This window comes from Ursus americanus, chromosome X (genome assembly GCF_024610735.1).
Source record: "Ursus americanus isolate L20-20 chromosome X, mUrsAme1.1.p, whole genome shotgun sequence".
Lineage (NCBI taxonomy): Eukaryota > Metazoa > Chordata > Mammalia > Carnivora > Ursidae > Ursus > Ursus americanus.
The window spans coordinates 60,378,616-60,450,704 of record NC_142164.1 but is presented as its reverse complement, the minus strand read 5'-3'; the positions used below and the strand labels follow the sequence as shown (position 1 = coordinate 60,450,704).

Below are 72,089 nucleotides of genomic sequence, written 5' to 3'. Positions count from 1 at the left end.
TCACCCCTTCCCATATGGCAACTACCATATGTATTTATGTTACATATGTGTATCTTGACTCTAATTACTCATATTGGTGTGGTTATAACTGCTCAATGAACTGGAAATTTATTTTGGATATATGCAACTGTGGAAATTTGAGTCTGTGTGTGTATCTATATCTATATCTACATCATCTATATCTATATCTATCTCACATCTTCTTTATTCATTCATCTATTAACAGACACTTAGGTTCCTTCTATATCTTGACTATTGTAAACAATGCTGCAACAAATATAGAGGAGCATATATCTTTTCGAATTGGTGCTTTCACTTTTTTTTTTTATAAATATCCAGTAGTGGAATTACTGGATCATATAATACTTCTATTTTTAATTTTTTAAGAACCTCCATACTATTTTCCACACTGGCTGCACCAATTTACATTCCCACCAATGCAAGAGGATTCCTTTTTTGCCATATCCTCACCAATAGTTGTTGTTTCATGTCTCTTTGATATTAGCCATTCTGATATATGTAAGGTAATATCTAATTGTGGTTTTGCTTAGCATTTTCCTCATGATTGATGATGTTAAGCATCTTTTCATGTGTCTATTAACCATCTATATGTCTTCTTTGGGAAAATGTCTATTCAAGTTCTCAGCCCATGTTAAAAAATTAAAATCAAATTGTTTTGTGTTTTTTTTTTGGTGTTGAGTTATATGAATTCATTGTATATTGTGGATTTTAAACCCATATCAGACATATAATTTGCAAATATCTTCTCCCATTCAGTAAGTCATCTTTTTATTTTGTTGAAGGTTTCCTTTGACTCGCAAAAGCTTTGTGTGTAGTTCCAATAGTTTAGTTCAGTTTTTTGTTTCCCTTGCATGAAGAGACATATTTAGAAAAAAAATTGCTTGGGCTGATGTCAAAGAGATTACTGTTTATGTTTTCTTCTTCTAGGAGTTTTATGGTTTCAGGTATCACATTTAGGTCTTTAATCTATTTTGAGTTTATTTTTTGTATGATGTATGAAAGTGATTGAGTTTCTTTCTTATGCATGCAGCTGTCCAGTTTTCCCAGCACCATTTATTGAAGAGACTGTCTTTTCCCCATTGTATATTTTTGCCTCCTTTTTCATAGATTAATTGACCATATAATTGTGGGCTTATTTCTGAGCTCTTTATTCTGTTCCATTGATGTATGTGTCTATTTTTTTTTTTTGCTAGTATTGTACTGTTTTTATTATAGCTTCATAGTATATCTTGAAATCTGGGATTGTGATACCTCCAGCTTTGTTTTTCTTTCTTATCATTGCTTTGGCTATTTGCAGTCCTTTATGGTTCCATATAAATTTTAGGGTTATTTTTCTAGTTCCTTAAAAAATACTATTTGTTTTTTGACAGATATTATATTGAATCTAGATTGCTTCGAGTAATATGGACATGTAATGATATTAATTCTTTCAAGCCAAGGTATGTCCAATCCAATTGTATATCTTACCATTTGTGTTGTCTTTAATTTCTCTTATCAGTGTTTTATAGTTTCCAAGAATAGGTTTTTTTAAATGTCTTTGGTTAAGTTTACTCCTATATGTTTTATTATTTTTGTTTCAATTGTAAATGGAATCATTTTCTTAATTTCTCTTTCTGCTATTTTGTTATTAGCATTTAGAAACACAACCATGACTCCTATATATTCTTCAAGGTTCTGTTCATGTATCTGCCATATCCTATAATCATTCATTCACCTATTCATTCTTTCAGTTGAGAGGTATTTAATTATTTTGTTACTGAGTCAGCCATTGTAGATTTCTACAGCTTTAAGCAACCTATGTGCTCTGAATCCTTTCAGCAATTTGTACCTTTTTAATGGCATTTACCATATTTGTACTATGATTTTTAGGAGAAATAATTTGTCTTTCTTAAGCACCATGAAGGCAGAAACCCGTTTATTTATCTTCATATACCTCACAATGACCTGAACATAGTTGGGATCTATTTTTTAGATGATCTCCGAGCCCTTGAGGGACTCCACAACTTCCCTATTTCCCTTGTTTCAGATTCATTATTTCCAGAATATGCCAAGAGAGTTACTGTATCAAATGCAGCCAGATACCTTGGTGAATGATTTTCTCAAGAAGTCCACATTTAGTAGAATTAACCATTTGTAAATGTTTTGTATTTCATACAAATAACACTTCCAAAACAAATTTGCAGTTTGTTGAGCAGTTAGGACCACACCAATTTGAGCAATTAGAGTCAAGATTTCAAATAGGCCAAAGATACCACTGCGTTAAATGGACAGTAAGATATCAAGGATGAAACAATTTTTTAAAGATATGTCTTTCCTAAAACATTGAGTATCCATTCTGATAAAGAGAACACTCTAGGCACCTTTCCTATATAGTTTGGGCAATTAGATTTACAGAGTTAGTAGTTCAACCTGAGGAATGCCTTTGCTGAAATTGAACTACAGGTTCCACTGGCAAAAGGAACAAATGAGTATTTTGGGGGGCTTTTTTTGATAAATATCCAGTAGTGGAATTTCTTATTGTCCTATGAGGAAAGGCCCAAGCAAATTTGAGCAAAACAAATTGGTCATAATAAGATTGGGCTAAAAATCTGGGAGAATACATGCCAAAGAAAGTGGATTCAACTGTTATGTTTTGATTTGGAACCGTGGAAATTGTAGAAAAGAAAGTGGTTGTGGTGGGGGGAACTTCCTTTTTACTGTTGCCTAATGTTTAATGAGAAGGCATGGAAGTAAAAGGAGAGTTTGGATTTAGTATCAGTTAAAAATTTCTGTACAATAACGTATTTTTAGACTAAGGTATTGTGTCCAAGGCGATATAGTCACATCAGGCATTTTAATCATTTGTGCAATATTTTTTAAAAGATGTATTTATTTTATTTTAGAGAGAGAGAGCGTGTGCAAGTGGGGGAGGGACAGAGGGCAAGGGAGCTAGGAATCTCAAGCAGATTCCCTGCTGAGCACGGGAGCCCAATGTGGGACTTGATCTCATGATCTGAGATCATGACCTGAGCAGAAACCAAGAGTTGGACGCTTAACTGACTGAGCCACCCAGGTGCCCCCAGTTGTGCAATATATTTTAAGGCTAATCATAGGAAACAATCCTGTACTGGCAAGAAGCTTTTAAAATGTTTCCCATGTCTTTATTTGGTGTCTCTTATGGTCACTTTCATGTTTTTATTGTTTTGTTACAACACAGATTTGAAAGGCCAGCTAGGAAAATAAGTAGAGAATTTCTCTCAGTAAGCCTTAGGTCTTCAGTAAATAAAATGTGGTAAAAAGAAGATAGAAAAAAAAATGTGTCACGAAATCATTGTGTCAGATGGAGAAAACTGGCACGGAATTTGTTAATAGGCAGCCAACTAGTTTTAGCAATCAAAGCCGTGACACAAAAGAAGGAGCAAAGGGAGAGAAGAGTAATTTCCTTGATAGAGAATGTTGTTACTCATTGAAATTGGTTTCTTAAAGGGTAATCCATTTTGCTTCTTACTGCTTCCGTAGTTGCTGCACAGAAGGTTATTTGGGGCTAGAGATTAAGGGTGGGGCTAGGCAAAATAGCGAAAGGGGCAGTTTGTACTCAGAGACGTCCCGCCCATACCCTTCCTGATTAGAAGAGTGCTCTATAGGACTTCAGAGACCTCATATTCCTTCAACCCCATTTCCTATTGATAGATGGAGAAGTTTTAATCCAAGGTAGGATTTATTGAAAGTCATAGGATAAAATTTCTAGAAGAGGGACTAGAACTAGGTGTTTTAACTCCTAAGCTAGTGCTCTTTCCACCATATGCTGGTGTCTCTGTTGTTCCATCTTTTCTTTTCCAGTCAGTTTAACGCCCATGTCCTCAGTATCCAGGCTACCCTTCCAAGTGAAACCCAACAACAAACTCAGACCTTTCTCTTACTCGTTGGTTTATTTTACATGCAAATCCTTAGTTTTTATCTATCATTGTCAGAGCTCTTCTTTCTGCTAGGGAATAGATAATGAAGCCACATTAATTTGTTCATGGTAACTTATATGTTAGCTCTCAAGGGTAGACCTATAGTAACAGCACCCTTAACCCAAAAAAGAGACTGTTATGGTAGAAATTTCAATAATCAAATCAGGCTTCAGGGGAGACATTTTGGGTTACGATAGTCCTTATTGGTTTCTCCAAATCATACGACGTGCAGAAGTACATACTTGCCCTGAGCAGTGAGTTGCTGTTTGTTAAGATATACTGCTTTTCCAATTTTGAGGTATTAAAGTGACCTGCTACTAACTGTACTGGCAGTTATTTTGTGTTCATTTACTGTGGCCGCATAGGGCCTGAATCCTTAATCATAAATTGCATCTTTAAAGAAAATTTCAGTGACTTACTAGCGCTTTGGATTTGGATAATACATAAATCAGACCTATCACAGATTTCTGAAAAAGAAACCCCTACCACAAGGACACTTTGCAGTTTTATTTTAGTTTTTATTCCTGCTTTTAATTACAAGTTGGCCATGGTTCACTGGAGAGCAGTTTAAATCACCCAGAAAAGGTTTCCAGCCTTTCCACAAAAAAGGGCTGTCTTTGGGGTACTTTTTCCTACTACAAATATTTTGCAAAACAGACTTCTTGGCTTCTTTTGCAGTAAATGTCCTTGATCCACTAGATAAAGCTGTTCTTTCTCCCTGCAAAACTAACCTATAAACATTTTGAAATGTAGTAGTCTTGTACTCCCCCTAACATATTGGAATAAACAGATTGAGTAGCTTTTTGAGCTGTCAAATCAGCCTGACAAGAGAGGACATGCATCTATGTATCTAAAAGTGACTCAGTCTTTATTTCTTTATTCTTATAAAAATTGTAGCTGAGGAGATTCTATCATCCACGCCCAACAGAGAATATGTTTTGGTTTATGATAGAGAAAACTTTTTTAATGACTGTGTCCTAGAATGGGCCTCGCTATAGTCAAACAGTATATGCCAGACTTTTGAAAGGTCTTTTTCTTCTTGGTGTGCTGTACTTTGAGGAATGAAAGCCAATAAACCAAAGGCTCTGGTATGGAGAGATGCCAAGGTCATTTACCTGAAAGAAGCAACAGGATATGAGTCAAAAGTGAAATAAAAGTTGCTGTGAATAGTTTTTAGTGGGCTGAGTTCATTTAAAGTCAGAGCCAAAATATTCCAGAGGAATGGCAAAAGCACATGTTTTTCCTCCATCTTAAACCTAAAGGAGAACAAGTGTCTTACATTTAAGATTCATCAAGCAGAGTTTACATGAACTTTTTTTGCAAAGTGAAAGTGAGGTTAGAAAATGAAGACAAGATAGAATTAGCTAAGTTCTAGGTAACAGGTTGAAATCATTTGTATGTACAGTTTTTTTTAATTGAGGTATAATTGTCATATAACATTATATTAGTGTCAGGTATACAACATGATGATTTGATGACTGTATACACCGTGAAATGATCCCAACAATAAGTCTAGTTACCATCCATCACCATACATAGGTACAATGTTTTTCTTGTGATAAAGATTCTTCAGATTTACTCCCTTAGCAACTTTCAATATGGTATTATTAACTGTAGCCCCCATGCTGTATATTGCATCCCTATGATGTATGTATTTTATAAGTGGAAGTTTGTACCTTTCGACCCCCTTTACCTGTTTTTCCCACTTCCACTCCCCTCCTTTCTTGCAACCACCAATATGTGCTCTCTATCTATGAGCTTATTTTTGTTTTCTTGTGTTGTGTTCTGTAGATTCCACATATGAAGGAGATGGTACATTTGGCTTACTCTGTAGGACTTATTTCACTGGTATAATACCCTCGAGGTCCATCCACGTTGTCACAAATGGCAAGATTTCCTTCTTTTTTATCGCTGAATGGTATTTTATATATATCTCATGTCTTCTTTATCCATTCGTCTATTGATGAATACTTAGGTTGTTTCCATATCATGACAACTGTGAATACTGCTGCAATGAACACGGGAGTGCACATATCTATTTGAATTAATGTTCTCACTTTTTTTGGATAAATACCCAGAAGTAGGATTGCTGGATCATATAGACGTTCCATTTTTAATTTTTTGAAGCAAGTCCATGATGTTTTCTGTCGTGGCTGTGCCAGTTTATATTCTCACCAACAGTGTACAAGTGTTCCTTTTCTCTACATCCTCTCCAACATTTGTTATTTCTTTCTTCTTTTTTTTTATAGTAGCCATTCTAACAGGTATGAAGTAATATCTCATTGTTGTTTTGATTTGCATTTCCCTGATGTGTAGTGATGATGAATACCCTTTCATGTGCCTGTTGGCCATCAGTATGTCTTATTTGGAAAAATGTCTGTTCATATCCTCTGCTCATTTTTTGATTGGAATATTTGGGTTTTTTGCTATTGAGTTCTATGAATTCATTATATATTTGTATGTACATATATACAGTCTTGACCTCTCTTCTGAAAAATATTAAATCAGATCTTAGAAGGACTTTTTCAGCAAGTATAATTTAGCCTCGAGCTAAGCAAAAGCCCTTTTTTTTCATTTTATGCAGGACTAGATTATTTTGGATTGTTTAAACTTATAATACTGCAAATATTGCTACTTTTGTGAAGACTTACAGTCATATTTCTGCTTCTTTAATTACAGACTCTTAAAAATGTCTAGAACACTTATGTAGTCTATGACAGCTGCATTACTCTTAGAAGTTTTTCTCTGAAAGCTTTTTTTGTCAACAAAACTGATATATTGGTACCAAAATTGGTTCTTCACGTTCCAAAGATTGAGAAGAGCTACGCTCAAAACTATGTTAGCATGTCTATTTCTTTAACAACTATTTTACACAACTCATGAGCATTTGTTCTATGAAAATTGATGTTGCATTTTAAGGTTGTCTTACTGGACTTTATTTTTTAATGGTATAAATAATGATTATACTGCAACTTTTAGGACTGATTGCAAAGTTTCAATGGGAATTGAATATCCAGACAGACATTTGGAACTTTTATGCCTTTGCGCATAAAAATAGCAGAACTGTGTTGAGAGATATGATAGGATATCAAATTCTGTGATTCTCATTTGATGAATAATGTGTAGTAGAACATAATATCTAGTACCTATTTGAATAACTCCAGTAAGTTACTGTTTTCCAATAGCAAGGAGCAGGAGACCAACATGATAGAGTGTGAGTATTTCATAGCTTCTATGAGCATAAAGTTTTGTCGCTGAAAGTATAAGTCACACTGATTAAAGGTTATGTTGTCATACACCAGAATTGGTAATCTTAAAGCTAATTGGACAAAATAATAAAAAAATTTTTAAATGACAGAAAAAAAATTGGAAACATTATTCCTTCAAAAGTATTTATCGTAAGTAAACGATTCAATAATGAAGAAATAGAGTCAGAGATACGGGACATTTTCCTGTAACTGGAAGGAGGCTGAAGGAGTTACTCCTATTCTTTTTGATAGTCAGGGGCAATTATTACTGATGTAAATATGTCTGAATGTGTGGTAGCACAACTTTGTGGGCAGAAAGAAAACTTTCTCCTGACCCTTGGTGACATGAACAAGAAGGCTGGAGGAATACTTTGTGGGTTGGGAATTGATAGGCCCTAAGTCCTCTGCATTCTTTGGTAAATATACACCTCTACCCACTCATGCCTGACTTCCCTACTGTTGTAAAATCAGAATCTGCAAAGAGTGAGGAACTATGTGGCAAGATGTGCTTCCAAATTGATGAGAGAAGCAGCTGCCCTCTAGAAGAGGACTGAAAAGGGGATTAGGGAGGATTTCTGTTTAGGACAGGCAACAGTTTGGGACCTTCAGAAAATTCAAATCTTCCAAATCTTCTTTGTGTTCCCAACAGTAAAGTGTTTCTGAGGCAGAGCTAAACTTACAGCCATACACATACATATTTCTCTTCATTGTGCCCAAGTCTTCTCCCCAACCCAGGCTGAACTGGCTAAGATTAGTTGAGAGAAATGCCTTGTAAACAATGGGAAAACTGGAATCAAGATCACCACAGTGAAGTAACTCATGATAGAAAGCAATCATTTTAGCAGCATTGTCCACAATAGCCAAACTGTGGAAGGAGCTGAGATGCCCTTCAACAGACCAATGGATAAAGAAGATGTGGTCCATATATACAATGGAGTATTACTCAGCCGTCAGAAAGAATGAATACCTACCTTTTGCATCAACATGGATGGAACTGGAGGACATTATGCTAAATGAAATAAGTCAAGCAGAGAAAGACAATTATCATATGGTTTCACTCATTTGTGGAACATAAGGAATGGCAGGGAGATTGTCAGCAGAAGGAAGGGAAAAATGAAAGGGAGGTAAACAGAGGGGGAAATGGACCATGAGAGGCTATGGACTCCAGGAAACAAACTGAGGGTTTTAGAGGAGGGGAGTGGGGGGATGGGCTAGCCAGGTGGTGGGTATTAAGGAGGGCACGTAATGCATGGAGCACTGGGTGTTATACCCAAACAATGACACAGGGAGCACTACATCAAAAACTAATAATGGATAGATCATATCAACAAGAAAGAGTCAAGAACAATATTTTCCTCTCAATTGATGCAGAAAAAGCATTTGACAAAATACAGCATCCTTTCCTGATTAAAATCTTTCAGAGTGTAGGGATAGAGGGTACATTCCTCAAGTTCGTAAAAACCATCTATGAAAAACCTACAGCAAATATCATTCTAAATGGGGAAAACCTGGAAGCCTTTCCCTCAAGATCAGGAACACGATAAGGATGCCCACTCTCGCCATTATTATTCAACATAGTACTAGAAGTCCTTGCAACAGCAATCAGACAACAAAAAGGGATAAAAGGTATCCAAATCCCCAAAGAAGAAGTCAAACTGTCTCTCCTCACAGATGACATGATACTCTATATGGAAAACCCAAAGAATCCACCCCCTAACTACTAGAAGTTATAGAACAATTCAGTAATGTGGTGGGATACAAAATCAATGCTCAGAAATCAGTTGCATTTCTATACACGAGCAATGAGACTGAAGAAAGAGAAATTAGGGAATCCATTCCATTTACAATAGCACCAAAAATCATACGTTATCTTGGAATTAACTTAACCAGAGACATAAAGGATCTATATTCTAGAAACTATAGATCACTCTTGAAGACATTGAAGAAGACACAAAAAGATGGAAAAATATTCCATGCTCATGGATCGGAAGAATTAATAGTTACAATGTCTATGCTACCCAGAGCAATCTACACTTTCAAGGCCATCCCGATCCAAATACCAATGACATTTTTCAAGGAACTGGAACAAACAGCCCTTAAATTTGTGTGGAACCAGAAAAGGCCCCGAATCGCCAAGGAATTGTTGAAAAGGAAAAACAATGCTGGGGGCATCAGGTTGCCAAATTTCAATCTTACTACAACGCTGTGATCACCAAGACAGCATGGTACTGGCACAAAAACAGACAAATAGACCAATGGAACAGAATAGAGAACCTAGAAATGGACCCTCGGCTCTTTGGGCAACTGGTCTTTGACAAAGCGGAAAAAACATCCAGTGGAAAAAAGACAGTCTCTTCAATAAATGGTGCTGGGAAAATTGGACAGCTATATGCAGAAGAATGAAACTTGACCACTCTCTCACACCACACACAAAGATAAACTCCAAATGGATGAAAGAGCTCGATGTGAGACAGGAATCCATCAAAATCCTAGAGGAGAACATAGGCAGCAACCTCTTTGACATCAGCCACAGCAACCTTTTTTCATGACACATCTCCAAAGGCAAGAGAAACAAAAGAAAAAATGAACCTGTGGGACTTCATCAAGATAAAAATCTTCTGCACAGCCAAGGAAACAGCCCAAAAAACTAAGTAGCAGCCCATGGAATGAGAGAAGATATTTGCAAATGACACTACAGATAAAAGACTGGTATCCAAGATCTGCAAAGAACTTCTCAAACTCAATACACGAGAAACAAATAATCAAATCAAAAAATGGGCAGAAGATATGAACGGACACTTTTCCAATGAAGAAATACAAATGGCTAACAGATGCATGAAAAAGTGTTCAAAATCATTAGCCATCAGGGAAATTCAAATGAAAACCACATTGAGATACCACCTTACACCAGTTAGAATGGCAAAAATTGACAAGGCAAGAAACAACAATTGTTGGAGAGGCTGCAGAGAAAGGGGATCCCTCTTCACTGCTGGTGGAAATGCAAGTTGGTACAGCCACTCTGGAAAACTGTGTGGAGGTCCCTTAAAAATTTAAAAATAGAGCTACCCTATGATCCAGCCAGTGCACTACTGGGTATTTACCCCAAAGATACAGATGTAGTGAAGAGAAGGGCCATATGCATCCCCATGTTCATAGCACCATTGTCTACAATAGCTAAATTGTGGAAGGAGCCAAGATGCCCTTCAACAGATGACTGGATTAAGAAGATGTTGTCCATATATACAATGGAATATTACTCAGCTATCAGAAAGAACAAGTTCTCAACATTTGCTGCAACATGGACGGCACTGGAGGAGATAATGCTAAGTGAAATAAGTCAAGCAGAGAAAGACAATTATCATATGATTTCTCTCATTTATGGAACATAAGAAGTAGGAAGATCGGTAGGAGAACAAAGGGAAGAATGAAGGGGGGGTAAAGAGAAGGGGGAATGAACCGTGAGAGACTATGGACTCTGAGAAACGAACTGAGAGCTTCAGAGGGGAGGAGAGTGGGGGAATGGGATAGGCTGGTGATGGGTAATAAGGAGGGCATGTATTGCATGGTGCACTGGGTGTTATACGCAACTAACGAATCATCAAACTTTACATCAAAATCCAGGGATGTACTATATGGTGACTAACATAATAAAATAAAAAATATTATTATAAGAAAAAAAAAACTAGGGATGTACTGTATGGTGACTAACATAAGAAAATAAAAATTATTATAAAAAATAAATGTATAGCTAGATATCAAACAAAACTAATGATGTACTGTATGGTTACTAACATATCATAATAAAAAATTTTATTTTATTATTTTTTTAAGATTTTATTTATTTGACAGAGAGAGAGACAGCCAGCAAGAGAGGGAACACAAGCAGGGGCAGTTGGAGAGGAAGAAGCAGGCTCCCAGTGGAGGAGCCTGATGTGGGGCTGGATCCCAGAACGCCAGGATCACGCCCTGGGCCAAAGGCAGACGCTTAACGACTGAGCCACCCAGGTGCCCCAAAAATTTTTTAAAAAGATTTAAAAAAAGAAAGCAATCGTTTAAATTTCATTAACACTACACTTGCTGGAAAATCAACAGCTCTCAAACTAAAAGGATTCAGATGTTTGTTCACAGAGGCAATAGTTACCTTAACTTGTAATGTGAAATGGTGAGGAATGGCTTTGTGATCAACCAAATTGTTCTTTATTGTGACCTTCATTCCCTCCTCTCTTACTTTATCTCTTTGGCTAGCAGCCACATCCTGTCTTCTCCCTTCTACCCTACTCTGGACCCCATTTCAATTACACACTCACAAGTGTTCTCCATTCTTTGACTCCTTCACCTTCCATCTCATAGTTTTGGCAAGCCCGGTTTAGTCCTGGCTCAGTTCAGTGGTATACTTCGCCTATTGTTCCCACTCTGCTGAAGACTCATCTGGGGAAAGTAGCATATCCATGCTTATTGGCTCCACTGCAAATGTGTGCTTTCCAATCTCACTCAGCTGGACCCTTAACTCTCATCCTTAATCCTTTTCTCATCTATAGCTGGCTCTTCCATTTCCCACTGCAGCTGTTCTAAAACTTCATTCTTCTTCCCAAACCCCTACTTCTGCCCCTTCACTTTGAGCAGATGACCTCCATTTCTATTTCACTAAAAAGTGCCACCAGGTAACAATTCTCTCCTAATTCCTCGTTCAATGACCCTGTAGTTATTCATCCTTTTCTTTCTCCTCTCTTATATCATTGAACCTCATTTTAACTCTTCTTATCTTTCCTCACTGCTTACAAATGTGTTCCAGTCCAGTCTAAAATGTTTTGTAGACACCAGAACATATTTCCTGTATTTATTCCTCAAGCTATATTTGCCTCATTTCTTTCATAACCAAGCCTCTTGATGGCATAGTTCATATTTGACGTCTCCAATTCTTCATCTTCGATTTACTTCTCAACTTATTTATATTCAGATGTTGGCCTCGAGTTCTAATAGGCTTGTCACAAAAGAGTAAGAAAAATAAGTTGTTAGACCTGCATATCTCCCCTCCATTTCCCAGTTTCCAGAGACAATCACCTTCAATTCTTCTAATTGTTAATAGTTACCACTCAGCCACCTGCTTTCCAGCTTCCAAAATTATGTTGTCTCGTTTCTTGTTCTTTGTATTTGTGGGTTTGTAACTCTAATCTTTATTGTTCTATTGATGGGGTTTCAGGAGGGAATAAAATTAGACACTTGGGTTCAATCAGTGATATGTGTTTGGAACAGTCATTGTCTTTCTATGGCTTCTATTATTCTGTCTGCTCCTCGAGAGTACTTCTCATTGCACTGTTCTCAGGTCCTTTTCTCCTCTTATATCTGTTCTTTCTGGGTGATCATATTCACTCCCTTGGCTTCAACTATGTCCTATATGAAAATGACTCAATAATCTGTATCTTCAGTTCTGAAATTTTTCCTGAGCCCCAGACTATACATCTATATACAGGACTTCTTCACCCAGGAGTCCTATTAGGCAAGTCAAACACAACCTGTTCAAAACCAAACTTATTTCTTTCCTTCAAACTCAGTTCCTCAAATAATAAGAGCAGACACATATAAAAGGTTATTAAATTGATGAGAATTTTCTTTTGGAGTCTAAATATAGGACAAGTCTAAAGTAACCACACAGACAAATAAACACATAACTAACTATATTTATCTCTTATGTAATTAAATTGTTTATTATATGAAATTCTTATTTGACATGAGACTAAGTTATGTGTGACTTATTTATGATTAAATTCATTTCCCTCGTTTTGAAAACAGTCCAGTTCTTATTTGGAAATAAAGCAATTGTGTAACTTTTGGCTCACTCTATACAATTCTGTAAGTAAAATTCTAGTTTGGAGATTAAAATCTTCTTATAACCTATTAAGGACTTTTAAAGTTTCTTCAAAAAGCATCAGAAATTATTACCTTAGAAAAGCTAGTCAAATATTAGCTAGCACAAAGGTTTCCAATACAGTTTCTGTTGCCTTTCTGAGGAAACATTCCATCGTTCTATTTTGATAAATATAAAATAACAACAGTGAAAACTTCTGAGACATGTAGAAAAGTAGACTTAATACACACACACAAATAAAATGTTCTCTTTCCCACTTTTTCTTCTCTGTCTCTAAACAGAAACAAATAAATCTGTAGACGAGCCCCCTTGTGACATTTCTTTGAATTTCAATATGGCTGAAGTTCTTCCTCATACTTTCATAACATTATGAAGAGAATATATGTTTATGGATATTTTTCACAGGTCAATTCTTCCAGATCAGCCTATTAAATTTGTTCATATACAACTAATTTTAATTTGTGGTAAGAACACTGAAGATGAGATCTACCCTCTTAACACATTTTTAAGTGTACAATACAGTATTGTTAACTATGAACACAGTATTGTACAGCAGATCTCTAGACCTTTTTCATCTTGCATAACTGAAACTATATACCCATTGAACAGCAGCTTTCCATTTTCCCTTCCCCTGAAACCCTGGCAACCACTGTTCTACCCTCTGCTTCTAGAATTTTGACTATTTCAGATATCTCATATAAGTGGAATCATGCCAAGATGCAGGAATAATCTAAATTTCCATCAACAAATGAATAGATGAAGAAAATGTGGTTATATATATACAATAGAATATTATTCAGTCTCAAAAGGAAGGAAATCCTGACAAATGAGACAACATAGATGAACCTTGAGGACATTATAAACATCAATAGGCATCAAGATTTTTCTCAGGTGAGAGCTTGAACAATTCTTATTTCCAATTCAGATTCCAGTAACATGAATGGACCCCTGACTATTTTCCAGATTCCATGCTAGATATTTTATATATGCTTCTCATTTAACCCTCACAGCAGCCCCCAAACTTAGAAACTAGGAATATTTAGCCTTTCTTTTAGAAAATACATAAATGGGTATTCAAGAAGTTAAGAAGGTAAGAGCCAATTGCAGAGCTAATAAGTAGTAGACCTAAAATTTGAACCCAAATTACTTGACTTTAAATCCAATATTCTTTCCATTTTAGGTCACAGACATCTTATTCTACGTGTACCCTTTCGTAGGTATACCCCCCATTGTACTGTGAAATCTCATGCCACTTTAGCCAACATCTTTTACTTAGTGTTCAGTGTAATGGAATTAGTCCTACGAGTTAAGCGTAAATATATTCGGTGGCATGAAATGTGGAAAAAGAGCTTTCTATATCAGTGTGATTGGTGACAACTAAGGCTAACCTTATGCAGAGGCAAACTAAGTAGAGTAGTAAATGTGCTGTGATTTACCGAGTACAGATTATTAGAACTGGAAAGAATCTAAATAATCCATCCCATTTTTTTGGAGAGGAAAACTGACACTCATACAGACCAAGTTACTTGTATAAAGCCACATTGTCAAGTAGCAGCAGAGCCAACACTGGCACTCATGTCTTAAGTTCTCTTCTTTTAAGTGGAAATATCTCTTTCCTAGCTTGCTGATGTGCCTGAAAAATCCACCGACATTAGGGCTTCAAATTTTTGGATTTAGTTATTTTGTGTTAACATACTGATCTTCTTGGAAGAGGTATCTAATTCATGATGTTGTAAATTCTCAGTCTCTTCTTTTATACTGTCAGATCCATGGAGCCATTTGAGGACTGACTACCACGGTAAGCAGAAGATAGGGCAGGGCAAATTTGAGTTCAGAGGGAGAAAAGGGATGTCCAGAGCCCTCGTTATTGGGGGAGAGGGTCACAGTAGAGGATCATGGGTCACCAAGGGGCAGTGTGAAACCATACAGAACTTGGGGGAACTGTGAAGGGACAGGTGGCACAAAAAGAGAGAAATGTAGAAAACAGTATCGTGTGGCCAATGAATAAAAATTGAGCCAACTCCAAAGGTCTGGGCCAGGCAGCCGTGGTCTTTTAATCGCTTTATTTGCTCTTATTGTCTGTTAATAAGGCCAGATTGGAATTTGGAGAAGTCCTTTCATGCACCTAAGGGTTTTTAATTTTCTTTATAAATGGACCATGAACCCTGTCCATTATTTGACTCTGTGTTGCCTAAAACCATTATCAGAGTATCCTTTCTTCTCATCCTGCAAAGCATACATATGGCCTTCAGAGCTAATTAGTCCTGAGGTCAATTGTATCCCCACCAACAACCCAGAAGGCACTTTCTGATTGCTTTACTTAATTTCAGGGATGTCTGTTGAGGGTCTTCATTTGAGAACAATTCTAATTTTTTTCCAGTGTAAAGTGATTAAATTGGTCTGGCACAACGTATCTTGGGTTAGTATCTATGTTTCTGATGTTTTCTAGTTCCATTTTGCTTCAGGTCTTAAAGATTTCTTTCCATGGCTTTGCCAATCAGGAGTTTGCCAATCAGGAGTTAACTGTCAGGAAACATCTTGTTTTATGAGTAATGTTTGAAATAATAAGACCTCAAGCTTGGATTTTTTGTTGAAATACTGTTATTTTTATTATATAAATGTTTTATATTTTCCATTAAAATAATGACATTTTGGTGGATATAACAATATATTATACATAAGTGCCTTATGCAGTAAAGCTGGATTATGGATGAGACCATTCTATAAAGTTTTTTTTCCTTCAATATTTCTTTTTTCTTTTTTTTGAATTATTCATTTTATTTATTTTTTATTATATTATGTTATTCACCATACAGTACATCCCTAGTTTTTGATGTAAAGTTCCATGATTTTTAAATTTTTTAAAATAATAATATTTTTATTATATTATGTTAGTCACCATTCAGTACAACCCTAGTTTTTGATGCAAAGTTCCATGATTCATTACATGCATATAACACCCAGTGCACCATGCAATACGTGCCCTCCTTAATACCTATCACCAGTCCATCCCATTCCATCCCCCCCCAAAGCCCTCAGTCTGTTTCCCAGAGTCCAAAGTCTCTCATGGTTCATTCCCCCTTCTCTTTACCCCCCTTTTTTCTTCCCTATCTTCTCCTACCGATCTTCCTACTTCTTATGTTACATGAATGAGTGAAACCATATGATAATTGTCATTCTCTGCTTGACTTTTTCACTTAGCATTATATCCTCCAGTCCCGTCCATGTTGCAGCAAATGTTGAGAAATTGTTTTTTTTTTTTTTGATGGCTCAGTAATATTCCATTGTATATATATGGACAACATCTTCTTAATCCAGTCATCTACTGAAGGGCATCTCGGCTCCTTCCACAATTTAGCTATTGTGGATGATGCTGCTATGAACATTTGGGTGCATATGGCCCTTCTCTTCACTATGTCTGTATCTTTGGGGTAAACACCCAGTAGTGCAATGGCTGGATCATAGGGTAGCTCAATTTTTAACTTTTAAAGGGACCTCCACACAGTTTTCCAGAGTGGCTGTACCAACTTGCATTCTCACCAGCAGTGGAAGAGGGATCCCCTTTCTCCGCAGCCTCTCCAACATTTGTTGTTTCTTGCCTTGTCAATTTTTGCCATTCTAACTGAAGTAAGGTGGTATCTCAATGTGGTTTTGATTTGAATTTCCCTGATGGCTACTGATGTTGAACAATTTTTCATGTATTTGTTAGCCATTTGTATGTCTTCATTGGAAAGTGTCCGTTCATATCTTCTGCCCGTTTTTGGATTTGATTATTTGTTTCTCGTGTATTGAGTTTGAGAAGTTCTTTGCAGATCTTGGATACTAGTCTTTTATCTGTAGTGTCATTTGCAAATATCTTCTCTCATTCTGTGGGCTGCTTCTCAGTTTTTTGGGCTGTTTCCTTGGCTGTGCAGAAGCCTTTTATCTTGATGAAGTCCCACAGGTTCATTTTTTCTTTTGTTTCTCTTGCCTTTGGAGATGTGTCATGAAAAGAGTTGCTGTGGCCGATGTCGTAGAGGTTGCTGCCTATGTTCTCCTCTAGGATTTTGATGGATTCCTGTCTCACATCGAGCTCTTTCATCCATTTGGAGTTTATCTTTGTGTATGGTGTGAGAGAGTGGTCAAGTTTCATTCTTTTGCATGTAGCTGTCCAATTTCCCAGCACCATTTATTGAAGAGACTGTCTTTTTTCCACTGGATGTTTTTTCCGCTTTGTCAAAGACCAGTTGCCCAAAGAGCCAAGGGTCCATTTCTGGGTTCTCTATTCTGTTCCATTGGTCTATGTGTCTGTTTTTGTGCCAGTACCATGCTGTCTTGGTGATCACAGCGTTGTAGTAAGATTGAAATTTGGCAACCTGATGCCCCCAGCATTGTTTTTCCTTTTCAACAATTCCTTGGCGATTCGGGGCCTTTACTGGTTCCACACAAATTTAAGGGCTGTTTGTTCCAGTTCCTTGAAAAATGTCATTGGTATTTGGATCGGGATGGCCTTGAAAGTGTAGATTGCTCTGGGTAGCATAGACATTGTAACTATTAATTCTTCCGATCCATGAGCATGGAATATTTTTCCATCTTTTTGTGTCTTCTACAATGTCTTTCAAGAGTGATTTGTAGTTTCTACAATATAGATCCTTTATATCTCTAGTTAAGTTAATTCCAAGGTAACATATGATTTTTGGTGCTATTGTAAATGGAATGGATTCCCTAATTTCTCTTTCTTCAGTCTCATTGTTCATGTGTAGAAATGGAACTGATATCTGAGCATTGATTTTGTATCCCTCCACATTACTGAATTGCTCTATAAGTTCTAGTAGTTTGGGGGTGGATTTTTTTGGGTTTTCCATATAGAGTATCATGTCATCTGTGAGAGAGACAGTTTGACTTCTTCTTTGACAATTTGGATACATTTTATTCCTTTTTGTTGTCTGATTGCTGTTGCAAGGACCTCTAGTACTATGTTGAATAATAGTGGCGAGAGTGGGCATCCTTGTCGTGTTCCTGATCTTAAGGGAAAGGCTTCCAACTTTTCCCCCATTGAGAATGATATTCGCTGTAGGCTTTTCATAGACGGTTTTTATGAAATTGAGGAATGTACCTTCTATCCCTACACTCTAAAGGGTTTTAATCAGGAAAGGATGCTGTATTTTGTCAGATGATTTTTCTGTATCTATTGAGGTATCATAAGGTTCTTGACTCTTTTCTTGTTGAAATGATCTATCACACTGATAGATTTGTGAATGTTGAAGCACCCTTGGATCCCAGGGATGAATTCCACTCATTCATGATGGATAATCCTTTTAACGTACTGTTGGCTCCTATTAGCTAGGATCTTGTTGAGAATTTGGCGTCCATATTCATCAGGGATATCGTTCTGTAATTCTCCTTTATGATGGGGTCTTTGCCTGGTTTGGGGATCAAGGTAATACTGGCCTCATAGAATGAGTTTGGAAGTTTTTCTTCTGTTTTCCCTTTTTGAAACAGCTTCAGGAGAATAGGTATTATTTCTTCTTTGAATGTTTGATAGAATTCCCTAGGGAATCCATCAGGCCCTGGAGTCTTGTTTTTCGAAAGGTTTTTAATCACTACTTCAATCTCTTCATAATTAATTGATCTGTTTAAAAAATCAATTTCTTCCAGTTTCAGTCTTGGTAGTTTATAGATTTCCAGGAAGGCAACCATTTCCTCCAGATTGTTTAATTGATTGGCATAAAGCTGTTGATAAAAGTTTCTAATGATCCTTCCAATGTCTTTGGTGTTGGTTGTGACCTCTCCCTTTTCATTCATAATTTTATTTTTTGGGTCCTTTCTCTATTCTTTTGAATAAGTCTGGCCAGTGGCTTATCGAACTTATTTATTCTTTCAAAGAACCAGCTTCTAGTTCTGTTGATCTGCTCTACTGTGCTCCTTGTTTCTAATTCATTGATCTGTGCTCTAATCTTGATCAACTGTTATCTCGCGCGTGCCTTAGGCCTGCTCTTCTGTTGCTGTTCCAGCTTCCTGAGGTGAGAATATAAAAACTGCATTTTAGATTTTTCTATTGTTTTGAGTGAGGCTTGAATGGCTATGTATTTTCCCTTAGGACTGCCTTAGCAGTGTCCCATAGGTTTTGGGCAGTTGTGTTTTCATTCTCGCTGGTCTCCATAAATTTTTTCAGTTGATTTTTGATTTCCTGGTTTATCCAATCATTCTTGAGCAAGATGGTTCTTAGTTTCCAAGTGTTTGAGTTTCTTCCAAATTTTTCCTTGTGATTGAGTTCCAGTTTGAAAGTATTGTGGTCTGAGAATATGCAGGGAATAATTTCAATCTGTTGGTATCGGTTGCGACCTGTTTTGTGATCCAGTATATGGTCTATTCTGGAGAAGGTTCCATGTGCATTCTAAAAGAATCAGTATTCTGTTGTTCTGTGGTAGTGTTCTATCTATATCTATGAGGTCCATCTGGTCTAGTATGTCATTCAAAGCTCTTGTTTCTTTGTTGATTTTCTGCTAAGGTGAACTGTCTATTGCTGATAGTGGGGTGTTGAGGTCCCCTACTATTAATGTATTTTTATCTGTATGTCTCTTTATTCTGGTTAAGAGTTGGCTTGTGTATCTTGCTGCTTCCCTGTTGGGGGCGTAGATATTTATAATTATCATATCCACTTGCTGGATACATTCTTTAAGAATAATATAGTGCCCTTCTGTATCTCTAACTATAGTCTTTTGTTTAAAATCCAATCTGTCTGATATGAGAATTGCTACCCCAGCTTTCTTTTGAGGTCCACTGGCATGAAAAATGGTTTTCCATCCCTTCACTTTCAGTCTGGATGTGTTTTTAGGTTCAGAATGGGCCTCTTGTAGACAGCGAATGGATGGGTGATGCCTTTTTATCCAATCTGCAACCCTGTGGCTTTTTATGGGAGCATTTAAGCCATTCACATTGAGAATGATTATTGAGAGATATGATTTTAATTATGTCATGTTTCCTGTAAAGTCTTTGTTTCTATAGATTGTAACTTTCTGTTCTGTATCACCCTTGGGGCCTTTTTACTTTTATAGAACCCCCCTTAATATCTCCTGTAGGGCTGGTTTCATGGTTACGAAATTGGTCAGTGACTGGCGATTCTGGAAGGCCCTTATCTCTCCATCAATTCTGAATGACAGCCTTGCTGGTTAAAGGATCCTGGCCTGCATGTTTTTCTCTGAAAGAGCTTTAAAAATGCCCCCCACCCTTTCTCTCGTTCCAGGTTTGTGTAGACCGGTCTGACGTAATCCTAATATTTTTGCATTTGTACGTGAGAAATTTCTTTGCCCTGGCCGCTTTCAATACTGTATCCTTGGATCTAATATTTGTGAATTGCACTGTGATGTGACGTAGGTTTGTCCTTGTTGAATTTGGGAGGGGTCCTCTCTGTCTCTTGGACACAAATGCTTGTTTCCTTTGCTAGATTAGGGAAGTTTTCAGCTACAATTTGTTCAAATATCTCTTCTAGACCTCTCTCTTTCTCCACCCCCTCGGGGATGCCGATGATTCTGACATTGGAACGTTTCATTGAGTCAGTAATCTCCTGTAACCTACATTTTGAGATTGGATTTTTTTGATTCAAGTTTCTGTTTTAGCTTTCTCTTCTACTAACCCATCCTCCAATTCACTAAGTCGTTCTTCTGCCTCATTTACCCTGGCCGTCAGAGCATCTAGTTTTGACTGCTTTTGATTCATAGCATTTTTAATTTCTGCCAGATTCGCTCTCATTTCCGCCCTTTGAGATTCTATATTCTCGTTTACATTTTCGTTAATATTTTTTTCAAGCCTACGCATCATCTTGACCATTGTTACTCTGAACTCCATTTCTGACGATTTGCTTATATCCATATCCATCAGTTCTGTGGCAGAGGCCACAGACTCATTATTTTTTCTTTGCCTGGGGGGATTTCTCCTCCTCGTCATTCTGATGAGGAGAGGTTGCGGGGTTGCCCAGAGCCCAAATTATTGACCAGGACCTAGGCAGTGTGCACCTGTTTTAGAGGGACCTTAGGCATGTGGGCTTCTTGATTTTTCAGCCTGCCTTCTGGGGGAGGGGCCTGCCACGCTGATACTCAGGCAGCCCTTTTTGGGTAGAGTGTCCCTGTCCCCTGCGAGGGAGGATGGGGATGGGCACAATGCAAGCTTGTATTTCCAGGCTTTTGTTCTCTGGTGGCTTTCCCTGGTGGTTTTCTGTGACGCTTCTGAGAGTCAGAGCAGCAGTGGCCGTATCCTAGCCTCTGTCTCAGAACAGAAAGTTCGCAGTGCACTCTCCACTGAGCTCTTCTGGCCTCTTTAACTCTGTTTCTGTTGGTGCTGCTGAAAACCTTGTAGCGTCCCGGGTTGCGCACCCCACAGCCCGCATCCCAGCCCTCACTTCCAGGGCCGGCAAGTCTCTGTCCTTTGTGTTTCTAACACCGCCAGCTGCCCCCAGGCGCGCTCCCAAGCTCCGTTTCAGTGTGGTTCATGGGCAATCCGGAGCGCCGGTTTTCAGTCTGATCGCACATGCTCCTGAGCTCCCAGTCTCAGTCCAGTTCCAGTGAGCGCTCTGGAGTTCTGGTTTACAGTTTGGACGCGCGTGTGTTCCCAGGCTCATGGTCTCAGTCTGCTCTCTCACGGGTGCCTGTCCACGAGTCTGGCCCGCTCCCCAGTGCAGGTGGCTACTCCTTCCCGGCACCCGAGCATGGAGCTCCCTCCCCCTTCCGTTTCTCTTCCGATATCTCTGTGCGGATTCACAGCGCCCCGCTTCCTACCTCAATACTCAGAGCTGGAGATGTTCATTTGTAGAGATCCAGATGTATCTTCCTGCATCTCAGGCTGATTCTGTGGGTTTTCAGGATGGTCTTGTACATATCCAGCTCGACTCAGGGGACCAGCTGAAAAGGCTCTTCAATATTTCTGACTGTAGTTCCTTTATGTGGCAGGGGGTCAGGTGGGAAAGCCACTCAGAAACATGATATTGTGAGGTGCCATCTTTAGGTAGAAACTAGTAAGACAGAATATGAGAACCTAAATAAAAATAGCCTTTGGCTTAAGGCTGGGCCATAAATTGATAAAACAGATGGGACATGCGGCTAGAGAAATGTAGAAAATGGTTTTATACAAGTGTTTGGATTAAGTGGTGAGTTAAATGTTATATCAGCAATTATAGCATAACTGAGGTTTCTTGATAATTTTCTGTGTGATTTGAGCTATTGTACCCGGTTTATGGATTTTAGTTTTCTAAGCTGAAGAATGGGACAGAAATCATGGGTGAGGAGTTTATACTCGGAGGATCTCTTTAAGATCTTAGTCAGCTCTGGTATTCTGTGGTTCTAGGATTTAGTTTCAAACATATTTCCAAGAAGAGATCTGGATGGACCTCACGCGCTCTCAGGGCAATCTATATGTGAATTTGTCATCTAGCTCACTCAACATTAGCAATAGTTATTGAGAACTCTATGTGTCCTAGCTATATTTACAGCACTTGTCCACTCACATTCTAAAGGAAATGTAACTGCCCACCCGGCATTCCCACCTAGGGTAGTAAGGGTATATTTTTTGTATTCTTTGGCCCTATTGCCCTGGCCATGACCTACTGGTCCATAAATGGGTACCTGAACAAAAGAACTCTATTCCTAGGCTTAGCACCGATTTATAATCCATGAATCCCAGCCTACAAAATATGAGCTAAGCCAAACAAACTCTATTCTGATGCAGTTAGCAGCACAAACAAAACTCAAAAGCAAATGCTCATGAAGCACTTGCTATATATACCAGGCAAAACCTTAGCTCATTCAGTCCTCACAACAGACTACGGGATCGATTCTGTTATTATTATCAGCACCGTTTAACAAACTAGGAAATTAAATCACAAAGAGGCTAAGTAACTTGCTCAACGGCACTCAGGTAGTAAGTGGCAGAGTTAAGATAGAAACCCAGGCAGTCTGGATCCAGAGTCTGTGCTCTTTTAACCACTACAGCACGTGGCCATCAGTTTGACGTATAGTAAGCTAAAGGACAAACCTTTAGATTGACCAAGAAAATAGGATAGAAGACAATGTTCAAGCTGAAATTTTGAGAGAGCAGAAAAAATTATAGAGACAGAGGAAATTGGTTTGCAAAAAAAGAACAGGGATGGTCTGTAAATAAAAGCAGATATGTTTAAAAAAAAGACTATGGAAGAGAGAGAGAGAGAGATCTTGTCTTGGCACCTGATAATAATATTTAATACTAACTTACTATATGCCAGCCACTCTTCTTACCTCTTTACCTATACTAATTCACTTAATCTTTGCATACTTACTATGAGGTAAATAGGATCATTATTCTTATTTTACAGATGAAGAAATTGAAGCACAGATTGGCTAGTGACTTATACAAAGTCACAGAGCTAATAAGGATTTGAACCCAGGCAGTCTGGCTTCAGCATTAGCACTCATAGTACTCTACTTCTATCCCACTTCCAGTTCCTGTGAGGCCCGGCTGTCTATCAGTTCTTGTCCTTCACTTTCTTTGAGACTCCCTTCTATCTTTAACCTACCCCTCCTCATTTACTTGAGTTGAATTTATTGGGTCTCTCTCCTTGCAACTAAAAGAGAGCTAACCAAAACAGCAAACTACCATACCAGATATTGCGGAGGGAAATATAAAGGTGATTAATAGGATCCCTGCATTCAAAGAATTAGCAATCTAATTGGAAACATAGGCGATCTAGATAGAAAATAACTAATAATAACAGACAGTATGTACCCAATTCCTGTTGAAGGAATGAAAGCATGCTCAATGAAGGGTGAAGACTGACTTGGGATTACTGACCCTTGAAGTTCTGCAAATTATAGAAGGCTCATGTGTGGATTTTCTACCCTTGACTGTCTGAAGCTATTCAGTGGGTAAACACCACTGAGAAAGTATCAACAGAATTGGAAAACAGATTTTCAAACTCATTTTCATTGCATAAAAATCCAGTTTTGCAGAAGTTCTTTCCCATTTAGGTGGGCTTGGGTACTATCTGCACTGTAATGCTCAGTGGGTTTTTGAAAGGAATCGTGATCTACAGAAAGCCACATGGATAACTGGAACCAACACTCTGGTTTTCCCTGTTATCACCTATTTTCTAGATACAGAAATTAACCATAATGGCTGGGAGGGTCACATAACTCAATACTAAAAATAGTCTTCAGGGGCACCTGGGTGGCGCAGCGGTTAAAGCGTCTGCCTTCGGCTCAGGGCCTGATCCCGGCGTTATGGGATCGAGCCCCACATCGGGCTCCTCTGCTATGAGCCTGTTTCTTCCTCTCCCACTCCCCCTGCTTGTGTTCCCTCTCTCGCTGGCTGTCTCTATCTCTGTCAAATAAATAAATAAAATCTTTAAAAAAAAATAGTCTTCATTAAAATGATTTTGAAATGGTGGTAACATCTTGCTGGTGGGAATGGAAAATTGTACAGCCACTTTGGAAGACATTTTGGCAGTTTAGCACAAAGTTAAGCAGTTTTACCATACAATTTAGTAATCTCACTCCTTGGTATTTACCCAAATGAGTTGAAAACCTTTGTCCACACAAAAACCTGCGCACAAATACTTATAGCAGCCTTTTTCATAATTGCCAAACTTTGGAAGCGGTCAAGATATCCTTTAGAGGTGAATGGATAAACAAACTTGGTACATCCAGACTGTGGAGTACTATTTAGTCATAAAAAGAAGTAAGTTATTAAGCTATAAAAACACATCAAGGAACCTTAAAAGGCATATTGATAAGTGAATTAGTTTGAAAGACTACATATTCTGTGATTCTAATTATATGGCATTCTGGAAAAGGCAAAATTATTGAGACAGTAAAAAGATCAGTGGTTGCCAGGGGTTCAGGGAAAGCAAAGGAGGGATCAATAAGTAGAAGGAGCACAGGAAGTTTTTAAGGCAGGGAAACTATTTTGTATGATACTGCAATGGTGGACACGTGACATGTGTGTCAAAACCATGGAATTATACATATGATTTCACTTATATGTGGAATTTAAGAAACAGAACAGATGAACATAGGGGAAGGGAAAGAAACATAGAAAAGATAAAAACAGAGAGGGAGGCAAGTCATAAGAAACTCTTAACTATAGAGAACAAACTGAGGGTTGCTGGAGGGGAGGTGGGTGGGGGATGGGCTAAATGGGTGATGGGCATTAAGGAGGGCACGTGTTCCAGTTAGAATGGCAAAAATTGACAAGGCAGGAAACAACAATTGTTGGAGAGGATGTGGAGAAAGGGGATCCTTCTTACATTGTTGGTGGGAATGCAAGTTGGTACAGCCACTCTGGAAAACAGTGTGGAGGTCCCTTCAAAAGTTAAAAATAGAGCTACCCTATGATCCAGCCATTGCACTACTGGGTATTTACCCCAAAGATACAGACGTAGTGAAGAGAAGGGCCTTATGTTCCCCAATGTTCATAGCAGCATTGTCCACAATAGCTAAATCGTGGAAGGAGCCGAGATGCCCTTCAACAGATGACTGGATTAAGAAGATGTGGTCCATATATACAATGCAATATTACTCAGCCAACAGAAAGAACACTTACACAACATTTGCAGCAACCTGGACGGGACTGGAGGAGATTATGCTAAGTGAATAAGTCAAGCAGAGAAAGACAATTATCATATGGTTTCACTCATTTGTGGAACATAAGAAGTAGCAGGGAGATCGGTAGGAGAAGAAAGGGAAGAATGAAGGGGGGGTAAAGAGAAGGGGGAATGAACCGTGAGAGACTATGGACTCTGGGAAACAAACTGAGGGTTTCAGAGGGGAGGAGGGTGGGGGGATGTGCTAGCCCGGTGATGGGTATTAAGGAGGGCTCGGATTGCATGGAGCACTGGGTGTTATACCCAAACAATGAATCATGGAACACTACATCAAAAACTAAGGATGTACTGAATGGTGACTAACATAACATAATAAAAAATTTAAAAATAAAGGAGGGCACGTGTTGTGATGAACATTGGGTGTTATAGGTAATCATGAATCACTAAATTCTACTCCTGAAAGCAATACTACACTATATGTTAACTAACTTGAATTTAAATAAAATCTTGAAAGAAAAAAAAACCATGAAATTGTAGAACAGAGTGAGCCCTTATATAAAAGATGACTTTTAGTTAATAATATTGCATCAATATTTGTTCATCACTCTTAACAAATGTACCGCACTAATGCAAGATGTTCATAGTGAGGGAAACTATGTGAGTGCAAAGCAGGAAGAGTGTATGTGAACTCTGTACTTTTTGCTCCATTTTCCTGTAAATCTAAAGTGCTCTATATAATAAAGTCTAGTAATTTTTTAAAATCTTCAAATGCAAAATCTTCTGGGGAATCTTTCATTATACATATTTTTATTGACGTCACAAAAAGAATTAGAGCATTTCTTTATTTTAGATTTGGACTGCCTCCTATGCAAGTTCGGACCTCAAGGAAAAAAAAATGTGTTACTTTCTTAATCCACAGAAGACCATAAAAAACTGAACTCCTTTGTAGTCATTAAGTGAAGCAACATGGGTAGGAATGCAGTAAAGTCTCACCAGTTTACACTATTTGGAGGATAGAAGTAGGTAGTATGAATGATAAAATTTTTCAAAAGGAATGTGATTTATGGCATTCAAATATTTATGATAACTGAACTTAGACTGGGTATTGTATAGATGAGGTCCTTGGGGGAATAGCATTAAGAACAGACTTTCCAGTTTGTTTCCTTTGGTTCGCACAATTTTCCTAGCCTAGAGTACCATTGTGTCCACCTACTAAATGCTTATTCTTTATTTAAGGCTTGAATTCTTCCTACTTTGTCAAGACTTCTCTCTCTGGTATTTTCAACAGGACTTCCTTCTGCATTGATTTACAGCTCATTGAGTTTGTATCTGTCAGATGCTTGGAGGCAGAGGCCAAGACTTAATTATCTCTATCAGTTATATCACTTTGTTCTGTGCTTTGTACATTAAGGGTATCTCAAAAATGCCAGATAAGTGCATTTATTAATAACTATTGATATAGACTGCAATGGAATTTTAAAATAGTCATTTCATTTTGAGTTCAGAGGTGAAAGGAATCCAGTAGAGTGTGTAGTAAAGAAAACAGACAACAGAATGTAGTTACATGGATAAAATAGATTAGATTTCACATTGTAGAGTCCCAGAATGTGAGAGCCCTAGGATCTTTGAGATCATTTTGTTCAACACTTTCATCTTTTTAAAGACGTTTAATGAATCATTGAACACTACATCAAAAACTAATGATGTACTATACGTTGGCTAATTGAACATAATAATACTTTTATAGAGATAAAGTTTACATATCATTAATGTTCACCTGGTTAAAATGTATAATTGAGTGTTTTGGTATATTTGAAGAGTTATGCAAGCATCACAGTAACCTAATTTAAAAATATTATTATCCTTTAATAAATATTTTTATAATCAACATATTTTTATCTGTAACAGCTTTATTAAGACATAACTGATATACAAAAAAACTGTACATACTTAATGTATATAATTTGATGAGTTTAGACTTATGCATATACTCAGGAAACTATCACCACAATCAAGAAAATAGACATATTATCACCAAAAGTTTACTTGTACCTCTTTTATGTGTGTGTGTGTGATAAGAATACTTAACATGGGATCTAGCCTCTTAACAAATTTTGAAGTGCACAATATGATATTGTTAATTGTAGGCACAATGTTGTACATCGTATCTCTACAACTTTTTCATCTTTTATAACTGAAATTTTATGAATTTTATGTCCATTGAATGCCCGTTTTTTCCTCGCCCAAATCCCTGGTAATCACTATTCTGTTTTCTGCTTCTGTAAGTTTAATTATTTCAGATACCTCATTTAAATGGAATCATACAGCATTTGTCCTTCTGTGATTGGTTTATTTCACTTACTATAATGTCTTCCAGGTTCATTCATGTTGTTGCAAATGGTAGATCTTCTTTTTTATGGCTGGATAAAATTCCGTAGTCTGTCTGTCTATCTATCTTTCTATCATCTATCATCTATCTATCTATCTATCTATCTATCTATCTATCTATCTATCTTTCTATCATCTATCTATCTTTCTATCTATCTATCTATCTATCTCAACCTATCTATCATCTATCTTTCATCTATCATCTATATCTATATCCATGTATCTATGTATCTATCTCCATCTGTTAATGAATATTTGGGTTATTTCCATATATTGGCTATTGTAAATAATGCTGCAATAAGCATGGAGATCCATATCTCTTTGAGATTATGATTTCAATTCTTTTCTCTATTGGACATATACCCAAAAGTGGGATTGCTGAATCAGATGGTAGTTCTATTTTTAATTTTTTGAGGAATTTCCATACCATTTTCCATAGTGGCTGCACCATTTTTCACTTCCACAAACAATGTACAAAAGTTTCAATCTCTCTATATCCTCTTCACTACTTCTCCTTTTTTTGGATAATTACCATCCTAACAGGTCCAAGGTGCTATATCATTGTGTTTTTCACTTGCATTTCCTGGATGATTAGTGATGTTGAGTAGCTTTTCATGTGTTTATTGGTCATATATTTATCTTCTTTGAATGAACACCTATTCTAATAACTTGCTCACTTAAAAATATTGGGTATAGTTGACACACAATGTTACATTAGTTTCAAGTCTATGACATAGTTTCAACAAGTTTATACATTTATGCTCACCACAAACATAGCTACCCTCAGTCACCATACAATGCTATTATAATACCATTGACTATGTTCCCTATGCTATACCTTTTATATATATGATAGAATATTACTCAGCCATGAAAAAGGATAAGATTTTTTTTGCCATTTGCAACAACATAGCTGAACATAGAGGGCACTGTGTTAAGTGGAATAAGTCAGACAGAGAAAGACAAATACCATATGCTTTCACTTATGTGGAATCTAAAAAGAATAAAACGAACAAATAAACAAAAAGCAGAATCAGACCTATAAATACAGAGAACAACCTGATGGTTGTTGGGGGAGAGGGTCGAGGAGTGGGCAATATGGGTGAAAGGGAGTGGGAGATATAAGCTTCCAGTCATTTGTCCATTTTTAAATTGGGCGTTTGTCTTATCTTATTGAGTTGTAAGAGTTCATTATGTACTGTGCATAGAATCCCAACCAGATACGATTGGCAAATATTTTATTTTGTTCTGTAAATTAACTTTTCACTTTCTTGATGGTGTTACATGGCTCACAAAAGTTTTAATTTTGATGAAGTGAAACTTTTAACTCTTCTTTTTTATAGTTTGTGGGTTTTAGATTATATTTAAGAAATCATTGCTTAACCCCAAATCTCAAAGATTTATGATTATTTATTCTAAGAGTTTAATAATTTTGGCTCTTAATTTTAGGCAGATGGTCCACTTTAGGTTAATTTTTGCATTGCGTGTGGTGTGAGGTAGAAATCCAAAGCCATTCTTTTGAATGTTTATATCTAGTTTGCCCAGTACTATTTATGAAGAGACTATCTTTCCTCATATAATTGTTTTGGTACCCTTGTCAAAAATCAATTGGCATAAAAACATGGGTTTGTTTCTGGACTCACTTCTCTCATTGATCTATGTCTGTCTATCCTTATGCCAGTACCACACACTATTGATTATCTTAGCTTTGTAGTATGTTTTGAAATTGTTTAAGTGTGAGTCTATCAAATTTGTTATTTATTTAAAGATTATTTTTGCTATTCTGGGTCTCTCACGTTTCCATATGAATTTTAACTTGTCATTTTTTACAAAGAAGCCAGCTGAGATTTTGATAGGAAATGTTTTGAATCTGTAGATCAATTTGAGGAGTATTGCTATTCTAAAAATGTTATGTCATCCAATCCTTAAGCACAGGCTGTCTTTCCAGTTTATTAGATACTCTTAAATTTCTTTGAACAATGCTTTGTAGTTTTCAGTATACAAGTATGCATTTATCTGTTAAATGTATTCCCAAGTGTTTTTTTAAAATTTATTTTGATGCTATTACAAATGGGATTTTAAAAAAATGATATGTAAATTAATATTTGACAAAACAGGAAAAAATATCCAATGGAAAAAAAGACAGTCTCTTCAACAAATGGTGTTGGGAAAACTAGACAGCAATATGCAAAAGAATAAAACTGGACCATTTTCTTACACCATATACAAAAATAAATTCAAAGTGGATTAAACAACTAAATGTGAGACAGGAAACCAACACAATCCTAGAGGAGAACATAGGCAGTAACCTCTTTGTTATCAGCCATAGCAACTTCCTACTAGGTATGTCTTCTGAAGCAAAGGAAACAAAAGCAAAAATAGACTACTGGACTTCATCAAAATAACTAAAAGGCAATGCACAGAATGGTAGAAGACATTTGCAAATGATATATCTTATAAAGGGTTAGTATCCAAAATCTATAAAGAACTTATCAAAGTCAACACCCAAAAAGCAATCAGGTTAAAAAGTGGTCAGAAACATGAATAGACATTTTTCCAAAGAAGACATACAGATGACCAATAGACACATGAAAAGATGCTCAACATCACTCATCATCAGGGAAATTCAAATCAAAACTACAATGAGATATCACCTTACACCAGTCAGAATGGCTAAAATTAACAACACAAACAACAGGTATTGGTGAAGATGTGGACAAAGGAGAACCCTTTTGCACTGTTGGTGGGAATGCAAACTGGTGCAGCCACTCTGGATTACAGTATGGTGTTTCCACAAAAAGTTAAAGATAGAACTACCTTATGATCTGGCAATAGCAGTACTAGGTCTTTACCCAAAAAATGCAAAATCACTAATTTCAAAGTGTTACGTGCACCCCGATGCTTATAGCAGCATTATCTACAATAGCCAAATTTTGGAAACAGCCCAAATGTCCATTGACTGATGAATGAATAAAGAAGAGGCGCTCTCTCTCTCTCTCTCTCTCTCTCTCTCTCTCTAAATATATATATATATATATATATATAATGTATGGAACTAGAGAGTATTATAATAAGCAAAATAAGTCCAAGAAAAACAAATATAATATGATTTCACTCATATGTGGAATTTAAGAAGCAAAACAAATAAGTATAGGGAAAAAAGAGAGAAAGAGGGAAACTGAAAAACATACTCTTAATTATAGAGAGCACACTGATGGTTACCAGAGGGGAGGTGGGTGTGGGGATAGGTTAAATAGGTGATGGGGATTAAGGAGTACATTTGTGATCAGTACCCGGTATATGTAAGTGTTGAGTCACTAAATTGTATACCAGACACGAATATTACACTGTATGTTAACTAACTGGAATTTAAATAAAAACTTAAAAAAGAAAAAAATGTTTTCAGATTGTTCATTACTGGTATTTAGAAATTCAGCAGATTTATGTATATTGATCTTATATCCTGTAACCTTGCTGACCTTGTTTACTATATCTGATAATTATTTTCTGGACTCCTCGTAATTGTTTATATACAAGTTTATGTCATCTGTGAGTAGAGATAGTTTTACTTCTTTCTTTCAATTTGGACGCCATTTATTTAGTTAGTTAGTTGGTTAGTTATTATTTATATTTGTTTATTTATTGCTTAACTGCTTTGACTAGAATTTCTTGTACTATGATGAATAAAAGTGGTGAAATGAGACATATTTGACTTGTTCTTATTTTAGTGGGAAAACTTTGTCTTTAACTTTGAATAAGATTTCAGCAGTGAATTTTTTATAGCTATCTTTTTTAAAAAAAGATTTTATGTATTTATTTGTCAAAGAGGGAGAGAGAAAGAGCCTGAGCAAGTAGGGGGAGCAGCAGGCAGAGGGAGAAGCAGGCTCCCCGCTGAGCAAGGAACCGGATGTGGACTTCATCCCAGGACCCTAGGATCATGACCTGAGCCGAAGGCAGATGCTTAACTGACTGAGCCACCCAGACGTCCCTATAGCTGTCCTTTATCATGATGAGGATTTTCTCTTCTAGTCCTACTTTATTCATTGGCTTCATTTTGAAAGGATATTGGGTTTTGGCAGCATATATTGAGATGACCATGTGGTTCATCTTTTATTCTATTAATGTAGTAAATTAAATTTCCTTGAAATTTCTTTATGGAAAGCTTTTTGAATACTAATTCAGTCTCTTTAATTGTTATATGATGTTTACATTTTCCATTTATCTTGAGTCTGTTTTGGTAGTTTGTATATTTCTAAGAATTGGTCCATTTCATTTAGGCTGTTAAATTTGATAACATCAATCATTCATATCATTCTCTCATAATAATTTTTAGTTCTGTAAGGCCAGCAATAATATTTGTCATTTCATTCCCAATTTTAGTAACTTGGGTCTCCTATCTTTTTTCTTGGTCAGTCCAACTAAAGATTAGTCAAATTTGTTGATCTAGTCAAAGAACAAACTTTTGGTTTCATCTACTTTTTGCTACTTTTTATTCTATGCTTTATCAATGTCTGCTCTAATCGTCACCATTATCATCATCATTATTTCCTTCCTTGTGGTTGCTTTAGGTTTACATCGCTCTTTTTTAATTTTGTTAAGGTGAAATGATAGGATGTTGTTTTAAATTTTTAATCTTTTTTACGTATAGTTATTTTCAGTTATAAGTTTCCCTCTGAGAGTGCTTTTGTTGCATTACATAAGCTTTGACATGTTGTGTTTTCATGTTTATTCATCTTACAGTATTCTGTTTCCCTTATGATTCTTTGACACAGTGGTATTCAGGAATGTATTGTTTAGTTTCCACAGTAAAAAAAAAAATCTCAATTTCTTTCTGTTTATGATTTGCAATTTAATGCCATTGTGGGCTAACAACATACTTTGCGTGATTTTAATCCTATTAAATCTATTGAGGCATATTTTATGCCATATATGTGATCTTCCCTGGAGGATATTCCATGTGCACTTGAGAAGAATGTGTATTCTACTGTTGTTGAGTGGAGTGTTTTATAAGACTTTATAGGTCTATCTATTAGGTATAGTTGATGTTCAGCATTTTTCAATTTTTCAGTATCTTTCTTGATCTTGTGTCTAATTATTCTATCATTATTGAAAGTGAGGTATTGATGTCTCAAACTAATATTGTTGAATTATCTACTTCTCCCTTCAATTATGTAAATTGTTACTTCATATCTTTTGTGCCTCTGTGGTATGGGTGCATATGTGTTTATAATATTCCTGATAGATTGACCATTTTATCATTATAACATGTCCTTCTTTATCCTTAGTAACAGGTAGTTGTCTTAGGTCTACTTTGTCTGGTGTTAGTATAACCATTCTAGCTCTTTTTTTTGGTTATTTTTTGTAAGATATACCTTTTTCTATTTTTTTCTCTTTCAATCAATTATTGCTTTTGAATCTAAAGTGTATGAAGGTAGTGGGGTATGGGGATGGGGTGATCCAGTGATGGGTATTAAGAAGGCCGTGTGTTGGGATGAGCACTGGGTGTTATACACAATTAATGAATCGTTGAACACTACAACAAAAACTTATGATGTATTGTATGCTGGCTAACTGAAGATAATAAAAAAATAAACAACAAAAAGAAAAAATATAAAGTGTATGCCTTATAGATAGCATATGCTTGGATCGTGGTTTTTTTTAAATTAAGTTTTATAATCTGTGCCTTTTGGTTGAATTGTTTATCCTATTTAATGTTATTATTGATATGGTTGTAATTTTATACCATTTTACTATTTGTTTTCTATATGTTTCACAACTATTTTTATCTTATGTTCTGCTTTTACTATCTCTCTATTTTGAATTGTATTTTTTTTTCATTCCTTTAATGATTTTGAACTATATTTTTGAGGTATTTTTCTTAGTGGTTGCTCTTGGGTTTCCAATAGTTAGTTTAACTTATCAAAGTTTACCTCAGATTTATAGTAACATAATTCCAAAACACTTGAATTTTGATTTGGTTTTGCTATTTATTAGATTTGTTGTCTTAGGTAAGCCACTTTTTCCTTATGCCTTAAAGATTTAGCTTCTGATTTTAGGCCTCATATTTACAGATCCAGATCCAGGGATTTTTAAACCTTAGAGTGGTTCAAAAGCCACAAATTTTATTAGTGGGATTTATCAGCTTCTAGTGAGTAGTTTGCATTACAAAATGCAGAACCTTATATTTGCTCATCAACAAGATAATTTGGACAGAGTTGTAAGCACTGTAGCAAAAGAAGATATGGTTATAATTATTAGTCCAGAAATGATCAGAAATATTGGAGGAATTATTAGTTGTGTGACTTTGGGCAAGTCACTTAACCTTTCTGTGCCTCATTTTTCTTGAGTATAAAATAAGAGTAATAACAGTATCTACATCATGGAGTTGTACAGATTAGACAAGTAAATATAGGCAAAGCACTTAGAATATTGCTTGGCATATATTATGCACAAGAAAATTTTTATTGTCATTTTATTATTATTATTATTATTATTATTATTATTATTATTATTATTATTTTAACATTTTTCTAACCTATAGCAAGAATTTAAGGCTTCTGGGCACTTAACAAAGCTTTTTGGTAAAACATTCATTTTTTCTAACTACCAACCCTGCCAGTAGCAATGGGAACTTGCTATTATCCAAGACTGTTTAGTTAGTGAGAAGGAAATCTCAGATGCTAGAGAAACATCTAAGAGGTGATGGTGCTCCCGTGTGAAGGATTAGCTAAAAATCTTCCTGGGACTGTGCTTAAAAGCATGTTTTCTGTCCTTTCAGAAATGTACTGTCCAGTGTTATGAACTGATTTGGAATCTGACCTTGTTGTCCCTTCCTCCCAGTGAAGCAAAAAAAGTCCATATTTTAAAAGAAAGGCTGTAAGATTCAGGATCCCGACTTTTTTTGTTCCTTTGTTTTCTGAATGGCTTCAAGGCATCTGATAATTAATGCAAAGCTAGTAATTAAATGGTCTTCCTCCTTAGAACACTGCCCAGGTGTATGCAGTCACCGTGTTCATTTAGAGAATATGAGATTTACCAAAACTGTCAGCTGGATCTTAAACTATAGGCATAGTGAAATTCTTTAGTTACATTTGTAATGTTTCTAAGGAAATTAGCATAGTGTTGGGTCCCTGGTACTTGAGGTGAATTCACCCAGTCCTTTGATATTGATGGCAGAAAGAAAAAAAATGAATTGGGTTTGGAGTGTGGAGATCCCAAGCATCTGGCTGTTCTTATTCAAGTGTGTAAATTTCCAGTTAGAAGTTAGTCATATTTGTTACTTTCTTTTCAAACAGATAAAGAGGAAATGTATACTCCTACCCCCAGGTAGTTCTGAATGCACTTTTTCAGCTGCATATTCATTTCCCCCCCAGTGGCAAGTGCATCAGCAACTCAATGAAAAAGTTTTGAGGACTTTTTGGGTTAAGTTCTATGGCTATAAACTGGCTGTTTGGAGAACACCCTGGAAAAGCTTTCATTTTCCCCCTTCTACCTTCCAAATATTAGAGGAAGTCAAACTAGAATGTTTGCAGTGAGGAGTGAGAAGAGTGAGGTGAAGACAAAGGAGAATAGTAGTGGATAAACTTCAGTACTTTCTTGTTCATGGGACTTTTTTTTAAATGTGTTTGTATTCTTTTTTCTAAAATAACACCTTGATGTAGACTTGTTGGTAAATGAATGAAATGGCACTTGTTTTTGGCTGAGAAGTTAAAAAAAAAAGGCACACTGCTGCTTTAGTCAAGCAAGAGAGAAGGTCTGGGAGAAGAGTTTTTGTAAACACTATTAATAAATTTTGGATTAAGCAGATATAGACCCTATCCTCTTGGAGTTTACGGTTGGGAGAGACTGACAATTAGATTATCACACAAATGAAAAATTATACAACAGCATGTAAAATTTTATCTGTGATGAATGCAATAAAGAAGAGGTCTGCAATTCTCTAAGAGCACATAATAAGTGGATATGACCTGAACTAGGGATTAAGGAAGGGTTTCCTGAAGACGTGATTACTGGTATAATTTCTGAAGGAAGAATAAGAATTAATTTGGTGAAGGGGAGGATAGGGGGAGGGGAAGTGTTCCAGGCAGGGATAATAGCCTGTGTAAATGTCCATGGTATGAGTGATCAATTTCATTCTAGGAAGTTCAAAGTAGGTCAGGGAGGGTGGAGCTCAGAGAGAGGGAGAGTGATGCTAGAAGGGTGTGCAACCATTGATATGGTAAAAGACCTGGAAACCTTTGTGAGATTAATCAGAAAGGTACTTAAGTACTTCAGCAAGAAATGAATTAGAAGACTGATACTAACACAAACAGGAGAAAGATAATGAGCTGGTCAGTGACCCTGGCTATAGGTAGACTTTAATCACTATTATTCACTAAGTTGCTACAACTGAGTGCTCTTCCCAAAATCTCTTCTCCTTACCCTTCTTTTTTTTCCCACAATCTTCCTTCTCACCTCTTCTCACTTCACTCCTCCTGCATTTGATCCCTTGGGTCTGGCCACCTGGAAAGATTTCCTCTTCCTTTTTATGGCTTATTTAAATAGTAATCATCCGTCATGGTCCAGCTCAAATCCGACCCCCCCACCCCCACCCCCGGAAGGCCTCCTGGCCTTATCCATGGGACTTTGTCACCGTTCTCTGATCCTTTATAGAACTTAATCTCCGTATAACTACTTTAGTATTTTTCAAAATTTGCCTTTGGTATCTCTTTAATGTGTCTTGTAACCCCAGCTAGACTGTGAGGGAAGTGACTGTATCTTTCTCTTGTAGATTGACAAATGCACCAAGAGCTGGTCTAAGCCCAGAGTGGGTGAATGACTGCTTGTGGAGACTCAGCCAATGTTAGCAACTGACAGAAATAGACATACCTGAGATAAGTGGAGAGGGGAACAGAAAGAACAGAATCTAGGGGTGGGGGCATGGGGGTGGAACAGAGAAGTGTTTTTTTTAGAATCAGTCACAAGTAATAAGGCTAGTATCAGCTTCACACTGACTTTTTTACTGGCCTTGACTGTTAGTGAGAATAGCAACAATAGAGCTGAAGAGAGGTAGAATAAACAAACTTGAAGCATGGGTTATTTGGGAGGCAGCTAATTATGCAGACTGAAGTTTTGAAGCAGGCAGAGGATCGCTCAAATCTCCAGGGGCATGGCTCTGCCAGAGCTAGAAAGCACCTTATCCCGGACCCAAGAGTTTCATTCCTGAGAGGGGGGAGGGGTTGCTGTTGGTGGTAATGCTGGCAGTGGGTGGAGGTAGGGGATAGAAGGGGGGCGCTGGTGGAGGGGAAGGGCTGGCAGTGGAGTTACATATGGATGACTGAATTTCTGCTACAAATACAGACCAGAGAGAAGAAAGGAAGGAGGAAAAAGATAAGAAAAAAAGCAGGGTGGGTGACCAAGGCAGTCAACCTATAGGGAAAGAACTTGCCACGAGGGAGGAGGAGGTATACAGTTGAAGATAACTCCCCGTTATAAACCGATTGCATGTGTACTATTTATTTTGGTTTTAGGAAAACCTCTGAAAATTTCATGGTAATTAGACTTCCTGCCAGGCAGTTATTTAAGAGAAATGCAGACCCTCCTTTTGCCACAGAGCACTCCCAAGTCCACGGAAGGTGGGCATTAGAGCTCTGGGACCCCAGCACATCACCAACTGAGGGCACTTCACTGGCTTAAGTAAGTGAGTATAGTATTGTTTGTGTGTGTATGTTTGTGGGGGGTTTAATTTTGCGCAGTCTAATAGGAATACATTAATGGTATCATTCACTTTTGCTTTCCCTGCCCCCTCCTTATTATCATCAATATTGTTGTCGTAATTATTTTAAACGAGTTAGAGCAAACATGGGCTGCTCCTAATTAAAACACTCCTCCCAGTTTGGAGTTTTGTCTCCTCCTACCCATTAGAATTGTAGAGAGAGAGCAGTCCTGCAGCAAAAACAGGCACACAGGCTTTCTCTGTGGATTAATTGGTCAGGAAAGACACTTTTTATATTGTTAAGTGGCACTTAAGCTGCTAATTCTTGACTGTGAAAACTGCTTTTCCTGGGCAATGCTCTTTAAGGAAAAACTTCTTCAGTCCAATGATTGGTGACTAAGGAAACGATGGAGCACAGGGGATTGGGCGGGATCTCGGCTCCTAATAACGTCTCCTTATCCAATGAAAAGCATTTCCTATTGAGACCCCCAAGAGTTCCCCCGGCCCTCGCTCCAGCCCGGACTTTGGGCCTTTTCTTGTGTCCTGTTTGTTAAAGGCATGCCGGCTACCGCATTCAGGAGAGAGCCGTTCCTTAACAAAGAAAAGAGATAAATGTAAATAAGCTCACATTTTCAGAATGAGCCGTTTGTTGTAAGAGCTTCGGCAGCCCAGAGTCTGTTACTTTGGGCTGGGTAACCTTTCCCTGTAAAAAACTAGTGGATTAAAATATGCACTTCTAAAGTGCAAGTTGCCCATTTACATGTTTATTAGCTAATTGTCTACAGGCATGAGCACATTCTTTCATCTTGCACACTCTTTCTTGGGGTAAGTCTCTTTGAGAAAGATTTGATTTGGGCGTTTGGGGGGTGGGGGGATGGCATAACAAACTGTAGCAGAATCACTGATGCTTTGAATGTTTGGGGAAAGAAGTTAGACTTCAACTCTGAAGTGCTGAACAGGGATCGTTGTGTTGAATGGTTTTAAAAAAAGCAATAATTTCTATTGTTTTGGCAATAATACTGCTTCGGGGGAAGAGATACTGGATTTTCAGGCTGTCGTTTCATGTAAACACAGTTGTCCTAAAAAGCACATTTAAAATCAGAGTAATTTAGAAATTCTTTTGGCTAGCTTTGTATTTCTCTGGTTTACAATCGATTGTGAACTAATGTGGTTTCTATTACGATGAGGTTTCTTCTAGTAAAACTATCTATGGCAGTATGCCTTTGATGCTTAATTGATTTATGGAGAATGTGACATTTGCTATACTGAATAATTCATGAACTTGACCATAAAAGAAGAAACATGTTTAAATGAAAAACTAATTCTGGCATAAGTTGAATTTGATATTATATGTGAAATTACTCACTGTTTTCCGAACAAATGCAATAATGTGTCATTTAAAACTCTTTTTGTGTATGTTGGGTATTTTAAAGACTTTTAGTAACAAGATCTTGTTGAATTAATAAATACTGCGTTTTAGTTATTTTGCTTTGGAACTATAGCAGTGTAATTCATCATTATTTAAGCATGGAAAAGATCAGATGAATTCAAAGATTAAAAGTGTTGGAGCTTGTTGGGATTATTCGCTTTGCTATCTTACCAAATTATACCATTTTTCTTTTTATTTGAGAAACATGAAGACAACAAAGATAGGCTAAGCTCCAGATTATCCAGTGGCTTTGAAACATGTTTATTTTTCAGAACAAAATTCCAAACATACCCCATTAACATAGATTGTAAATCCTTTTGCCGTGTAACAGATGAAAAGTTGCACTCTTGCTAAAAAAGATGAGTTCAGCTGATACACTTGATGGCATCTACACTCAAAAGCATTTCCTGCCAATCAGAGATATGAATGAATGTCCTAGTGGAACAATCAGACTAACCTTTCAGAATTTGTACTTTCTGTGAGGTAAAGAGAGTAATGGGAAGATGCCTTACAAGAACACTCAGGCCAAGCTCAGCTAAAGCTTCATTTATTCAATTTCCTTTGAGAGAAAATGTAGTGAGAACTGTCGCCCTTGCTGTGGTGTGGTCAGGGCCTAATTGTGTAGTTGTCTCTCTCTCTCTCTTATTTTTTTTTTACTGTGTATGGTTATCATACATAGTCTGATCTTGGTCTTCTTAAGGGGGAGGGGAAAAAACCCTATAATATATTTGTGAATTTTAGTACTGAAAATTGAGAGCTTAATAGGAGGTCACCTACCACTGGAAATCCCTCCTCACTTTTAGTAGGTAAGTAATTGGTTATTAGAACAATGCATAGGTTAAGTAGTCTATTGATTCTATATAGTTATGCTCTGAAGTACTCTGGCAACCTTATATTTTGAGAACAGAGGTAACTGGGGAACAGGTGGACAAGGTCAAGGGTTAAAACCTACACAATTAGAGCCAATATGCTTGCTGATATGGGCACAAAGGGGGTGAGGAAAAAGAGGGCATTAGGAAGACTTTAGGATATAATGACGTCTTGATCTGTGATTCTTAGCTCCTGGCACTAATTAGTAATATTTGCTTCTGATATTAAACTAAATCTAAACTATGTATGCTAACACGGGTTAGTTAGATTTATTGTGGTGATCATTTTGCTATATATCAAAATATCGAATCATTATGTTGTACACCTGAAACTAATACAATGTTGTATGTCAATTACACTTCAATTAAAAATAAATGAAATAAATCTAGCAATAGTTTCATTGAGTCTAATAAATATTAACTTCTTTTATCTTAGACTTTGAGGGATTATTATTATTTTTTGCAGAAATAAATGGGAGCCGATGGAAACAACCAATAGGAGAGAATAGCCAGTAAGGCCACTGCCACAGCATCAGTTAAAGGCTGCTGTCAATCAAAGCTGAAGTTGGAAGGAGAAAAGAAACTGAGGTCCAGAAGGGGACTGTGACTTGCTCTCACACAGTTAGTTAGTGATGGGGCTGGATATGGCCATATTGAATTAATAGCAAATATGAAAAGCTCTGGGTATTTGAACTTCCTAGTTTGCTTGTATTCTAAAGAAAAGGAAGTTGTCTTAATAATCTGTATCAATTGTGAAAGCCATAAAAGAGAGGAATGTTGATGCTTTTGTCTTCCCTTAAGATAAACCAGTGAAATGAATATCATTTTATTTTAAAAGTCCTGCTTTCTGGAGGAGTGTGAAAATCAATTCTCCTTAATATTAAGGTGGTTTAAAATATATTTTAGATTGTCTAATGACTTCATTTTTTGTTTTGTTTTGTTTTGGTTCTCTTAGATTAGAGAAAAATTATTTCAGGAGAGTTGGAGTTTTATTTACCAGTCTGCTTTGTTTAGGCCACTTTTGTTGAGAAGAGGGTGAGATGTGACTACGGTGTAAGTTTGGCACTAGCAAAACTTGATGATTCTACTTTACAGGCAGTAAGTGAGGAGCGTTCAAATGCAGGTACTATTTGTAAGAATTCCATTGCTGAGTATTTCTAGTTCTATGCCAGTGCTCTGGGCAGGGCTGTGATTTGAAGATGCTACAGAACATGCTAGGCCTAGGACTTTCTAATAGAAGCAGCAGTGATTCTCAGTGTGCTAATACCCAGCAATTGAAGCCTTGCTCAGATCACTGTAGTTCGGGGGAGATATGCGTAGATCCTTTGATTTAAGCCCTTTGTGCCATTGGTATATACCTTTAGAGATGGGAGACATATTTTTTACTCATACTATCAAAATCAGTATCCAAGTATGCTAGAAGAATTGGTATGCAAAATGATAACTAATTTGCCTGTTTAAATATGTGTAATAATGCCAAATTCCCAGTTGGCATGTATGAACCTCACAGAATTTGGAAATGAACTCTTTCAGGAACACCCAAAATATTTCCCAAACGGTCTGGGGCTTCTGCTGAGACACTATTGAATCTCAAGGCTCTAGACAATTTCATAACATTAGGTTGAGCAATTTCTCTGCAGTTATCTTACTCTACAGCTGTTAGGGAAAATTCTACTTCAGTAGGGTTGATGCAATCCTTGGCCCCATCATGTTGAGCACTAAGCAGTATTGTCTTTCAAAGATTAGACTGTGTCGTCAGGTGAAGGGTTTGTGGGAGGCTGGATTATTTTAGCGAAAAAATCAAGTTACTCACTGAGGATAGGATCCGCTCAGATTAGGGCCTGTGTCAATTTCCTGCTCTTCTCAAAAACGTGAAGAGGCAAAACAGCCATGATAATCTCAGTGCCGATCAAAGTCAACACAGAGATGCGATTTTTAGAAGGGTATTACTTGCATCAGAAGTAAATGAAGCCTATCAGTCTGAGCATCTGATGCACACCCTGGCTTGCTTGGCACGAAATGTGATAGAGATCAATTTCCCAGCTCAGTTCTGGAGTAAAATATTTACTTTTGGTTTCCTCCATATTATAAATGCCATAAGAGTAAGGCGTATTTTAAGAACTATTATGAAACATCAACTGATGCATAGGAACGTCAATTAGAACCATGTGTGTGATGGTGACCTGTGCCTGGGACTTGTTCTTATCTCATGTGAGAGGCAGCAGTCTGGACGTAGTCCCTATTACTCCAGCAGAATGGTTTTGATCTGTATTTTTTTGCAACATTTTTGTATTTTTTAGTTTGCTTCACTGCTAGATATTTATAGGCAAGGACACAATAGGTTTTGGCTTCCTCTGAAAACTATTGTCAATGTTCCTAAGCTTCAACCAGAGTAGAAAGAGGAAGTTCTCTGGGGATCAGAAGCACTCTGACCTGACCCAAGAGCAATAAAAACGGAGCAAGGTAAGAGAATTTGAGTACACTCTGCCTTCAGGGCCTTGTCTTCCTAAACTCTGGACTGTCTCCTATAGGGAACGAAAGCAAGCCAGCCTTTCGAGGCTACTGGGAATACGCCAGGAGTTAGAACTTTGTTTTCAACGTTATCATATGAAAGTTTAGCATTTAGTGTCTGAAAGTTTAGCATTTAGTGAAGTGATTTAGGCTTTCATCTTTTTTATAGGGCCAGAAAGCCAGCGCCACTTCCTGCAGGAGCCCCAAAGACCCAAACATGGTATATTTCATCATTAGAAATGTTTAAAAAATGCAAACACTACTATGGACCGTTCAAATTGGGTCCATATGTGTAGGTCAAAGTTAGAAATTCACTGAGGGTCAGCTTTCCCTTTGGTCAACCTCCTGGTGATCTCCCTCCTGCCCACTGTCAGTGAAAAGACTTCCACCCAGTTCTCCAAATCCCCTAGGTGATTAATTATTGGAATGATTGGATGCAAAGGTCTTTACAAGACAATGGTCCCATGCTGCCTGCACTGGAATATGTAATTCACTGAATCAGCCTGTACTTTTTCTTCTTCTCAACTGAAGCTCGTGTTGGCACCTTGCCTTCATCCAGTGCACAGTATATTAGCCATTTATGAAAATCTAGTGGTTAAAAAAGTTTCTTTTAGCCAAAAGAAAGGAAGGCAGTCAGAAGAGACCTTGTTTTTTGAATATCATTGATTCTCCCTTAGAATCAGCTTAAATGCCTCTCTGCTTTTTAAACCATAGCTCAATGCGAGATGGTCCTTTTGAGGGCACCCTCCTGGATTGTTCTATTATGAAAAAATTGGGTAAAGGTGGAAATTCAAGGGGGGGCTTTCTGAGGTATAAAGTATACTTGGTGTTTGGAGAAAGATGTGTTTCTTGGGAAATTCAGCTTACGAAGAAAGACGGAGATGTAAGCGTCCAGTTGTGTCAGGGAAAAGAAGGAAAAAAGGTCTTTTATAATGTTTCTTTGTGATTAGGTAAGACCGAATACTGGCAAGCTCATAAAGCTACTCACAAGCCCTGTTGAATCTTCTTAGCCTCAGCTGGGAGGCTCAGAGGTAATGTTTATACAGGGAAGAGAAACAGTATAGTCAAGTTACAGAGTGAACGAGTGTCTGGGTCAGAAATAGAACTCTTTGCTTCCAAAGCTGTGTTAAGTCCCAGCACCACACCCTCACTGCTAGACAGCAAAGGTGCTATGTGTTCAAGCAAAGGAAAGCTATGAATAGGGCCTTAGTGGCAGCTTTCCCATGCCCTGTCTTCAGGATTGAGACTGTAATGCTTTCTTGTCTGTGGTCCTTTCTCTCCCACAGGATTTGGTTACTCAAAGCAGCACAGCAGAAGTGCCAGCCTCCCTGTTGTTGGTACAGTGTATACATTCTGGGAGACATAAAACCGAATGGAAAACTAGGGAGACAAATTTCACCTATTTGAACCACACCATCCTGGAAAGTACAAAATAATAGCCAGTGAGCTAGAAGCATGCTGTGTAAAAAGGTCATCAGTGGGCAGAGTGGAAGGACTCTGGGTATAGGCGAAAAGACATCTGTTATGAAAGCATTTTCCAAATAATCTTATTGGTGGTTCTTCTTGTAAAAGGCAGGTGCAAGCAGATTATAGTGAATGAAGCTTGGCTTGACTATTACGGATTTTTCAGGCCCTTAATTTCTTTAGATTGTGTGATTATATTACAGGCATATTTTTGACTGTCTTGATTTCTTTTAACAATAAAAAAATGGCATCCAGACTAACGGATAGTGAGTGGTGGGTGTTAAGAATAGTATATAAAGTGGGTTAAGCAGTTGAGAAGCTCGCCATTCTCTTTTTCCTTCTGCCATCCCATTGGTGAAAGAATCTGCAGAAACTTGGGTCTACACTTCCCAAGGTGAGATGGAAACCCCATTAACTGAGATTTTTCAGACTCTTCCTGGTTTTGCTGATCAGCTTCAGTGACCTTAAACATAGTGATTGCATACTGTTCTTTCTGAGAAAACTGGAAGGAGTAAGATGAAGCAAAGTGGTAGAATGAGATTCAAGAAACTGTGAACCAGAAATACCTCCCAGGGCCCTAAATACAAATTAGATAGCAGAACTGACCTCTCCCCAACAAGGTCCTCTTTCTTTCACCTTTTCTTCTCCTCATTCTCTCAATACTTCAGTTTTAGTTTCTTTGCTACTTTCTTTCCATCTCCTCTTTTGCTTTTCTCACTTACTTTTATTTCTTCCTTGTCTGTTTTTTTTCCCCCTTCTTGGACCTTACTTGGTCAAGGTTCTTACTGTATTTTGCTTTTACATATCAAGGTTGATTGTGGCAAACATTGAGCTGGGCCTGTAGGATGAAATGGCCAAGAAAGAATATGATCTTAGTGCAGGGTTAGCCTCAGGGGAGGCACTCCATAAAGGTTTTTTGAATGAGAATTGAGGAATAGCAAGTTTCCAATCTTGAGAACTTTAGCTATTAAAAATGACAACTCTTTGATTGACATCCCATAAGTCATCTCTCCAAGGCCATTTCTCCCTCTAGGCACTGCAGTGAGTGAATTTTTTTTTTTCTCAAACCATTTTTTTCTCACTCTAAACACTGGTTGAAGTAACTTCAGGCCTCTATATCTCAGGCAGATTCCTCCTCCCACTCTCTTCTCCGTTACACAGAGTGGTCTTTTGACCTGTTCCCTGGGATTTGGAAGGAAAGAGTAATGTAAAGAGGAATCACTTAGGAAAAATGCCTTTCGCATTTTAAAATAATCATGTGAAAACCCATTATTGGATATGTCAGGGAGCAAAGACCATTTTTACTTCATATCATCCTCATTGAAAAGAATTCATTCAGCAGTTACTTGTCCATAGTGTATTGTAGAGAATTCAAAAGACAGTTCCTATGGCAGCTGTTAACCTAGCAAGTTAGTAAGATTTCTGTATGCAACTTAGAACAGTGTTGGGCCAGATACCCAACAAAGATGAGTAAGTTAATGAGTGCCACATGTATAAGCAGTGGCAAGCAAAGGGCAGGTAACTGATCAGATCAGAAGTGTATAGTGAGGCGGGGGGATGGGCATTTAAGTCAAATCTACTTTTCACATTTTGCTTGTATTCAGCCATAAAAGGTTTTATTGATTAGGGCCATTTTAGGAGCTGAAGGCACGAAAGTATCGGATTGGGCAGTGGGAAGGGGAGATGAAAAAAATCCTAGGCTAAGCATCTAGTGAGAAAAAAACTTGGAGAGGGAATTATAATCTGCAAGAGGGAAACTCAGGTTTTTATTTGAATTATCACCCTAGAAAGGCTATGTAATACAGTGAAAAATCTTTTCACCAGAAGCCTTAATTAACTGAGGGATCCTTGCTCTCTGAACTCATGTTTTAGAAGAAAAAGGTGAATCAATAATTTACTTCAGAAGTTTGGTCATAACTTCTTTAAGAACATGTCCTGGAGGTCCCATGTGGACCTGTAGTCTTGTGCAATAGAACTAATACTCAGACAAGGAAGTTTACTAGTATTGGAAGGGAGACAATATAATTTAGATTAGTTTAACAATCCTTTGGTTAGGAAGAAAAAATCCGAAATCTGGTGCTGATGTTAGCATTTACACATTCTTCTAATTCTGACATTGTAATTCTAAATTACATAAGCTTCAGTTTCTTCTTCTGTAATACGGTGATAGATTCCTTTCTCGCCTACCTTATGGTGTTCTTATGGGAATCAAATAAAACACATTGTTGAGTTAAGAAAGCCATACGCATTTCAGACTATTGGTGTCGTTTTAACCATCAGAGGTCTGTTTCCCCATCTCCCATCCCTGTTGAGGCTCTCAAGTAACCAATATCTTATTCCTGCCCATTGCAATGCTACATATAGTATCACATTTGCTATATTGAGTGTGATTTCTCCCAGTCCTGCAACATGCTCTTACAGTACATTTTAACATATGGTTGGTGCTCAAAATGTACTTGTCAAACCAAGTTGAATGTGCGTATTGTTTCCAATCTGGGTAGACAGGATATCTTTTGCTCCGCAGAAATGAATGGAAGGCAGATTTGATTATTCATTCCATCTTGTCTCCCATAGGAGGAAAATATTTCTTACCAGTCTCTAGTCTCAAAGTGGTGAACCCTGCAGCCAGCAGGCCTTCTGAGAAAAAAAAAAAAAATCCATGGGTGACAGAAGATTCATTGACTTTCAATTTCAAGATTTAAATTCAAGCTTCAGACCCAGGTTAGGCAATGCTACTGCCAATAATACTTGCATTGTTGATGATTCCTTCAAGTATAATCTGAATGGTGCTGTCTACAGTGTTGTATTCATCCTGGGTCTGATAACCAACAGTGCCTCTCTGTTTGTCTTCTGCTTCCGCATGAAAATGAGAAGTGAGACTGCTATTTTCATCACCAATCTGGCCCTTTCTGATTTGCTCTTTGTCTGCACTCTACCTTTCAAAATATTTTACAATTTCAACCGTCACTGGCCTTTTGGTGACACCCTTTGCAAGATCTCTGGGACTGCATTCCTCACCAACATCTATGGGAGCATGCTATTCCTCACCTGTATTAGCGTGGATCGTTTCCTGGCCATTGTCTATCCCTTCCGATCTCGTACCATTAGGACAAGGAGGAATTCTGCCATTGTGTGTGCTGGAGTCTGGATCCTAGTCCTCAGTGGTGGTATTTCAGCCTCATTGTTCTCCACCACTAATGTCAACAATGCAACCACCACCTGCTTTGAGGGCTTCTCCAAACGTGTCTGGAAGACTTATCTGTCCAAGATCACCATATTTATTGAAGTTGTTGGTTTCATCATTCCTCTGATATTGAATGTCTCTTGCTCTTCCGTGGTGCTAAGAACCCTCCGCAAGCCTGCTACACTGTCTCAAATTGGGACCAATAAGAAAAAAGTGCTGAAGATGATCACAGTGCATATGGCAGTCTTTGTGGTATGCTTTGTACCCTATAACTCTGTCCTCTTCCTGTATGCCTTAGTGCGCTCCCAAGCCATTACCAATTGCTTGTTGGAAAGATTTGCAAAGATTATGTACCCCATCACCTTGTGCCTTGCAACTCTGAACTGTTGCTTTGACCCTTTCATCTATTACTTCACTCTTGAGTCTTTTCAGAAGTCCTTCTACATCAATACCCATATCAAGATGGAGTCCCTGTTTAAGACTGAAACACCTCTGACCACAAAGCCTTCCCTTCCAGCTATTCAAGAAGAAGTTAGTGATCAAACAACACATAATGGTGGTGAATTGATGCTAGAATCCACCTTTTAGGTAATGAGAACTGTCTTTAGGTCCAGATATGGTTTTTCCTATGATTTTTCCTATGCTATGAACAAAACAGTTTGAAGCTAATGATACTAAAAATAATGTACTGAATACAGTCAGATACATTTATTTGAATGTTTATTGTGCATATGCTGTTTTGTTCAATAATTATAGGTCAGGTCTAATTACAAAAACCAAAAGAGGTTGCCAAACTCTTCTGCTGGGTTGTAATTTCATCGTACCACATTATATGAGTAGCCAATGGCCTTGACTTTAGTGATATGGAGATTATTTTAAATTTTTTTAAAAGATATTTCCACTCTGATAATATTTGGTAATTAGGTAGGGCCTATAAATATAGAACAAATTCAGGGATTATTTAAAAAAAAAGTTTGTGTTACTACTGATACATGTTAGTTTTTTTTTCCATTTTTGTATTGTCATAGAGTATATTTTAGCACAAGAACATATTTTAGCCTAACATTATTAATAAAAAGTGTATCAAATTTAAAAGAGCTGGCAAAATTTATTGTATATATTTTGAAAGTAGGAACATAAATTGTGTTTGCCTGAATATGAATGGGAAGGAACAAAAGTAACTGGATTTACATGTTTGTAGTTCCCAGCAGTGTCATTTTTCAAAAAAAAAAAAAACCTTCCTTTTTTTAACACTGCATTAAGATTTTCATATGAAACTTCAAATCCAGAAAGCTGCTAAATGTGTGCCCCAAATAAGTACAAAATAGAAAATCAAATAAAACAACAAATATCCACTAAAAAACCAGCAAAACCAACATTTTTTCTTAGAATTTCCAATTATCTTTCTTTTGAGAGACTGATCTATAAAATATTCTTCATGTGAAACTTTGCAGCACAATGCAGCCAGAATACTGCTGCATTTGTGCCCCGGTCAGGAGCAAAGTGAAAAAAATTAACAATAAAATATTAACAAAAAATAAAACAATAAAACACATTTAAAAATCTTTCTTAAAACTTTCTTAATATTTTTGGGGGGTTGAGAGTAGAGATCTCTGTAACTTTAAATCACTTATTCTTTTGTATTAAATTTTGGAGCGCAGTGTAGCCAGATTGCTGCTGAATTTGTGGCCAGGTCAGGAGCATATTGAAAAAAATACATAAACCAACCCAAATCGATACAACAAAACTCAGAAAAAACTACAAAACAATAAAAACAACAAAAAATAATTTCTAACATTTGCATTTATAATTTATTTATTTTTTGAGGTTCTGTAAATTTAAGAATACTGTATCATTTGTGTGAAATTTTGGAGTACAATACAGGTAGAAATCTGCTAAATTTGTGCCCAAATCAGGACCAAATTCAGTGAAAAAACCCATAACACAACGCCGCACAAAACAAGCCACACAAAAATTTAGAACTTGTATTTTTTTGAGCATTTGTAAAACTTGCAAAATACCATGACTTTCATATGATGCTTTGGATCAAAATGCAGTTAGGAAGCTGCTAAACTGGCGCCTGGTTCAGGAGCAATTAAAATCAGTATTTACAAATATACAAAAGAAGATAAAACATTTTATAACTCAAACAATAAAAGAAATAAAATAATCTTTAAAACGTTTTACCATTTATTGGATGAAATGTCCATTTAAGAATATTAGGGCATGTAAATAGAGCTTCTGAGCACAATATAGCTTGAAAGGTGCTACATTTGTGCTCATGTCAGAAGGAATGAAAATATATTCCCTCATCGACATTCCTCACATACACAAGACAAAACAATTAAAATGCTGCAAAACAATAGAACATTCTTAAAATTTGCATTAATTAATTTTTAAAATATTTGGATGATATGGCAACTTAAAAATGCTACGACTTTAAAAGTAAATCTTCCAGTAACAGTGTGTCTTGTAAGTTGCTGACATTGTGCCAGGAAGTGATTAAAAACAAAATAAAACGAAAACCCCAAACACCATAAAACAATAATAGAAAAGAAAAAAAATTTTAAACCATAATCAAATTCTTAAAATTTTCACCAACCTTTGTTTTTCTTTCTGATGATATATAGATTTAAAAACTGATTTTTAAGTTTAAAACATGAGCATAATGTAACCTTATTTTTTTCTTACATGAATCCTTTATATTTTATTTTATTTTAACTCCAGTATAGTTAACCTACAGAGTTATATTAGTTTCAGGTGTACAATACAATGATTCAGCAATTGTATACATCACCCAGTGCTCATCCCAAGTGCACTCCTTAAGCCCCACCACCTATTTCCCCCATAATCCCACCCACCTCCCCTTACATGAATCCTTTACATCAAATGTTACCATATGTATAAATCCCTATCACTAATGGAAACCATCCAACATTTTTATGCCAATTGATTAATTATGAGTTATTATTTTCTCCTCCTTGTATTAACATCTGCTAGTATAACATTCTCCAACAACTCTATAACCCTTCTGAATAAGGCAAATATCTTCATTGTGATTCTGTAAATCAAAAGTGTCCATGCCCAGAACAGAATTTTTGGATGCTCCAATACCAAATCCTGACTTAATATTGCTTGTTGATGAGTCTTTTATTCAAGAAAGAAAGAAGTAAAAAACAATACCAGGCTTGACATACAGTAAATCGCCTAGTTTCTTTTGTAAAATCCGTTTCCTTACCAGGATACAAATGACTGAATCTGAGCCTGAGTTAGGGACTCATTGAAAAAAAGGCTGAAACAATAGAACAATAATAAAACCAAACTTTCAAAAATGGCATTACTTTTTCCTTGTGATCCAAAGTCCTAAAAAATAATCATGCATTATATTGTCTTGTGAAAACATTATGTAGAATATATAAGCATTAGGTTCAGTTCAATGACATTAGGTTAAGTTAGGCGAAGTTCATTTGTTAGGTTATGCTGTAAGATCAAATTAGTAATCAAAGTATGAGTAATCTTTTTGTTTTTTTAGTATTCTTTCCCACTTGTAAAGTATAAACAATGTAACTTTTTGTTTGTGCCCTTGGCTCTCAAAATTATAAAATTTTAGGACTATGACGCCAAACAGTTTAATGGGATATGTTAACCAGGTTGACATAAAATACATCAATAAATCAGTTTCCTTTTGTGTCATTTCCATATTTAGTTTTGTTTAATTTTCCATATTTCAATTTATTTTAATTGATTTCAGATTTTATATTTAATATAACTTGCTAATAATAAAGACTGTTGTCATGAACAATGTAACCAACAAAATGTGATGTATAACTAAATACAAAATTGATTTTTATTTTACATTTAAAAGCAAAAGCAATAATTCAGGTTTAACTACAACTTGGATTTCAAACGCTCATCAAATGTAATAAATATGTTTGGATTATGCAGCAGTTATACTTTGGTCAACTATTTATTAAACTTTGCCTTCATTTGTAGGCACCCAGAGCCATTTTTCCTTTATCTTCCCTCTGTCCTTCACGAAAGAACTTATTAAAGGTTTATTTGTACTCAAGTCAATTCTAATACTTTGTTTTTCAGGCTGTCTGAAGACTAATGCAGAATTGTAAATGGCAAACCCCTGGGTGACTTTTCAGGAATCAAGTTGAAAGATTAACTACCTTCTCTGATTTGTCCAATTTGGCTTTGATTTATTTGGGGCTTCTTACCAAGCTGATTCTTGAATCCGATTTCTCAGATTCGATTAAATCCCCTAAGACAGCTAGGAGTCCTAGAGAAAGTCAGGGCAAACAGGCCATCTGACAACAATGAGAGGATTTTGGAGCTGGAGAGCTGACTGATCAGTAACTAGAATAGGTGGTGGTCCCAGGGTGGCAGCACAGGGGATTCCCAGTTATCATCCTCGTACCTTCTAAATCTCAGGGAAAGCAATGCCAGCATCTCATAAACCATATTATGTGTTGGTTCCCATGAAATTACAGCAGACGCTGCCTTTTCTAAAAGCATTATCAGTGTGATCAGCCCTAGGTCAGCTTTAAAATGATAGGAACTTTGTCATTCATGACCTTCTAGGCCTGGTCTTCAGAAAAAAATGGAGACGGGGTTGTTTGTTTCATATCTCCATTAACCTTCTTCCATCTCTGTCTCCACCCCGAAACCCCTGCATCTTATATTTGCTATGGTTTCCCAAAAGCTGCCTTTCCTGTGACCCTCTCCAACATCTCTCTTCACCTTCTTCAGAAATATTACTTTTTTTGTGGACCAAAAACAATGCATAAACCTCTGTCAAGACAATGACAGGTTGAATAGACTTACACTAAAGTGTGAATGATTGATCCCTCCGCCCCACAGCTTTTACTCCTCCTATTGGAGTTTGCATGTTAGGAAAGGAATCTGGTTAATTAAAATAACTAAAGCGGGGTTGGGATAAGAAGACCTGACTGTTCTCTTGAGCCTCAGCATCCTTCAGCTCATGGTAGGGCTTCTACAACTGCAACTTTCTGTCCCCCTCTTAATATTACCCTGTATACCCCTGAGTCCAAAATATACACTGCCTTTTCCCAGATATCCCTCTTTTCCAAAATTGCCTGCAGTAACTGGAAATCTAGTTCTCATTTCATATATGCTTGGATTCTTGCCCCCAAATGTCTCCTGATTCTGGAGACTTTTTTTTTTTTTTTTAACAAGGAAGCCAAAGCGCAGACTGAGTAAAAATTTACTCTGTACTCAGATTTTTGAAAAGCTATGTACTTACCACTGCTTCACTTCTTTCCCTCTCTATTTGGGAATGAAGCTCTTCTTTCTCAAACATCCATAGAGGTACTAAGTTCAGGAGTGTAGAGGACTGAAGCCAGTGTGAGGCTTAAAATGTGGCATTGAGGGAAACCAGGCAGGCTCAAAGACTGGGATGACTTTTATGGCCTTAGTAACTAGCTTTCCTTCTTATCATGGAGAAGCTCCAACTTTACAGATGAAGACTTTATTACAGAAAGCCTTCCCTCCTCCCATTTGCTAGTCCAGGGTAAACTCTCTGCTCAGTTTATTACCTTCCTCACTCAAGCTGGTGGTATCAAGGCTGAAAATAAGGGTCACCTTCTTCAGTGAAGATCCTGGGACTTTTGGACTAGCCTCAGTTCAAGGCAGTTTGAGGTTCTTGGAATTCAGTTTGGCAGAATTCTTAGGGACCCAGAATTAATTATTTACTTATTTCAGAAATTTCTTGAACATCAACTCTAATGTGCCAGACACTTTTCTAATTATTGAGGTTGCAATATTTAGGGCCCTTGCAATGGTAACAGTAACAGACAAAAAGCTGTTTTAAATAATCTATTCTAGAGTCAGAGCAGGGAAAGCCAAAAACCCCCCCACATATAACCAAGTCAAAAAATAATGACAGATAAGTGCTATAGAAAAGAGAGAGCAAAATAAAGGAGAATACATACATGGAACCAAATCTCAGGCTCTACAGTTGGACTGGATTAAAACTTTAAAACATTAAAACAAGAAAGACGCCTCTCTTTAAATAAATGCAATTATTTTAATTAAGTTTATGCTATACTTATCAATGCATAAAAGGAAGTATAAGAAAATTCTGACTTTAAAACATCACATTTCTTTGTTTTTAAAGGGGTTATAAAGCCCTGAATTCTACAAATTCTGTGATTCTGTGCTTAGTCTGTCTACATTTGGGTATTTATGTTCTTGTCCAAGCCACAAAGTCCTCAAAAGGCTATTGAAGACCTAAGCCTAGGCAACTTCCAATCAGCAAAGCTGATCATGTCATGACCTCAGTCTTCATCCTGCAGCAAGAAGCTCACTTGCCTTTTCTCTCTATTTCTGTCTCTGTCTCCACCATTCCTTTCAGCAAAATGTGCTCTCTGAGCAAGATCTCAGTGCTAACTCTGTGTTGTAATGGAGAGATTTGGACTGGAAGCTGCAATCTGGTTTTCATACCAAGGTTTTCTACTCACTGTGTAAGCGTGGGCAAGTAACTTTCTCCCTCTAGGCCTGAATTCCCCTATTAGTAAAATAAGCAGGTTGTTCTCAGTTATCTCTGAGGTCTTTGATAGTTCTAAGGCTGGAACTCTAAAGTCATTGATGCTGAGCCAGAACTAACAGTACTTAATAATGCTGATAGAAGATGGTGGTGCTTACTAAGTGCCAGATACTGTACTAAGAAATTTTCATGCATGGGGCGCCTGGGTGGCACAGCGGTTAAGCATCTGCCTTCGGCTCAGGGCGTGATCCCGGCGTTATGGGATCGAGCCCCACATCAGGCTCCTCCGCTATGAGCCTGCTTCTTCCTCTCCCACTCCCCCTGTTTGTGTTCCCTCTGTCGCTGGCTGTCTCTATCTCTATCAAATAAATAAATAAAATCTTTAAAAAAAAAAAGAAATTTTCATGCATTATTTCACAACGAGAAGCATGAGAGAGATTTTATACTTAGCCACATTCTACAGATAAGAAAACTGAGGCTCAACAAGCTAAAGAACAAACAGTCAAAGAGCTTTAAGCAGCAGTCTGATTTGATCCCAGTTCTGTATGTCATGAAAGCCTGTTTTCTTAACCAGTGCTGCTTTATCCAGCCAGGACTGAGTCTTAAGCACAAGGAACACATTTTTTTAAATTTTTTTTTTATTATATTACGTTAGTCACCATACAGTACATCCCCGGTTTCCGATGTAAAGTTCAATGATTCATTAGTTGCGTAAAACACCCAGTGCACCATGCAATACGTGCCCTCCTTACTACCCATCACCAGCCTATCCCATTCCCTCAACCCTCTCCCCTCTGAAGCCCTCAGTTTGTTTCTCAGAGTCCATAGTCTCTCATGCACACTTTTGATGGTGGAACTTCTGCCATTAAAGAGAAGAGGGAGGCTTGGGGAAAAGAAATCCTTTTAAGTTTTTTTTAGAAAACATTCCACAAAAGTAGCTGCTTACTCTCACTTATGAGACCAGAAAGAGTCTGAATAATAACAATAACAATATTAATACATTTCAAATGGTCAATATGTGTCAGGAAGTGGCACCGAAAATCTCCTAACCTCGTTTTTAAGATGACAAAACCGAGGCTTAGGGAGCTTATGTAACTTTGCCAAAGTCATACAGCCAATCAGTCAGTGACGGAACCACAACTTGCATACAGCCTGTCTGATTCTAAGCCTCCAGTTACAGAGAGACTTGTTCTACTATATAATAGCAACCACATTTATTGAATGTTTACTGTGTGTCAGGCACTGTGCTTTACATGTATTTTCTCTTTTAATCTTTACAACAGTCATAAGGGGTAGGTACTTTTATTATCTTTTTATTATCTTTTTTTACAAGTGAAGGAAATGAGACACAGAGTTAAGCAACTTGCCCAAAGGCGCCTAGTTACCCAGTGGGTCTTTATGAAATCCAACACCTAACCATGGTAAGACTGCCCAAGATAAGACTCTTCTCTATCGCCCAACCTCCTCTCTTATTATTTTTAGTCACTTTCCGCTTTATTTGAATGCCAGGTACATCGGTCTTCTTTCCATTCCTTTAATAAAGGAAACTCATTTTTGTCTTAGGGCCTTTGCCTTTGATGTTACCTCTGTTTAGAATAGTTCTCCACTAGGTCGTCATGTGGGTGGCTCTTTGTCATCATTCAGGTTCAGATGTCGCCTCTTCAGAGAGGCCTTTCCTGATCATCCAATCTGCAATAGATGTACCGTTACTATCACCACTGCGCCCTATTATAGTTTTCTTCAAGGCACTCTGATATTCTTCTGTTTAATTTCTTTGCTCAGTGTCTGTCTACTTCACTCTCCGTGAGATGTATGTTCCATGAAGGCAGCAGGGATGTTATCCTATTTCAGTACAGTATCTAGCACACAGTAGACACTCAAGTGATATTTGTTGAATAAACAGGAGTGGTAGCTCTGAAGTGGGAAATCAAGTCTGTATGACTTTAGGGTCCTTGCTCTATACCGACCTTCCATTTATCCTTTGAGACTTCTCTTTTCCCTAAAGTGCAACATCTTTTCCAGCTGCTTCATGCTGCCTTTCATTAGAACCTGAACATCGAGGAGTAAAATGTCTTACTTTCAGAATACAATCGGCAAAATACATATCTAATTTCCTAAAGAGGCTACTTTAATTACTTTATCATCTTCTACTTCTGTTTATTTTTTTTATTTTTTATTTTTTGTAGAAGGTAGGGATGCCCAAATATCTTTCCAGATATTCAAAAAAGAGCTCAGAGAAAGAAAACAAATCTTGAGCATGTTTAAAACTCTTAAGCTATATTCAAGTCCTAAGTAAATAACTCCACCTTTCCTTTTGCAGTTTCCCCTCATTTAATTTGTAATTTCTGGCACTTTGCTGGCACTTCTGAGTTATACATTAGACTGGAGCGTTTAGTCACTGTGGCGTGTCACATAGCACCGAAAGTTGACTACAAAGAAGTATCTTATTACTGGTGATTCTGAAAAATCTCCCATTACTTCCAACGCACATTCCCTTGGTTGATTTTCAGTTTATTTCTTTATTAGAAACCACTGTCTAGCCATTGAGAGGACATGTTTTTAATAAAAAAGAAAAAATTAAGAGGGAGGGAAAAGTTCTATGCGATTGGATGCCATCCAGGAGGTACATACATAGCTTTGACTGTAATGGAGTATAATGGCAGCATTTTTCTAGTAGGATCTGGGGCCAATACTCACAGTTTTCTCTTTGCAGTTTTACTGGAAGAAGTCTGTGCTGGCTTCTCAAATAAAATGTACTGCTATCATCATATGCCAAGATGCTAACTGAAAAGATCCATTATTTTTGATATTTAATACCTTATAAATTATATGGAGATTGTGTTGACTGACATGGACATCTGGAAAGATGGTCAGAAACTTTTTTCCTAGGTCAGGTAAGACTGACTGAGTGCCTGTTTCTTCATCAATGACCAATTATGCATTCATAGAGAAAACATTTCTTCTTAGTTTTTGGGCAGCTAACCTCAGAGGAACTGGGATGGCTGGATTTGAAGAAGGAGATGTAAATGAGCAGTAGCTGTTTGGAATTTACAAGGAAAATGTATAGCTCCCTGTTCCTTAACAAAGGTGAATTGTGAACTAGTCAGGGCTTGAGGGAGAGAAAAATCCTATCTTGTTTAAGCAGAACTGAATGTGTTTTCAGAGGCTTTTCTCAATTCCATATTGGCTGTCTCTGCAGACCAGAGAAGATGTTTTGCTTTCGAACACTAACCAGGAATTATCTAGTTTCTGACCAATGTACCCCAATTTGCTCCCAGACCTGTCTCAAGAAGAAAAAAATGAAAGTTGTGAAACCAGTAATGGTGTCTGGTTGGTTATGAAGACATGTATTTTACTGTTGATTCACCTGCTTGTTTCCTGCTAAAATACTTGCAGTTATGTTTCTGTCCACAGCTTTGGTTTATTCTGGGCCATGATTGGCTTCACGTTAGGTCTTCATATGTGGAGTGCTTGACACACCTCCCTCTAAAGCAGAGTATGCCTGGGGATTAGCTGTTCCCAAAACACAGATTTTCAATGAGCTGTTCACTGTCTTTGCCTGTCACAAATGGCATGCCTTTTCTGGGCAGTGAGCAGGGGCAGAGGCTACAGAAGGGGGAAAAAGGTGAATGAGAAAACCCTTTCACTACGTTAGAAACAGGGCACAACAATTAAAGCTAATAAAAATGGGCACGTTTAATGTTATATACAAACCTAATGGTAACCATAAATCAAAACCCACTAATAAATATGCAAAGAATAAAGAAAAGAAATCCAAATATATAAGTAAAGAAAGCCAACAAAACCATGAAAGAGAGAAAGACAAGAAAGGCTCAGAGAAAATCTTCAGAAACGATCACAAAACAAGTAATAAAATGGCAATAAATACTATCTATCAATAGTTACTTGGAACGTAAATGGACCAAATGCTCCTATCAAAAGGCATAAGGTGACTGAATGGATAAAGAAATTAAGACTCCTCTATGTGCTGCCTTAAAGAGACTCATTTTAGACCTAGAGACACCTGCAGATTGAAAGTCAGGGGGTGGAAAAACACCTATCATGCAAATGGATGTGAAAAAAAGCTGGAGTAGCAATTCTTACACTGGACAAAATAGACTTTAAAACACATTGTAACAAGAGACAAAGAAGGAAACTATATAATCATTAAGAAGATATAAGGATTGTAAACATTTAAACATGGGAGCACACAAATACATAAAACAGTTAATAAAAAACATAAAGGAATTAATTGGTAATAATACAATAATAGTAGAGGACTGTAACACTACACATATCGATGGACAGATCATCTAAACAGAAAATATGCAAGGAAACAATGGCTTTGAATGACACACTGGAACAGTGGATTTAACAGATACATTCAAAACATTCCATCCTAAAACAGTGGAGTAAACATTCTTTTCAAGTGCGCATGGAACATTCTCCAGAATAGATCACATATAGCCCTCAAAACAAGCCTCAACAAATTCAATAAGATCAAAGTCATACCATGCACCTTTTCTGACCACAACACTATGAAACTAGAAGTCAATACAATTAGAAATCTGGAAAGAGCACAAGTACATGGAAGTTAAATAACATGCTACTAAACAGTGAATGGGGGAAGTAGGAAATAAAAGAAAAAACTAAATATACATGAAACAAATGAAAATGAGAATACAATGGTCCTAAACCTTTGGGATGCAGCACATGTGTTTCTAAGAGGGAAGATTAAAGCAATACAGGACTTTCTGAAAAAGCAAGAAAAATCTCAAGCAACCTAAGTTTACACTTAAAGGAACTAGAAAAAGAACAACAAACAAAACCTAAGACCAGCAGAAGGAAAGAAATAATAAAGATTAGAGAGGAAATAAATGATGTAGAAACAACAACAACAAAAACAATAGAACGTATCGATGAAACCAGGAGATGGTTCTTTGGAACAACTGATAAAATTGATATTCCTCTAACAAGACTTATCAAGAAAAAAAAGAGAAAGGACTCAAATAAAATCACAAAGGAGAGAGGACATATAACAACCAACACCATAGAAATACAACTGTTAAGAGAATATTATGAAAAACTATATGCCAAAAAATCGGACAACCTGGAAGAAATGGATAAATTCCTAGAAACATATAAACAAACAAAACTGAAACAGGAAGTAATAGAAAATTTGAACAGACTGATAACCTGCAAAGAAATTAAACCAGTAATAAAAAAACTCCCAACAAACAACAGTCCAGGATCAGATGCCTTCACAGGTGAATTTTGCCAGACATTTAAAGAAGAGTTAATACCTATGCTTCTCAAACTATTCCCAAAAATAAAAAAAGGAAGGAAAACTTCCAGATTTAGTCTATGAGGCCAGAATGACCCTGACACAAAACCAGATAAAGATACCCCTATAAAAGAGAACTACAGGCCAATATCCCTGATGAACATAGATGCAAAAATCCTCAACAAAGTACTAGCAAACCCAATCCAACAACACATTAAAAAAAATAATTATCTACAGTCAAGTGGGACTTAATCCTGGGTTTCAAGCCTGGTTCAATATTCGCAAATCAATCAATGCGATACCTCACATCAATAAGAGAAAGAATAAGGACCATATGATCATTTCAATACATGTAGAAAAAAAAACATTTAACAAAGAAAATATCCGTTCATGATAAACACCCTCAACAAAGTAGGTTTAGAGGGAACATATTTCAACAACATAAAGGCCAAATAAAAACTCCACCGCTAACAACATACTTAATGGGGAAACACTGAGAGCTTTCCCCCTAAGGTCAGGAACGAGACAGGGATGTCCACTCTCACCATTACTATTTAACATAGTACTGGAAGTCCCAGCCACAGCAACTAGACAATGAAAAGAAAAGGCATCTAAATTGGTCACAAAGAAGTAAAGCTTTCACTTACTTGCAGACAACCTGATACTGTATATAGAAAACCTGAAACACTTCACCAAAAAACTGCTAAAACTGATGGACACATTCAGTAAAGTCAAGGATACAAAATCAATGTACAGAAATTTGTTGCATTTCTGTACACCAATAATGAAGCAGCAGAAAGAGAAATTAAGCAAAAATTCCCATTTATAATTGCACCAAAAAAAAAAATAAGATACTTTGGAATAAACCTAACCAAAGAGGTGAAAGATCTGCACTTTGAAAACTATACAACACTGATGAAAGCAATTGAAGACGACACATAGAAATGGAAAGGCATTCCATGCTCATGCATTAGAAGGATAAATATTGCTAAAATGTCTATACTACTCAAAGCATTCTACACATTTAATGCAATTTCTGTCAAAATACAGCTGTTTTTTCATAGAACTAGAACAAACAATCCTAAAATTTGTATGGGACCACAAAAGACCCTGAATAGTCAAAACGATTTTGAGAAAGGAAAGCAAAGCTGGAGGCATCATAATTCCAGATTTCAAGGTATATTACAAAGCTGTAGTGATCAAAACAGTATAGTACTAGTACAAAAATAGACATAAAAATCAATAGAACAGAATAGAAAGCCCCAAAATGAATCCACAATTATATGGTCAATTAAGCTTCAATAAATCAGGAAGGAATAGCCAATGGGAAAAAGACAGTCTCTTCAACAAATAGTGTTGGGAAACATGGACAGCAACATGCCAAAGAAAGAAACTGGACCACTTTTACTCCATATACAAAAACAAACTCAAAATGGATTAAAGACCTGAAGGCGAGACCTGAAACCATAAACTAGAAGAGAACACAGCAGTAACTTCTTTGACATTGGCTATAACACATTTTTTCTAGATAAGTCTCCTGAGGGAAGGAAAACAAAAGCAAAAATCAACTATTGGGAGGGACTACATCAAAATAGAAAGCTTCTGCACTGTGCAGGAAAAAAAAATCAAGAAAACTTAAAACGACCTACTAAATGGGAGTAGATATTTGCAAATGACATATCCAATAAAGGGTTAGTGTCCTAAATATATAATAAAACTTATAATATTCAACACCCCAAAAAACAAATAATCTAATTTAAAAAATGGGTAGAGGACATGAACAGACATTTTTTCCAAAGACATACAGATGGGGAACAGACATATAAGAAGATGCTGAACATCACTCATCATCAGAGAAATGCAAATCCAAACTACAATGAGATATCATCTCACTCCTGTCAGAGTGGCTAAAATTAAAACACACACACACACACACACACACACACACACACACGAAAGAAGTGTTAGCATTGATGTGTCGAAAAAGGAACATTCATGCACTGTTGGTAAGAATGCAAACTGGTGCAGCCACTCTGGCAAACAGTATGGAGGTTCGTCAAAAAGCTGAAAATAGAACTACCCTATGATCAAGTAATCCCACTAGTAGATATTGACCAAAATAATACAAAAACATAAATTCAAAGGAATACATGCACCTATATGTTTATTGCGGCATTATTTACAATAGCCAAGATATGGCAGCAGCCCAAGTGTCTATTGATTGACTGGATAAAGAAGATATGGTGTACACACACACACACACACACACACACACACACAGAGGAATATTATTCAGCCACAAAAAGTGAAATCTTGCCCTTTGCAATGACATGGATGGAGGTAGAGAGTATAATGTTAAGCAAAATCAGTCAGAGAAAGACAAATACCATATGATTTCACTCATACATGGAATTTCAGAAACAAAACAAATGAGCAAAGGGGAAAAAGAGAGACAAAGAGATAAATCAAGAAACAGATTTTTGGGGCACCTGGGTGGCTCAGTCGGTTAACCATCTGCCTTTGGGTCAGGTCACAATCCCAAGGTGCTGGGATCGAGCCTCGCGTTGGACTCCCTTCTCAGTGGGGAGTCTGCTTCTCCCTCTCCCTCTGTCCCCTGGCTCGTGCTCTCTCTCACTCTCTCTATCTCAAATAAATAAATAAAATCTTAAAAAACAAAAGAAACAGATTCTTAATAGTAGAGAACAAACTATTACCAGAGGGGAGGGCCATTGGGGGATGTTAAACTGGTGTTTAGAAGTAAGGATTGCACTTGTCGTGATAAGCACTGGATGACGTATGGAATTGTTGAAACAGTATATTGTAGACCTGAAACTAATATAAGACTGTATTTTAACTAACTGGAATAAAAATAACGATTTTAAAAGACCAAAAAAAAAAAAAAAGCGCTTGGGACATATTTTTTTCCAGGTACCTCCTGTATTTCATTTTCATACCATTAAAATCTATCTAACTATTATCAATCTGTTATTCATATCCTTTTGTGTGCATCCGTTGCTGTCTAATAGCAGTAACCCAAATGGAGAGTATGCGTTAAAGGTAAATTTAAAGTACAATGTAGATCTTACACTCTGTGTCATGCTCACAAATATTATGTGGCACCAGACCTGGGCAGAGTTTGTGTTCAAAAGGCAAAGTAATTGGTAGGTTGCTAGGGCAGATGACAGAGGCAAGTCGTCTAAGAAAAAAAAATCCTGGAAACCATGACCTATGAGATTCTAAAGAAATAGAGATCAGGAGTTGAGAATATTGGTATTGTTATGAGAGAACCTGAAATATTCTACCCACTGATAGCTCACTCATTGAGGAGTACTTTATTAGACTGACTTCTTTTTACTTTTCTCTTTCTCCCTTCATTTGCATTAAAAAAGAATTTGTGAGAAATTTACTATGTGCTGGCCAGTGGATTTGTTCCCTCAGTGCCTTAAAAATGTCTGTTAAATTTCCATCAGTTCTATAGTTTTTAGTCATTTCAAGGCAATTTTATGCTTTTTCCCCATAATCTTTTTTAATTAAGCTTTTAAGATTTTAATTGCAGTATTAAATTGCAGTTAACATACAGTGTTATATTAGTTTCAGGTGTGCAATATAGTGATTCAATAATTCTATACATTACTCAGTGCTCATCATGATAAGTGTGCTCTTAACCCCCTTCACCTATTTCACCCATTACCCCACTCGCCTCTCCTCTGGTAACCATCAGTTTGTTCTCTATAGTTAAGAGTCTGTTTCTTGGTTTCTCTCTCTTTCTCTCTCTCTGTTTTGTTCCTCTTTACTTGTTTCCTGATGATCTTTGTATTTTGTTATTTTACAGTAGATTTGCCAATGTAGTTGAAGATGGTAGTCAGTGTAAGATAATATAACAATGAAGGTATGGGAAATTTGTTGGACACTTACTATGTGCCAGGTTGTTTCTTACATACGTGAGTTTATCTCTTGATCATCATAACAATCCTGCGATAAAAGTATGTTTTATTATCTGTATTTGCAGATAATGTGTATTCAGAAAAGTTAAATAATGACTAAAGTGACACAGTTAAAGGGAAGCTGCCAAGATTCAAACACAGATGTGTCTAACAATAATGCCCATGTTCTTTCTTTTATATTTCCAGAAAAAGAATGTCTTATTCATCAACAACTGCTGATTTCTTATATTCAGTGCTTTCCAAATAGTCATGGCCTTCTTGAACAACTTTAGAACAAATCTAAGTTATTTTAAGCACAGCTTTTTTTTTTTTTTGGTAAAGATTTTATTTAGTCATTAGAGAGAGACACACACAAAAACATACACATAGAGCACAAGTGGTGGGAGGGGCAGAGGGAGAAGCAGACTTCCACTGAGTGGGGACCCCCATGTGGGGCTAACTCCCAGGACCCTGAGATCATGACCTGAGCTGAAGTCAGATGTTTAATGACTGAGCCACCCAAGTGCCCCTAAGTTCAGCTTTCTTAGTGCTAACCTTCACAGTCCCAAGTAATAGGGGGAAAAAAAGTACCAGGGATTTCATTATGACATTTTTACAAGTGTCCTCAAAGACAGTCAAAGCCAGGAGCATGACATATGTGTCACGTCCATCCACAGCTTTAAAAATCTGGAGCTTAGAATCTTAGTTACATTCATTTACTTGCTTAAAAAAAAAAACAACTAAAAAAACAAAACCAGATGACTTTGTGCTCTTGACCTGGACATCCATGAATGATGAACTGGTTCATATCTCAGAAAATTCTGTGCTGAAATAGCTCGCATTTTCATATTATTAATGAAATTAGTATGTCTTTCTTTAAGGATACAATTCAAAAATAATTCTCTGAGTACCTATAGAGAGGTGCACATTGTAGGAGATAGATGAATATGATCTGGACACAGGCTTCACATTCCATGCTAAGGGCTTTGAAATTAGCCTGTACCCAACCCACAGGCAACTGAAGGGTTTGGGGCAATAAAATGACATGATAATTTTGGGACATCAGGAAGATTACTTCAGGAAGATCACTCTAAATTCTCTATGAAGAATGGATTAGAAAGGGAAGAAAGGAGAGAGACAAAATACTTGAAGGCTCTTGTTAGTTCAAATAACCAATTCTGAGGTGTTGACTTAAAGGTAAGGGGAATAAAAAAGAAGGGAACAAATTAATTCTGTTTATAACCAATTACATTATATCCTACTAGAAAAAAGGGCAGATAGAGTTTTCCAGGATGATACCAAAATTTCTGAGCTGGGTAACTGGGGAGATGATTGTGCTGTTACAAAGACAGGGAACATTGAAAGATAATTGAGTTTAAGACAGAAGTAGGGGAAAATTACGTTTTTGGGAACTGTGAGATAACATTCCCTTGACTGTTTCATCAAAATAGCATATGGTGGATAAAAAGAGTCAATTGTTAAAAAGAAAAATAAACAACAGTGATAATTACAGTGACTCAAATGATAATCCATTATGCTCAGAATCAAATGGATAAAATTGGCCGGGCAAGCATAAAGCAAACAAATAAAGCTTTGTATTTAATGAAACAGATATAATATGTTATTTAAATGAAACATAGATAATATTGTCACAGCAACTGATAGTATCTATCCCATTAATGTAGTTTTTGAGTTTTATGAGTTTTGTAATACTGTGCATGTTTAATTTGTAAGTTTGGTTTGGTTTCTCAGTGTATCATACGCCATAAAGGTAAGGAAGTTACATCTTGTTTGAACATATTTTTTAATGTTACAAGAAAATAATGTAAGGGGGAAAAAGAAGGAAGAGCCCTTGAAGGAAACTAAACAGTTTCTAGAAAGTTGGTAGGAGATAGTTTCAAAGGATGATGATGTGTTTCAATTAATTGTAAATGACCAGAGAAATTAAGTATAATCATGGTTTAAAATTATTCAGTGACCTGCGAAACTAGCAAGACAGCAGTGGCCCTTGTGAAAGTGGTGGTTGGGATAGAAGCCAAATTACTGTTCATTGAGGAGTAAATTGGTGGTGAGGAAGTGGAGAAAGACTTCTTTTTTTTTTCTTTTTACAAAGTTGTATGTGAAGTAGAGATAGAGAAAATTAGAGGAGAAAAATAGGGCCCAGGGAGTTACTGTTGTTGATATTGTTGTTATTGTTTTTAAGGTTGAGATACTTGAACAAGTTCATATACTAAAGGGAGAGAGATAATAGGAAGGAAATAGCAATGTTGTCAAGAAAGCAGGAAAGAATGTGATAAACAATAAACAGGAGAAGGAATAATACTTCTTCCCACTGAGATGTCAGGAGGAAAGGAGTTAAGGATAGCTACAGATACAGACAAACTTTAGGGCTGCGGACAGTAAGTCATGGAAGTTCTTAGCTGATGATCTCTATTTTTCTTAGTATGTAGGAGATGATAGAATCTTCTTGAGTTGGGCAGTTGTGAAAGGGATTTGGAAAAGAGACTTGAAATTACTCATGAGGATAATGGGAGAAGGAGGTGACTAGAAGAATTTCTCAACTACACTGAAGCTCTGTTAGACAGGATTTGTAGTGGTCCCTCTCTGTATGGTTGTGTAGTTTTCTCCCTTTGCCACACTTAGGTGCTTTGGTTCAACTCAACGGCAGAGAAGGAGGGTGCTTAGATTGCCTCAGGACTGGAGTTTCTCAGGGCAGATATGATTTGGATAAAAGGAAAAGGGAGCTGAGGGTCCTGGTAAAGGGAAAAATTGAGGTCCATGGTGTCCAAACCAGATAGAGAAGGAAGTGAAGACAGACAAGTTGTACACTGGGGAAAAGGGAAGGGTTAAATGACTGTAGATCAGAGAAAAGAATATAGAGAAAAGTAAGAGAACTGGAAGGAGATTGTCTTGGAGTCCATTAGTGAGATATTTGCATTTATGTTTTTAGATGAAGAGGTTTTGCCTTATGGTAATGTTCAGATGTGGCCAGGGGAGCAGAATTTGTTTAAAAAAAAAAAAAAAGCTCAAAAAACCACACTGAGCTAAGGTAATAGGTAGAATATTTATATGGACATTGAAATCTCTCTAGATGATGTCATGATTTGAAATGGTAAAATAGCTTGGAACTAGAGACCTCATTAAAGGACTGGGGCAGTGATCAACAAACGGCATCAAAGTGGAAGGAAAGAATGGTAGAGCTAGATGGTATGCGTTCCAAAGGATAAAAACTTTGGTACATTAGAGGAGGAATGTTTGGGTCTGGACATGGCAACAGGAGAAAAGAGACTGCTAATGCCGCCCTTGGAGAGATGTGGATCATGGGAGAACCAGAGCCACTATTCTACAAACTGCAAGAAAGCCAGTTAACTCAAGATTGGTTCATTATCTCAGTAGAAGAGATTTGATATTGATCTTTATTGTTTGCGGTTTGTTGATTAGAATTTATTTTTCTCTGTTTTTATCTTTATACAAGGGTAAAACAGGTGTTTTATTTTGTTCTTAGAATGAAACAAACCCCAACACTTTGAGGAACTGTGGGATTTTGGAAAGGTAATTCAACTAGAATTCAAGGATCTAACTTCTAGCCTTGGCCCTAACATTGTGTGATCTTGGAAAATTCTCTTCTGTTCTCTGAGCATTTTACCACAATACCTCTAATGGCTCCTCCAGTTTTGTCACTCTGAAGCTGTTACAATAAGTCTTCATTTTGTGCCTTTTCAATTTGACTTACCCTAATTGCTTGGTTTGGTGGGTTGATGGTCTTGGGCAGGTGAAAGCAGATGCTATGTTTGGGATAAGATAGAGTGTCTTGAGATGGCCCCAGTAAAATGCAAATAAATATTGAACTTTGGAAAAGTAACATATTTATAACCATTATCACTCAAGGAGTATAGAAATGTATAACATGAAGTTTGGGAAAAGACAAAAATGTTCTGGAGCATGAACACGAATGTAAACATGAACATGAGGTGTTACCAGGCTGGGTGGCAGAGGAAGGACAGGCCTAGTTGAGCAGTTTTTGTGCTAGTGGTAGGAACGAGTGGGGACATAAACAGACGAAATATCCAAGGGCTATCCATGGTGGTCAGTGGTTAGCTACTTAGGAGGCTGCTTTGAGGAAAGAGGATAATGAACTGAGCATCTACTATGTGCAAGACATGTGACATTCATCATGCCAATTTAATCCTCACACCATATCTGTCAGTTGGTTGTTATTAAGCTTATTTACTGACGCAAGAGGAGGTAAGATCAGAAAAGTTAAGTAAAATGCCTAAGGTCACACAGCTAGTAAGTGGTAGAGCTGGGATTCAAATCCAGGTCCGTGTGACTATAAGGTCCATCTTCTTAATTATTCCAAACTACAACTCTGCATTAATACGCCTGAATAGATTAACAAAGAAGGAAGGTATAAGGTAAATCAGTGTAAAATAAGAGTTAAGCGCATGGACTCTGAAGTCAGACTGCTTGGACTGGAATTCCTGATCCATCACTTCGTAATTACGCAAACAAGCAAGTCATTCAGGCTCAGTGACGCTCAGTCTCTACATCCGTGAAATAGAGACATTAATATCTTTTTCATAACACTATTATGAAAATGAATGGATTAATGTAAATCATTGGGCACAATAAATACTAGCTAATAAAGGAATAATAATACTAAGCTTTAATTAATAAAAGAACCAGATTCCAGGAAACATTTCTATTTTTAAGTGACTAAGATGTAAGAGAAGAAACTGTCCGCTTTGCAATTGTCTTATGGGTCAGTACTTCTATGAAATTGATGGTGTCAATTACCAATGAGTGCTTCTTCTTCAAAAAGGTTTTTTTTTTTTTAATCTAGTCCTTGGAAAAATTAACAATGCAGTTTTTGTTCTCTGTTTATGACAATAGACAGAACCAAACACAATCTTTGTGCCTTTGGTCTTACCTCTCTTGATAAACAATCAATTCAATCAAGCCACTGCTCTAATTACTGAAAAAAAATTAGGTGAATTGCTAACTTACATATGTAGTGCTAGGTCAGTCAATAAATCAGAAAAACGACACACAAAACCCTAGCTCTGTTAAGTTATTTACTCTTTATCCTGATATACTTCCACCATGGAGGCTTGGTTTCCATAGTGTTTTTCTTTATTCTCAGGTAATAACCTATTCACTTTAGGAAGTACTAATTGCCAAATGTCCTGGGAAAAGAATAATAAAAAGAAGGTGCCCTAATCTTACTGAAATTGGGACTGTGTTGGTCTGATATTTTCTGAGGTCTTCAAAGAACTCCTAGGGATTTCAGAGAGCAAGAAAATTTCCCCTTCTCATGTGAAAACAAACTTTTGCCACCCAACTGAGTTTGTGGAATTTTCCAGATTTTGCCAGCATTGGCTTATGATCTGAGGTACATACTCAGTGAAACAAAGTGGGACTCTAAGAGGAAAACTTTAAAATCTAAGTTGTTTACCTTTCATTTTGATTCCTTTGATGTTCGTCTACATTCAACTGACCAAGGGTTTACTGACCTCATTATTTCTACTTCTTGTCAGAGCTGATTCCTCATAGAAATCAAAATCTGTATATGCTAAATTTTCTCTCCTGAGTGGGGAAAGAACTTCCACAGGTGTGCAGGTGAATGTTTATTTCCATTTAATATATTTTCAGACACTTATTAATTCAAAGCAGCTTTTGATAACTAGGGACAGTTTGAATCAGCCCCAAAATGTTAAAGAGAGATTGCATGGAACAAAAGTCAGATTCGATTTCTTGTAGTCAGGTAGACGGGCTTACCCTATTCCATCCTCTGATTTCTGCTACTTCTCCTCACAATCTATTTTAGATCTAGATAGTGCTGAAGGATGGGACATATTACACTTAAATGTATGCCTTCTTCCTCAACTGTGCATTTGCTCATCTCAGTTGAATGAAAACATAATCAATAAAATTGTTTCATCTGTTATCCATCTATTTCACTGTATTTCCTATGTGTAAATCAGTAGGTTATTATAGAATGGTCAGAGTAGATTTAATTTATTAAATCCATGTAAGCTCAGGATTGTCTTAGAGTAGTCATGGGGCTGAGAAGCAAGAAAATCTTAATTTCCCTTTTTATAATCAACTTGGTAAAATAAGAAGGTCAAATGGATGCTCATAGACTATAGACAGGCAGTAAATAATTTGAAGGTCAATTAAATCTTGATCACAATAGACTTGGAATAAAGAGAAAGGAGATCTGAATGTAGAATTATTAGAGAAGATTTTGTGGAGGAAGGTAACCAGATCTTGAGTATGGATGGGTAGGAGTTGAATAGATAGAGGAAGTCAAGATAAAACTCCAGATAGGGGTAGGGAAAAGTGCATAGCATGAACCACAAAGACCTGAAGATAGACAAAAGGATATGGGACTATAAGGAAACCACCCTTATGGAAGCAAAAGTACTGAGGTGATATTATTTAAATCACACTTTTATACTCTTCATTGGATAAAGTGAGATAAATGGAAAAGGCAGTAATCTTGTCAAAATGCAGATTCCCAGAGTTTCTCATTTTGTAGATCTAGGTGGAGCCAGAAAATTTGCATTTCTAACAGATTTCCAAGTGACTGATGTTGCTTCTCTGGGGACCAGACATTGAGAACTACTGATCTAATGCAGAGAACTTTGAAATACACAATATTAAGACTGTTCTTTGACCACAGATGAAACATGGATGATTGAGAAAAGTTGCCTATAGGCCTATCAAAGCTATTAGTATCCATACATTTTTATAGCTGCCACTTCTCCAAATTAGAAGTGTTAAGATTCCAGTTCAAGAGGGCAATGTGGGAGGAACCTGAACTCACCCCCTGCTATAGATGCACTGAATCTACAGCTACATATGGAACAAGTGCCTTTGAAGCAAAACCCAAAACTAGTTGAATGACTCCTACACATTGGGTGAATGAAAAAACAAAACAAAACAAAACAAAACAACAAACTCGCATTGAAATGGGAAGGAAAGGTTGAAACACAATCTCACCATAAATCTTACCACCAACATAGTGACTCATAATTGGGAAGGAACTTGCATGCACATCTGGTACCCAGGATTTTGCAGCCTATTCTAAGGGGACACCACTTGATTGCCTGCCTCTGGTGGCCTCTGGGGTTTATATTTGTGGGACCCACAGGACTGTAACAAATGGAGAAACAGTACTTAACTGGCAAACTCCCCAGTGCATAGTGGATAGGCAGCAGATGAAATACCCAATCTTTCTCAGAAAGAGGCCTATTAGGTTATTTTTATAGCTGTGGCAATAGGGGGCAGTCTTCTAATTAAACACGCATATAAGGGCTGCCTGCACCCACTCCAGAAACAGAAAGCCAGCAGGTGCCATCTTCACATTCTCTTCGAGCCCTGCCCCCCAGTCACTGATATCTCCAAGAAAGGACATTATACACAGGTTGGGCACCTTGATTTTTGAGGCTGCTATCCAGAGGACACATTCCTTGATAGCCTGGCTCTGGCCAGATCACAGAAGAAATAAAAGAAATAGAGAATAAGAGGACAATAGGAAAGATCAATGACACTAAGAGCGATTTTTTTTAAAGATAAACAAAACTGACAAACTTTTCTAGATTCACCAAGAAGAAAAGAGAGATAACTTAAATAAATAAAAACAGAAATGAAAGAGGAGGTAATATAACTGATAGCACAGAAAAAGAAAAGATGATAAGAGGCTACTATGAACAATTGTAAATTAACACATTGGACAACCTAGATGAAATGAAAACATTCTTAGAAACATACAATGCAGCAAGACTGAATCAGAAAGAAATAGAAAATCTGAACAGACCAATTACTAGTGAGGAGACTGAATCAGTAATAAAACAAATCTCCCAGTGCATTAAAGCCCAGGATCAGGGGGCTTCACTGGTAAATTTTACCAAACATTTATTTTTTTTAAAGATTTTATTTATTTATTTGACAGAGATAGAGACAGCCAGCGAGAGAGGGAACACAAGCCGGGGGAGTGGGAGAGGAAGAAGCAGGCTCACAGCAGAAGAGCCTGATGTGGGGCTCGATCCCATAACGCCGGGATCACGCCCTGAGCCGAAGGCAGACGCTTTACTGTGCCACCCAGGCGCCCCTTTACCAAACATTTAAAGAAGGAATAACGCCAGGGCACCTGGGTGGCTCAGTCAGTTAAGCAACTGAGTCTTGGTTCCAGCTCAGGTCATGATCTCAGGGTCACAAGATCGAGCCCTGCATCAGGCTTTGTGCTTAGCAAGGAGTCTGCTTGGGATTCTCTCTCCCTCTCCTTCTGCCCCTCTGCCCTGCTCACTCTCTCTCTCTCTCTCTCTCAAATGAACAAATAAATCTTTTTAAAAAGGAGAAATAATGACAATCTTTCTCCCACTCTTCCAAAAAAAAAAATGATGAGAAGGTAAAACTCCTAAAGTCATTTTATGAGTCCAGCATAACCCTGAATAACAAAAGCCAGGAAAGGACACTGCTAAAGCTAAGATATCTTGAGACATAAGAACATAAAAGGAGGCATCATGCTTCATGAGTTTAAGCTATCTTAGAAAGTTACAGTAATCAAAACAGTATGGTAGTGGCATAAAACAAACACATAGATTAGTGGAAAAGAATAGAGAGCCCAGAAATAAAGCCATGCATACATGGCTAGTTACTTTATAAGAGAAGAGCAAAGAATATACAATGAGGATAGAACAGTCTCTAATACATGGTGTTGGAAAAACTGAACCACTAACTTACATCATCACACACACAAAAATCAAAATCGAATAAAGACAATGTAAGACCTGAAACATAAAACCATAAAACTTTTAAAAGAAAACAGGTGATAAGCTCTTTGACATCAGCCTTGGCAATGATTTTCTGGTTTTGACACTGAAAGCAAAGGCAACAAAAGCAGAAAGAAACAAGCATAACTAAATCAAACTACAAATGTTCTACAGAGCAAAAGAAATCAACAAAATGAAAAGCCAATTTACAGAATGGGAGAAAATATTTGCAAATTATATATCTGGTAAGGAGTTAATATTCAAAACAGAAAGAATTCATGCAGCAGCAAAAAACAAAACAAAACAAAAAATGAAAACCAAAAAACCCACAGCAATCTGATTAGAAAATTGACAGAGGATCTGAATAAACATTTTTCCAGTGAAAGCATACAGATGGCCAGCAGGTACACTGAAAGCTGTTCAACATCACTCATTATG

The 72,089-nt window shown here is 37.0% G+C and overlaps 1 protein-coding gene across 1 annotated transcript; it reads left to right on the top strand.

The window, feature by feature from the left end:
- Positions 1 to 38,236: 38,236 nt before the first annotated feature.
- LPAR4 (lysophosphatidic acid receptor 4) lies at positions 38,237 to 51,153 on the top strand. Its single transcript, XM_045804156.2, has 2 exons — positions 38,237 to 38,524; positions 46,547 to 51,153. The coding sequence occupies exon 2, from the start codon at positions 46,632 to 46,634 to the stop codon at positions 47,742 to 47,744; it is 1,113 nt and encodes a 370-aa protein (XP_045660112.1). The 5' UTR covers positions 38,237 to 38,524; positions 46,547 to 46,631; the 3' UTR covers positions 47,745 to 51,153.
- The last annotated feature ends 20,936 nt before the right edge of the window (positions 51,154 to 72,089 follow it).

Excerpts from the sequence above, each read along its gene's own strand:
- LPAR4 (XM_045804156.2), top strand. The coding sequence starts at position 46,632 with ATGGGTGACAGAAGATTCATTGACTTTCAATTTCAAGATTTAAATTCA.